The following is a 63,237-nucleotide window of genomic DNA, read 5'->3' as shown; positions in this document are numbered from 1 at the left end:
GGGAGTTAGGCTGACCAAATACTTACGAGAGTAGAAACAACGTCTTGGTGCCACACGGGAGCAATTAGAATGGTACTGAAACTCTAAGCCAGTGACATTAAACACACTATTTGGGATCTATTTTATATATATGAAGTATGGCCAAGGGCCAAAACGTTTTTTGTTCACTTATATACCTTTTGGTTTCATGTTTTTCCTTTAAAAGCAATATTATGAAATTTTGAGGTTTAACATGCCATATTTTGCTTTGGGTGTCTTTTAAGGCCATGGGCCATTGTAACACACTCAAATAGGTATATTACGTTTACGTGCATAATTGCTTTTGCACACAACACCATTTTTGGTGAATTAGACACTTGGAGTATCATACTTTTTTTATGTTTTTGCAAAATCTACTTTAAGGGTATTTTGGGAATTTATTTTCAAATATAAGAACTCTCTTGACATGGTCACTTAGAAAATGTAATTTTAAGGGGGATTTCTTCACAGACATTTTCTAAAAAATGTCGTCTTGGTCTCGAAAACCCCGCGCCAAATCTGATTTTCTGGTACATGCATTTTTCAGGAAAAAGTCTGATCTAAGGGGCATTTTAGGCATTTCACTTGAAAAATAAGGATTTCTCTTGACATGGTTATGTAGAAAATATGATTTTGGGGGGGTCACTTCACAACTTTTTCCCCAAAAAATACCATTTAAGCCCTCAAAATCGCGTTTCAAATCCCAAAATTTGTGCAGGCCCTGTGGCTACAGTCAGGTGTGCTGGTTGTGCGCACGCGGCGTGCACATGTGGGCGCCTATGGGTGCCTTCCTTGGCAGCCTTGACGCCCCGTTTTCATTTGACTATAACTCTTTCGTCCGGACTCCGAATCAAGTGATTCTTGAGTCTAACTTCGTTAATTTTTCGTCTTCTATCCAATGGTGTGCCCGGTAACACCCATTTTTGTTTTGAAATGACCATTTTACCCCTAGGGTTGCAATTGTCCCTTTTTAAAATGTCGCTTCCGCATCTTGTTATCTTTTGAGTTCCGTAACTTCATGGGAAGTTACATTGGCGTCTTCGGGATGACGTGCATCCCTAAAGACTTCATTTCTAGGTGAAAAGATCATTTTGCTCTTGGGGCCATAATTAGTCTATTTTCAACCCCAGCATCCGCTCTCGTTCTGTTGAGTTCTGTGACTTCAAGGAAGGTCATTTTGCCGTTTTAGGGATGATGTATATTCTTAGAGTTTCTCTTCTGCATTCGGGATGTGTTTTCGGATCAACCTTTGGGTTATCACAAGACGCACTAACTTGTAAAACCAGGGTCGTCACAATAATAATAATAATAATAATCCTAACAATAATATCCATATATATATATACACACATTAATATCAATATATACACATTAAAATAAATATATATATCTAAAACTCATAGGTCATAATCATTACCCATTTAGGCTTCCTATCCAAGTAGTTCATGGGACCCATTTGGTTGGTCCGTTTCTACTATCCAAGTCCAGCTCCTTTAAAATAAAATAAAATACAACATTTAATACTAGTAATTAATTACAAATAAATTTACACAATTTAACATGCAATCACACACAATTAACACACATAATTCACATAGACAATTAAATCAAATAAGCACATAATAATTAAATCAAATAAGCATATAATCATATAGCCACATAATCAAATTAAATGTAATAAAATAAATAAATAAATCTCAAATAATCCTTTAAAAATTAGGGGTATTACATTCTTCTCCCTAACAAAAGGAATTCTGCCCTCAGAATTCCTTTTGTTAGGGAGAAGAATATAATACCACTAATTTTTAAAGTCAGAATTCGCCCTTACCTTATCCATAATTTTTCAAAATTTTGAACGGATTTCATCTTCCCGTTCCCAAGTAGATTCAGCCTCATTATGATGGTTTCACTTAACACACACAAGAGATATAACCTTGCTGTGAAGAACCTGATCCATATGGTCTAGAATGCGATACGGTGGCTTTACATAGGTTCCATCCGGCTGCAACTCAATCTCACCAACATCAATATGCTGATAATGATCCTCATCTCGCAGAAATTTCCGCAACATGGAAACATTAAATACGTTGTGGACACGATATAAATTCTTAGTGTGTAACCCTTCTTAATTTAAATTCTCTCACCAGTCTCCACCTGCCGTCACTGTTTAATTTTATTTTTTATTTTATTTTTTTTTTAATGAGAATATATGAGTTTTTAAAATAATAAAAAGGAAAAATATTAGGTTTTTGAATTTTTAATTTATGGAAGGGTATTTTTTATTAATATTATACAAAAGTATTAAAATAATTTTGCAATATAAATGAAGCTCAGTCTTTCTTATTGGGTAAAGTGCAAAAAACCCCCTTGAACTATGTTTGAATTTACAAATAACCCCTTTGGACTATAATTCGTGCATAAAACCCCTTAAACTATCTCATTTTGTTGCAACCTACCCCAAGGACTATACCCTATTTCATTAAATGACTATAATTCACCTTCTTATTGAATTAAATTAATATATTTTTCTTATCTAAATAAATTATGAAAAAATTCATAATAATTTGATGAGATATTTTCCATTAAATTTGCATAAATTTACCTTTAATTTTTTTTAATGAATTATTTAAATAAAAAATTTTAGTAGAAATTTTTTTAAATGAATATATTACATGAAAAGAAGGTATTTTTTTCAAAAGTATTTTATTAATTTTTCATCAATATAGTGTATGAAAAATATGATAATTTTTTACGATAAAAATATTTAAATTGGTTATAATACGTTTTATTATAAATAATAAAGTTTTAATAATAAGTTAATCAATTTAGAATATGGTAGTTACAAATCTATTTATCTTATTTTTTCATTTTTATGATAAATTGATTCTAAAAATAAAATTAAGGTAAATAGTATAATTAATATTTACATAAGAGAAAAGATAATAAAAATAATTTAATAAGAAATGAAAATTTTAATGAGAAAGGATAAAATAGTCTTTTGTGATGAATTTGGCAACAAATGAATAGTTTAGGAAATTTTTTTGCTGTTAGTCCCTTTCTTATTTGCAAATCTTGCAGGCCTAACTTCCTTTTTTTTTGTGTTTTTTTCCGAAATTTTTGTTAGGCCTGATGCATATTTTTATTCTCGGTGCCTGAAACTCTCAAGTCCAGTTAAGTCACACCGTTTTTGTCCCTTACCTTGAACTCTGGTCGATTAAGAGGGACTTAAATAGGTTCCACTGGACTTATATCATGCGTTGAAGAACTTGGGGGCTACCCAAACGGCTGAGGTAGATTCCTGTGGCTTCTACTCAACCACCACAAAACCAAAGAGGGGTGAGGCGAACCCTTAGAGGCCAAGTAATTTGCCATTTTGGTGATTTTTATAGATGTTATTATTAGTAGTAGTACGTATTTTTTTTTCAACTTTTTAAATCCATTGGTCCCAGCAAAGACATTGAGTCCTAATGCACTGGTAAAACATTTGTTATACCCCTTGATTTGTTTTAAATACCGTCATTATTCTTTGATAGTAATAACCCTTTAAAGGAAAAAATATATATATATTTAATTTCCACTCCTATTTGGCATGAGAGTCAAAATAAAAAAACCATTTCAAAATCCACACCGAATAACTTTCCTTCCAAGTTCTCAAATCGTCCTTACATCTATGTACTGTCCGTTTTTATATATACATACATACATATATATATATATATACAGAGAGATGTGTATCTGCAGACACTGAAACCAGATTGTAAGTGAAAAGGGTAGAAAGGTGAGGAAGAAGGGAAAAAACCCAGAGAGAAGGCGTGTATATATATATATATATATATATACAGACACATACACGCGCATATATGGAGGATTGCGTGAAGGTATGTACAAAAAAGCTGGCACTCTGGCACACGCGCACCTTCAAACCCCTCATTGTTCATGACGACCTCGAACCCATCATGGCCACTATCGGCTTCGTTGCCGTTCCTCTTTCACCGGCGCAGCCCAACTGCGGTGGCGACACCTCCACCGCCACCGCCCAATGGAAGGAGTACATGTATTCAGCGGGTTGGTGGCGGAATGAGTCGCCGCAAGAGCCACCACCGCCGAGTCCCCGACTTCCCTACCCAAGACTGGACGGACTCCACATCTCCATCTATAGAAATTTCTTGGATGTCCTCAACTTCTACATCCAGATGCCTGACATCTCTGAGCTATTCCACATTCGGTAACCCTTCTCAATTCTCCGTCTCTCCCTCTCTTACCCATTAATTTAATTTCCCCTTCTCAGTTTCCTTTTTTCATATATATCTATAGCCCCTGTTCTTTTGGGTGTACTTTTTCATAGTTGGAATATCAGTTCTTTTTATATTAATTTATTGTTGTGCTAGAGGCACATATCTTTGTACAGTGTTATGTGTGATTGAAATTTTAATTACAAATGGATTTCTTCTCTAAGAGCATCTCCAAAGATTGTCTATATATATATATATATATATTTTAAATTAAATTTACACATAAAAAAAATATTATAAGAACTGTTAAACATGCTCTAAATCTGAATAGATAGAAGTTCTAGGATGTTAAGTGTGACTTAATCTCTGTTTGGTTTACTATTGAATTTGTTGCAAAAATGAAATAAATTAGATTTAGATTTTATTTCCATTTCTTCGACTCTAAGATAACTGTATGAATTAGATTTGGGTTGGATGAATTAGATTTGCGTTTTTTTTTAGTATTTCCACATCAAAGTCAAACTGTATTCTACGTCTATTTCTTTTTCATTGTTTTGTTGACAATGACATTATTGACAATGGACAAGGAAAGGCAAATTTTTTTGACAAACAAATTCAATAATTAAATCTTTTAAACTTCATCCAAGTAGGCAACCGGGACGATAATGAGAACAAGAGAAAATTCACAAAGATTTTGTTTTCATTTTTATTTTTATTTTTATTTTTATTTTTATTTTTTAAATAAGTACTCACTCAAACGTTGAATCAAATCTACCCCTCCCTTTTGAAGATAAAGAAATTATACCATTGTGTCGGAGATCGTTTAATAAACTTATAAAGAATTGAAGTGTGAAATAGTTGGAAATCAAATTTATGTTATTAACTTCACTTTAGCAATAGATTATGTACTAGTTGCGGATGTTAAACACTATAAAAATGGTAATTCTAGGTTATGGATGTGATTTGAAATATGACATGAGCAGCTTGGTAAATGCATAGACAGAATAGACGTGGTTTTCCTGCAAAGCTTATATGTTGTAAGAATGTTCATACATCATATCTTCTCCTTTGAAAGCTTTTCTTGTTAAGCTTCAAATATAAAATAATAAAAGCGAAAAAAGAAAAATTGAAGAGCAAGTGATTAGGAAATTAATAAATCTTTGGAATTTACATTTACTCAACCTGAGATTAGATGGAGCATTAAGGGCAAAACCAATATAAAAATGGTAATCAGAAATGTAAAGGAGATGGGACATGAATGTGCTGCACTTTTGACAAATTGTTGCATAATTTGAGTGAAACTTTGTGGTTTTCAAACATTTACCTGCCATTATAGAAAAATCAAACTTTTTGACTGCTTGTTGGAGCTATTCTAATCCATGTTGTGGAATCATAATATAATCTCCACATCAAAGGATTAGTGTCTCAATTCATATCTGTAAATTGTTGTTGCAAATGAGATAATTTGGTAGCGGTGATGAGTTACTTTATGGGACCCACCACAGTAATTTCAGAAAATCTTGAAGTAACTTATTGCCTGATTCTGGTACTTCCAGACCTTCCGACTAGTTTTTCTTTTTAAAATAAAGGAATGTAGAGAATCTGGACTTTAATGAATAGAAAGAGAGAATATAAAATTATTGAAGTATTTAAAAGAAGTCGTCTTTGGTGCATATGTTAGACTAGTTTTGAGGGTTTGGACTAAATCATGTAATCTTTTTAAACAGGTGTCATATAATCTTTTTAAACAGACGTCGCTCTCACGCTCCGAACATGCTTTAGTTCAAATTTTCACTATTTATACATAATTTTGCCACTCTCACACTTCCACTTTATGTGATTTAGGGTTTGGAGTAGCTAATTTTGTTATAAACTTGGAGGTAAATCTCCAATTTGCATGTCCTGGGCTCTACTTCCTCTCAATGTCAGAATGAGATTAATGGGCAACATTCTTCTTCTTTGTAGCTAACAAGGCTTGAACATATTGTTATTTTAATTGTAAATTTGATATGAAATTTTGATACTCATTATAAACTCATGTCTTCTTCACCATTTTAGTATTGTAGATAATAATTCCTCTAAACGTACCCTAGCTTGTTGGCTATGTTTGAATGTGTTATGATATGTTCAACTTTGTAAAACTCACATGGTTTGGTTTTGATTACTTGTATTTCAGGGGAATGCCACTCAATCGTGTTCACGACCTAAAAGTTGTGTGGAAACGTATGGAAAAAGAGGACGATGTGTTCGTTTATAGAGCAGGAACACTGGACCAGAAAATATACGATTTATATCTCAATAACAAGAATGACAACGATAGCAGCAGCAGCAGGAAAGAGAGAAATTCAGTTCTTATTGGAGACAATGGCAAGGATACACCTGCCACCTGCATTGTTCCACTGAAAGATATCATCGTGGAGTGGTCACGACAGATCCCCTGATTAATCACCAAGCCTGTCATGAGAGAATTCAATTGCTTCTCTAAATTGGGTGAAAAAAGTCCATACCTGTAAGCTGCTCACCATCACACAACTGGATAAATCAATCACGGAGGACGACTTGCAACTTTTTTTTTTTTCTTAGTTGGTACATCCACACACATGCCTCCCCTGAAACTCGAACTCCTGACATCCCTTTAAGAAGTAAGGGCCTGATACCGCTAGACCATCTATTGGTGGAGGACTTACAACTATTTACGCTGCTGTCCAGAAGAAGAGAAACAACAGAAAAGAAGAAATATAGCAACCTTTCAGTAAGCAGAGGTAGGATCAAATTCTCGAAACAAAATTGAAGTTACAAGTTCAAACACGCACACAATAATGATGATTACTTACTATTGAATTGCTCAATGCACGTACACAAGTGGGAGAAGAAAGTTGATTCTGTTTTTGCTCATATTTGAAAATCATTTGCAACAACAATTTACATTCTCACTTCATCATAGTGTGTTGTTCACAAGGAAGGAAAGTTTCATGTTTAGTCTAAGAATGAGGAAAATAAAAAGCAACAGTAGGCACAAGCAAGAGAGTCTTGGACGTCTTTGAACATTGTCCATTTTGTCCTTTGATTGAATAACAAACATTGTTAAAAATTATATATATATATATATATTTTCTACTTTACAAGACTACCTTTACTTTTTCTCTTCAATTTTTGTTTTTTTTCTACTTTATCTCTCCTGTCTTTCAAATAACAAAATTTTCAAATATATCTTTATGAGAAGGAAAAAAAGAAGAAGAAGCTTATAATAGCAATGAATCCCTCATACATATATATATATATATATATATGAGAAGAAAGAAAAAATGTTAGCTACTGACAAAATTAAAAACCAAGTAATAAAAAAAAAAAAAAAACACACAATTAGCATGCGGTGTCCAGTTTTGAGTGAAATCATCATCAAACTTACTTTTTGTAGTGATAATTCAAATTGTGTTGTTATTGAATGGCACTTTTTAAAACAATTGTTGAAAATTTTTAAAAGTTGCTTTGAATAATCTTACTTATTTAATGTAACAATAACTATATATAATTAGGGAGGCCCACTCCACTTTTCTCCGATTGCATTTCATTTTTCTTTTTCTTTTAAAAGAAATGACAAAAGGTTATTGAATTCATTAATGCACAATCCCCTAATTTATAATGTCATAATTACCCTTTATACAACTTTAACTTTTTTTTCTTTACTTTCTTTACTATTTTTTTCCCTCAAAGAAAATAATTTATTTCATACTAAAAATTTTATTTTTGACGGACAAAAGAGATAATTTATTCCATAATGACTTTTTTTTGGTACAATAGAAAGAGATATTTATTTAACAAAATTAACTTTTTTTTAGTCCTGTTAAAAGAGGTAACTTTTTTTTTTTGATAATTTTTTATGGGTCCTGTCAAAAGAAATAATTTATTTTGGTCTTATCAAAAGAGATAATTTATTCAGAAGAGATAAAAAAAAAAAAATTTTATCTCAAAATATATAATTTCTTCAATAAATATATTTATTTTGGGTTTTTTTCATATCAAAACAGATATTTTTTTTAATGGTTACTTTTTATTTTGTTGTCCGGTCAAAAGAGGCAATTTATTCAGCATAATATATATTTTTTACTCTTATCAAAAAATATCTAAAATATTAAAAATTAGAAATAAGGACACAAAATCTGAAAGGACAGTTGTGTCATTTAAAAAATAATAATTATTTATTTGTAAAGTTATGGCCAAAATTGTTATTTCATTTAGAGTGAACTACATTAAACTCCTATTTTCTATCTATATTTTTCATTAAACCCCCTTTTTCTATTTTTTTGCTAAACCCTCCCTCCCCCAACTATTCAAGGGGGGTGATTTAACTAACGGGAGTGAGTGGAAAGAGAACTGAAATATAAATTGACTTAAATATCCATTAAAGCCTATTTGAAAAATCTACTTTGCTTCTTTTATTTATTTATTTATTTATTTTTATATATATTAAGCTAAACAACATCATTCACAGAAATTAACACTTCTATTGTGTTTTTTGTTTTAACATTTTACTAAACTAACAAGTTCACATTAGTCACATGGAAGGAATTTTTTATTTTTTTATAGAAAAAAATGATATTGAAATATTAAAAAATAAAAAAAATAAAAAAATAAAAAGAAGAAGAAAACATGTAGGCATAAATATTAATATAAAAAAAGAAAAAAATTAGGCATTATTTCTCGCAGTGTCCATTTAATAAATCTATATAAAATGAAAATCAATAAGAACCAAATAAATGAATGCACAATATAATTCTCAAATATATATATATATATATAGCAGATAAATTTCAAGAGAAAAACCAAAATTTATATTAATCTGAATGCTGGATGGAATGAAAATATAGTATAAATAATATTTAATGGCACATATTATATATACCATTATATTATGATACAAATTATATATAATATTATAATGATGGAAGAGTACGTGTTGTTGCAATGGTGGAATATATGCGGCTAAGAGTGATAATGGAGTAGATATATAAGTGAAGGTATATTAAAATAGGTACAATGACATTTTTGTCTAAAAAATATATGTGAAACTAAATATTCAAACAGCTCATTTTCAGCTAACTTCCGTTAGTTAAATCACCCACCACGAATAGTTGAGAGGAGTTTATTGACAAAAAAATGGAAAAAGGGGATTTAGTAAAAAACACAGATAGGAAAGGGGGGTTTAATGTAGTTCACCTTTTCATTTAAGATTATAGTGCAAACATTTAAAAGTGGGCCTCCCTATAAGAGTAATGATACTCTGTCCGATCAAATTGACCAACTCCTAGATCGTAGGTGTAACCGCCACATAATTACCTAAATTGTTGATATTTTATTTGGGAGCTAAAGATACCAAAAATAAATATGGAAAGAAACTAAAGAGGTTTTGACGACCCTTCTCTATCTCTCTGATTTCTCCATCCCTCTTCTTGACTCACTGTTTTCTGTTTTCCACTTTGCAAAATTGAAGGAAAAACAAAGTATTGAGAATTCTGTATTGGTTCATAAAATCAAAGGGGAAAAATACTTGTTAATGTCAAAATGCAAGATTTAAACACTTTAGAAAAGATATAAACAAAATTATCATCTCACGTTAAAGGCAAAAAAAAAAGAGATTGAGAAAAAGTTTAGAATCATTAAGCCAATAAGGCGGAAAATTAGGTAGAGATTCTTGATATTAAAGTTGCTAAAGTGGGCCCATTAAGGAGAGAATGTATACCTCATGAAAAACTTATGGTAGGCCCATTTTAAATAATAACCAGAGATTATTTTGACGGGCCTAATTTAGGAGTTTGCACCACTTAGGCCTATAGTCTGGTAAGATGAGTATAACAATTCACCTTAATTTTATTTTGAAATGGTTTAATTAAATATTATTATATTAGAGTTTTGTCACTCAGAAAATAATTTAGAAAACAAAAAATTATTATTTTTTATAATCCTTTGAAATTAAATATAGTCCGTCCGTATGTAAAAGGTAATGTACAAGAAAGATGGTGGATATAGCTCCTTGACCCATCAAAAGAATTGACATGAGACAATCCAAGAGCCCAATTACACGAAACAATAAGCCTAACCGAGCAACAAAGTAACTGTAACAATTACTGTTCAAATCAATGGAAGATGATGTTGTGGGACCCAAAGCTTCCCCACTCGGCTAAGCCATCGGAGGAGGTGATGCAAACTCTCGTGGCATTTCACTCTTCTCTCTGGTTATGATGAAGTTGGTTTAATTTAGTTCCTAATACATGTTTGCTTTCCATGTGTTTTCAATGCACTAGTAGTGGTATATTTTGATGTTCATTTTTCATCAAACTTGTAATTGCTCGCATGCTCTGTCAAGTAGCTTTCGATTCCCGAGAATATTGAATTGGTTTAGAGACCTCTTCATGAAACATTATTATTTTTAAATAATTACGTGTTTATAATTTACACATTCTTATTTCCGGTTGGGTTATATTGCCGAACCTATAGAATTAAGCTTCTCATTTTGTTGCAGCAGTGAATTTCCTATCCTAATGTTTTTGCTTGGTTATTTATACACAATACAAGTAAGTGAAAAGTCCCACTCCCTTTATTGCATAAATGAGCAATTAAAAAAACATAAGCCTCACAATTCACTTCAATAAATCCACTCAAATTGACTTGTTCAACAAACAATATTAAATTAGAATCACCGCTATATTGATTGCGCGTCCTAGACTCGTAGCCCACAAATGGATCTTTCTGCAAGTGGTGCCGGCCCAGGCAAGGTAGGGAGTGAAGGCACTAATTCCCGCCAAATAAATATATATATTCCCGCCAATCCCCATCGGTAAATAAAAAATACAGTAGTAAAAAAAGAAAAAGAGTGAGAATAAATTCCAATTGCCCATTGGGATGTATTTTTCCCTCTAAAAAAAGGGACCAAATGTGTAGGGTTTGAGCAAGAGAGAGCCAGTCCCCTGTAGAAAAGAAGAATCCCTTGGATTCCTATTAATTTTAAGACTTTCTGCAGCCCTTATGTCTGCCACCAGCCGTAAATGAGATGAACCCCACACTCTCTCTCTCTCTCTCTCTCTCTCTCTCTCTCTAGAATGGAGCCAGATTGTTGGCAGTAGGCACCAACTTTTTGACTCTTCTTTCCCATTTCCCGCCTAGGAATAACAAAAGGGTTAAAAATAAAATAAAATTAAAGACAACACTCTTCTACTATTCTGTAACATCCAACACAGCACAACCTTCATGTGCTCAGTGTTCTCTTCTCACCACAATGTGAACTGAGGACTCATTAGTCGCTCACTGACACATTTTTTTGTCTCTTTCAAAATACTAGTTCTTATCATTTCCTTCTTTTTCCTCCCAAAGAAAAAGCCAAAAGAAAAAAAAAAAAAGAGCTTTTTCTTTACCTCCCAATCCTCTACAATCCCCATAAAGAAAGGAAGTGGAAAAACACAGAAGAAAAAGGAAAAAAAAAGAAAAAGAAAAGAAAAGAAGTGTAAGGGCAAGAATAGGGACCATTATTCAGATGCAAATCAAAAAAACTTCACAGAAACCTTTCTGGTCTCAAATGGGTGCCCTTAAGCCCACATTTGCCTACTTGGTCTTGGTTTTATTGCACACACACACATACCCCGGGGCTGGGGCTGCTGCTCATGCTCAACAACAGGCTGAATGGAAGTCTGCTACTGCAACATACTCCAACCAAACATATGACTCCATCGTTATCGGTATTTCTCTTGCTTCTACTCTCAATCAACACATATAATAAGAGTGCTTAATTTGTGTTAGTATATAGTCTTTAACCGGAACATGACCAGTGAGTTCATTCACGACAGTAGTTTATGATTTACTATTGCAGAAGGTGCTTGTGGTTATGGGGACCTTCACAGGACCAGCTATGGAAAGCACAGTGCCGGACTAAGTAGTATGCTATTTGAAAGAGGGAGTACCTGTGGGGGATGCTTCGAGCTGAGATGTGTCGATCACATTTTGTGGTGCCTGCGGGGAAGCCCTTCCGTCATTCTAACCGCCACGGATTTCTGTCCCCCGAATTATGGGCTTCCAGCTGATTATGGTGGGTGGTGCAACTTCCCCAAAGCACATTTCGAAATGTCCGAGGCTGCATTTGCCGAAATAGCAGAGCCAAGGGCTGACCTAATTCCAGTTCAGTACAGGAGGTAACCAAAACAACCAATTGAAATTCAGTACCCTTGTTTTGCTTGCTGTATGTATGTATATATATATATGCCTGTCTTGTAATACCCTCTAGTAATAAAGCAAACAAAGTAAGTAAATTCATGTGGATATTAACGTACAGGGTTAATTGTGAGAGAAATGGAGGGATTAGATTCACCGTGAAGGGGAGTTCATACTTCCATCAAGTTCTGATCACCAATGTAGGCTTGGATGGGCAAGTGATTGCAGTGAAAGTAAAAGGATCAAAGACAGGGTGGATACCCATGGGTAGGAATTGGGGCCAAAATTGGCAGTGTAATATCAACCTTGCAGGACAGCCTCTTTCGTTCGAGGTCACAACGAGCGGCGGGAAAACAGTCACATCCTACAATGTTGCTCCGGCAAACTGGAGATTTGGTCAGACATTCCAAGGGAAACAGTTCTAGTATTGGCAAGATGAAAAACTAGAATTTAGAAGTCAGGCAGCAGATAATCAAGATAACAAAGGTATGCACATCAAAAAGCATTCAGCTTTGAGTAATCTAAATTCCCAGCCATTCAATGAATTCCAGTTCATGGTCAAAATAGAAGAAAAAGTTGGAGAACAGCTTTGAAAAGAATACAACTTGTAGGCCCCAATTAGACCTCTTTGTTATATGTTGAGAAGAAAATATACGCGTTGATGGAATGTGTAATTATGAAAAAGCAAAAGTATGTCTCCCTTGAAATTGCATTCTTCTGCTGTATGTGAATTCTCTATTCTGGTTTATCTGAGCCCTAAAATTTTCAGTCATAGTATATCTACGTGGCTTCACAACTCACACGAGAGACATACCAATTAAATAAATATATAGTACTTCTTTATTGTGCTAAGCAACATAAATACAATACTTGCGCGTAAATGTGGATCTACAAGACACTGATGAGTTCACCATGGATATAATTTTTAAGGCGGTAAGCAGTAGATATACAAGAGATGCAAATGATAACCGTATCAACAGGATAAAGGCAATTTGGCATTCCTCTCCTAGTTAAGAATGGTAATAAATCTCATAAACTTGTCCAGTAGGCAAGTTTTAGGGCCTGTTTGGACTTTGGATTATGAGTTGGAACTTGGAAGAAAAAGAAATGAAATTGAATGAAAAGGCTGTACAATATATGTTTTTAAAAGGGGTAAGGCTATCAATAGAGCCCTCTCACGACAAGAGTCATCTCTCACTTTATTTACCATTAGATTGAGGTAGTTTTTGAGACGTGTGAAAAGTCAAATGAATGTTTTAATAAAATCTCTCAATACAATAGTCAAGAAGGAGAGCTCATGAGTCATGAGAGAGCTCTCTTACTCTTTTAATATGAAAATAGAAAGAAAATGAAAAGGAGGGTAAGGAGGGAGTTATTATTCTATCAAATATGATACAATTTGCATCAAGCTAAATGGTGTAAAGAAATTTTATCTCTCTAAAAATTAAACTGATTCATCAAATCGTTTTCCTTGCCAACTGATTCATCAGTTTGACCAACTGCCTCTGAGATGGTTTATCCCCGTACTTGCATGTGCAGCATAACCATCAATCTGAAAAGTACATATCTAGCTTGTACGGTTCTAATGGATGTAAATGAATAATAGATTATCTTTTTATAAATAGTATATTATCTTTTTTATGTCATAAACTTGTTAAGCACATATTAATAGAGTAATTTAGAGAAACCTAGTTATTGCTAGTTTGGGATATATATGTACACGTGTGAGTTTGTTACTTAGCAAACGGAAGAAACAAAGAAATAAAGTAAGAATAGAAACTGAGATCCCAGCATAACCTGGACTCATCATCTAGGAAGAGCCTTGGGACCAATGACCCAGAAAACTTCAGTTTAAAACCCAGCTTCTCAGTTCATGGACCACACAACTGCAGAGCCTTGGATTCTTTTGGATTAACCATAACCGATTGGAATCTAGTAGCTTGAGGCTCCAAAGGTTAGAGGAACTCCAACATGCAGAAACAGCCACCTGACAGTTGTTTTCCATAGTAAAACAATTCAACTCCGGTTCAGAGGCTTAAAATGCTGCAAATTCAAAAGAAAGGTAATTTGCAGAATCTGAGGCTGAAGTAATCTCAATGCAAACTCTAATAACAGAGCCTTGATGATTTCTGGAAATACAAGTTAGGCAAGAGGAATTCTTTACTGCAGGATCACAGTCGAGGATGGACTACAAAGTATTAGTGAACTATGGAAAAGGAACTGAACTGAGAGGATGAAGTTACTAATCAATTGTCTTGAAGATGCGGAGAATGGTGGAGTTCCAAATACACAAACTTAATCAGCAACCTGCATCATTCTATGGAAGCTAGAAAAATATTCTGCCAAAATACTGAAATTTTGCATGCTAACCTTATCCCGTCACACCTACACCAAAAGATCTATTGTCATCTAGGAATTGCAAAAGGTCTCGTGTATGAAACAATTCTTCAATTCGGATTAAGGCAATGCAAGTTACAGAGTCACTACCTTTCAACATGCAAAGGTGGGCATGATATCTCACTTTTCCATGATATGATTGAATCATTCATCTGGCAGGATCCATTTCAACTCACTGTCATCTCTTCATTCTCCTCTAGAAATCCATAACATTTCTGAGCTTCTAGCCTTACAATGGCTGAAAGACCTGTTTCTCCCTCTGATTCTAAACCATTTATCATTATTTTAAATGATGATTTATCTGGCTCGCATCCTGTTGTTTTCATTAACTGAAAGCACTCCATTGCCATTCCAGTGAAGTTATTTATCATCAGACTTTCCAAAAGTGCATTAAAGCCCTCGGTATCAGGCTCTAAACTACTTTCCATTTTCAATTGCATGAAAAGAAGTTCCACCTTTTCAAAAAGCCCATTGCTTGCTAAAACTGATATCATATCAGCGTACAGTGAGACCTGAGGTTTATACCAGTCCTCCTTCCGAACATCCTCAAAAACCTAAATCATTCAACGAGGATAATTAGATGAAGGTAGTTGAACAGGTTTTGATTATCATACAGACAGAGAACAGGTCTAATGATATGATAATTGTAATTAAAACATAACTTTGAAACTGTGAAAGAAATCAGACAGAAATTACATCATTCAGTTAGAAACAATTCACTCAATAGTTAATAAGGCATTTAAGACATCCCCCAATATCAAAAAAAGAGAAGCCAAAAATCTAAGGATGGAAGAAATACCAAAATAGGCCTACCGCACCTTAACAAACTGCTCTTAACTTATTATATATTGATTTATATTCATTTTGAGGGAAAAATAAGGAACAGAAATTGCCATTAAAAAATATATATACTAGTGTATGTATGTAGGTAAGGAATAATTAAACTGAATGGATTTACCCGTTCACATAATTTCGCTCTTCTATGGACCAACCTGATATAAAATGAGAAAACAAATTCCCAGCACATTTTCAGTTTTATCAATAAAAAAAAAAATTAAAAAAAAAAAAACTTATTGTAGGAAGGGAGACATAACAATCATTAATTGGCTGAGCATGTCTTCTAGTGAAAATATTACTGTTGATTTTGACAAACTAAAGGTAAAACTAGAAATCAGAAATGCAATTTTCACATGTTAATTGGCTAGTTCGACTGAATTCTAATGCTATAAACTTGCAAAAGCTTCTAACATAACAGTGTGATCGAGAATTTGAGCCACCAAATGGCATATTCACGGAAGTTTAGGTAATGGAAAATACACAAAACAAACCAGGATTTGAGAGCGCAAGTAAGTATATATAAACCAATATTTCTGCATATTCAATTAGGGCTCATAACTCACGAAGAAGGCTTAATTAATTATAACAACAATTACATTCAAGATTAAGAGCACTTTCAGAATAGAACATTAATTCAATCCTAATAAACCAACACTCTACTTTATCTCACAATTAGTTTCAGTACTTTTAGTCTACAAGATAAGAGTGACACTCAACACGAAGAGGAAGTTTTGTGTAGTATGTACTACGGAAAAAAAACTATTCAAGGGTGTCCCATCTCTGACATAACAGAAAACAAATTGCTAAAAAGTAAATGGGGAAATAAATCACTAATGCAAAAATGAAATTTTTATTGAAAACTTGTTGAGGATAAGGTCAAGAAACCATGCAAAAAGAAGAACAATGATCTGCACAGTTGGACACGGGAGAGGACAATACCACATTTCAAGTAATATATGATGATAGCATTATAGGTATTCTAATTTCTAACTGGAAATAGAATCCTCAGAATTGGTGTCTGTTATATATATATCTATATAATATGAATTGTAAAACCAGATTGGAGTATATAAATATGCTACAAAAGGGGGAAAAAAATAATAAAGGAAGGTACCTTGAGGGCCAAATAGCATTGGTTCTGGCGGAGGAGTTCACGAAGAACGGCCATCATATCGAACTTGAGTAAACGCCTGAGCTTAGAACGGAAGACTTGCTCCAAAGAGTCTGAAGAATTATAATCATCACCACAATTGCTCTTCTTATTATTGTTGTTTAAATTACGTTTGAGAGCCTGAACTGTTTGGATTGCTTCGATGCTGAGGTTCCTCCCTCTCTGTAGGGGCTTTCGATTCTTGCTTCTGTCTCTACTAGTACTACTTATCCCCATCATCCCCGTCGTCCCATTCTTCATCTTTTTATCATTATTATTGTTGCAACCAAATTGCAACCTTCCAATTTCTGGGAATGGGGGATTCAAATTGATCCGATTTAGGGTTTGCGACAGTGTAGGAAGAAGAGGATGCGCTAACGCTGATGATGATGCAGATAACAACTTCATTCTCTCTTCTCCCCCCTCAACTCAAGGATGCGATTTATTTGTTAACACGCACTCTGAATAGAAATGGGGATTTTTTTTTTTTAATTAATATGAAATAAATAAATAAAAATGTAATTGCTAAAACAGACAAACAGGCAACACTTTTCTTTTTTTTTATTTTTTTATTTTTAGGTAAAAACAAACAGGCAAGACTTGATATCCTCACACGTAACAAATAAACCGAGCGGCCAAGGGTAAAATCACATAACCCCTCTACTACCCACCAAAAAACAAAAAAAAAAAAATTAAGTTACCTTATACACCTAACCGATCAATTTATTAGGTTATCAAATGAAATTACAAAAACACTCTTCTTCCTCACACACACACTTTTTAAAATCAGCTCTGACAGAGTAGTGCCTTTAAGCGTTTAATGGCGAAGTAGTAATGCAAACACTCGTTTAATGGCTAAATAGTAATGCAAACACTCGTTAAACACGCCGGGAACCCAAACGGGTCTCTAAAATTCAATATTCTTGAGTCATGACCTAAAGTTTCATTTGGCACTAAATTTTAATGATTGAATTTTGGTTATATGTGGCCAATCAGTCTCAAATTCAGATATCTACAATGAAATTGAAGGGCTCAGAATAAAACAATTTTGAATCATAAGTCATGGGGAAGTCAAATGAAGGGAAGCACATTGGAGCCACTTTGTTCAACTTAGGATTAAAACTGTATTTAGTCTTCTATAATTTAATTTACGACTTTCAATGCAAGTCATGATCAAACTAGGCTCCATTTGAGCACCATAGTAACCTCAAGTTACCTCTATTTAATGGTAGAGGTTAATGACAAAAGCATTTGGATAGGGTTTAGCCCAAGTTACCTGTAACTGATTGCTCAGGTTAATCACAAAATCCCTGTAAGTGCAATGGAATTTGGCATTAGAATAATTCTTTCACATACACTTTGATAGCTCTGAGATTGTACGGGTCCAGCTCCAGCGAAGATGAAAAAGACTTCCGGCGATGCAATCGCATCCATGCGAAAGGGAGTTTTTTTTAAGACTTCCGGCGATGCAATCGCACCCATGCGGAAGGGAGTTTTTTTTCAAAAAAAAATAATAATAATAATAAATAAATAAATAAATCATAGGGTTAATTTTGTCATTTCACAACTTAATAAATGGGGCGGTCACGGATATGGGGTAACTTGTTGGCACAAAGCCTTTAACCAAAGATAATCTAGTGATTTTGATAATTACAACCCATTAATAGTGTTTATGGACTAATGTTTACATTGAGTATGGTAATTGATTCATATTTAAAGAATGACCTCAATGAAGTAATAAAGATCATATCGATGGAAAAGAATGGATACAAAGAGGCATGAAGTTGTAAGGAACCAAATGTAAGTTCATCCAAAGAAAGCTTGGACTACAACAAACAAGCAAAGCTTGAAGAAAGGGGTATATAGCTTGGTGAGTGTTTAGGATTCAATATCAAAATATTTATGAATCTATTTGAAATTTATCTCTTATAGGACCACGCATATCATACCATCATTCATATGTTCATATATCCATTAGCAATAGATTATGAATTTCATCATATATATTTGAGATATGAAGTCATTGTTAAAAGAATGAGTTAGTTCAAACTTGCATAACCTTTGAAAGAACTCATCACCTATGCTAGAAATGCTAGAACTATGCACATTAATCACATAATTCATATTGGTCACTAGAATATAAAGGTTAAGGCATATGAAGCCTTTGTTTCCGTGACTTAATATCGGACATTAGGACCATTGAATGCGCCTCATGAAAAACTGTATTTTTGGCTAAGTATGAAAAATTGATTTTTGTAATAATAACTATTTCAAAATAATTTTTCCCGATAATTACTCATTATACTTCAATTAGCCAAATTTGATTTTTTGAGATTTTTTCATCAATTCTACATTGGCCTACACGGAGGATCAAGTTTTACCAAAACTATCGGAAACCCCAAATTGTACTAAAACTAAATTTTTACATTTTGATTTAGTTGGATTTTAATTTTCTTGTATTTTTTATTGAATCCAAATAAGGGGTACGTCCTTATTTACATTGTAAACTTAAAGTAAATAGACATATAAAAACAGTAAAGACATTTACTTTAAGGTATGCAGAAGTAACAGAGTAGGTTGTCTATCAGATGATCAAAATAGAGAAAAATTATTTATTTTTCATCTGACCGATTAGATCAGTCATATTATCGATAGGATGCCAAAACTAGTGAACTCACATCTTTTGTGGTATATCAAGTGACCGATCAGTTCACCAATGTATCCGATCAGATGGATTACTTTTTGGCATGTGCGGTAAAATAGGATCTGAACCTATCGATCCCTTCACCAATGTGACCGATCAGATGAGTCCAAGTGACTGATCAGATGCTTTATGTATTCGATCAAATGACATTTGGTTCTGAAGCTAACGATCAAATGGACTAAAATTTTAGATCTGAGAAAATGAAATCACCCCTAACAGTTATATTCTTCAAAGAGGTTATAAATACACAATGTTTTGGATATTGTGGGTATGCATTGGAAAAAAATAAAGAAACCTTCTTAAGTATCAAAGTGCTTTTGTTCTTCATCTTCTTCAGCCACTCATACATATCATTCATAGAGTATTGAGCTTTATTTGTATTCATTTATACTCTAGTTGTGAGTTTTGATTTGCATATCAATCTTTGAGAGATATATTCTTGTGCAACAAATTTTTATCTACAATCAATTATAAGGGTTGGTGTAATCCAACAGAAGTCTAACAGAGGATTGTTCTCTTAGTAAAAAGAATTAGAAGTGGTGTGCTTCTTATACCGGTTTGCTTTCCACCCGTAAGGAGGTGCCATAGTGGGATTAGGAAAGTCTCAAGAGGGATCTTGAGTCGAGGAGTAGGAGTTACCGAACTTCGCTAAATTATTGTGTCAAGTGTTTGCATTTTTCTTCCCTTATCTCTTTTACAATTGTACTATTAATTACTTAAGTTTATATCCTGACTATTACATAATTGTTATAAGGTGTTTATTAAAATTTGCAAAACAATTAAAACTGAAAGTTGGCCATTGTTTGTTATAAACTTTATTCACTCCCCCTCTAGAATCAATATTTGGGCAACATAACTTGATAACTTTTTGTAGTTGAAGGGGGTGTTTAATTTTAGTGGATTTTTTTTTTTTTTTTTTTTTTTTTTTTTTTTGCAAGGATATGATAGTAGAAGGGGGTTATGTGATTTTACCCCCATATATTAATTATGCCAAACATCCACCAAACAATTTATAGTTTTGGTTATCCATATTGAAGTTTCCCATGCAATTCATCAATGGGGTAGTATTTATTAGTATTTCTTTTGCTCATCAATCGGAATCGAATGAGGAGATTTTTGGATTTGGTGTTCCAGTTCAACCTATCTATATCCTGATATATATATATATATATATATATGATGAGTGCTCAAATGTGACGCATTTTAGCACCTAAATTAGGGTATTTTAGTCCATTCATCTATCTTACTTTCATGTCTTAAGTACTTATTTATGTTATTGCTTATTTCAGGTGAATAAAGTTCAAACAGGCTAACAAGAGCCTTTTAGCCTCATTTTGCAGCCACGGAGCAAAGTTGGAAAGAAGCCAAGAAAATTGTCTCTAAGGAACTTCGATCTATCGAAGGGATTCTCGATCGATCGAAGTTAGGCGGTGCCAGCTCAGCCAAGTGGATAAGGCCAAAGAAGATATTTTCGAGCCATGTCACCTTCGATCGATCGAAGTTAAGTGTTTGACCGATTGAAGTGCCTGTTGGCAGTGTGCTGTCCAATTCCCGAGCGCGCCGATTTCTACCTAATTTGTATAGCTGCGAATTTCCTCCAATCATAAGCTATTTTTCTAACTTAGAGGCTACTCAAAAGAGGAATATAATTAATTAATTGAACATTCTATCATTGATATTGTAATTTTCATAGAGTAGATATTTTTACATAGTTTTCTCTCTAGAACTAGGGTTTTGGGAAGAAAGCAAGGATGAAGATGATGATGCCAACCTCCAAGCTAGCCCTTGAAGGTCTCATGAGCACTACAATAAGTGGCTAAATCCTTCATTTGAGGCTAGAGATAGCCCATAAGTTTACTTCCTAGAGCTAGTCTTTTGTACATTTTTGGGGATTTTAGTTGTAATAAATGTTTTAATCTTGAAAAAATATATATCTTGTGGTTTCTACTTGACGTGTATGGATTAATGCTTTCAATTGATCATTTATTTCTATCCATATGTCTATATATGCTAGAATGGATGTTCATGTGCTTTTCTTTAGATTTAATGGAATTAATGCATGTCTATGTATATTGATGTTGTTAATTTAGTGATGGTCAAAACATAGTGCTTAATTGAGTACCCTTGTGATTTATTTGATGGTTTACACTTGTTTTTTGATGGATTGTACCACACCTTTAGTTTAATTAGTTTAATTTTCATGTCTCTAGCCTAGATGTAGTGTAATTGCTTTAAATTTTTAGATAGGTGGAGAATCTATTCTTGTTTCTTGATGTTCCATACTTATGAATGCAAGGAGTACATTTCTCTAGAATATTATGTGTGTTCTAATTGTGGTTAAATTGAATGGTTATTGGTCTCATTTGATAGTTTGTGTTACACACTAGATTGACTAGACAGTCTATGCTTATTTGTCGTCCATGCTTAGTTTTCAATTAGTGACACACACACACACACACACACACACACACATTTTACAACTTAAGTGTCTCCATTAATTTACAATTGCTAGTATCAAGTGAAGTGAAGCTTAGTGGTGAACTCTAAGCCCTAAGTCCCTTCTCTCATTTATTTTTCCTTTAATTTCTAGATTGTCAATTGCATGTTTTAATTGAACTCTAGTTTAATCAAATCACCCCATCTTTGATTAGTCGACCTACTACTCTATAATTGATTCCAAAGCATGACTCATTTCCCTTAGGATGATCCCTACTCTTCTTGCTATGTTTTAGTTAGAAGTGGTAGTAGCATTCTATAAATTTAAACTTGGCCATACTTTTTAGCTTGTTGCAAGATAGACAACACCAATATATATATATATATATATATATATATATAGATATATATGATGGCGAAACTGGTGGGATTGGGAATGACAATTGGGGAGGTTGCTTCCCTCCTATTCCGCCGTTTATCAATTGTAACAACCCGAATGAGGTGATAGAGGATAGGTACTGAGTTACTGTGTGCATTACATTTTAGAATTTGAAAGCTGTGGACTAGGGTTGTATTTGAAATCGCGTCTGGAGTATTAGGGGATAATGCTGGTTGTTTGATGATCCAAATAGATAAACTGTTGATTGGAATGATTGGGACAAGGGTGATCTCGTAGGTTTAGCTGATAGCCCCATTTGACTTTGTCGGGGCCAAGGGTGTTCTGAGTAACAGTGAAGATAAAAGGTAATGATGTTGAACTTAGAGTGTGAAGTTTCTTTAACTAGACGCGTAGATAGCCATGGGAAGAGTGGTTTGAGTAACCGGTTAAATATTAACAGTTGATTGCGTTGTAGTTGGTTTTTAGGAGACAGTTGGGCTTTGAGCATTTTTGTTTCGGTGCTCATTTTTCCCTTTTGGGATTTGTTGACATGACATTGCCATATAAATATTCTTTTGTATTGGTAAGTAGTGGTCGATGTTGGGAGTGTTACCCAAGTATTGACTCTAAAGGGGGGTGAATAGAGTCTATCGCAAACAATGACCAATTTTTGATTTTAATTGTTTTGCAAAATCTAATAAACACTTATAGCAATTATGCAATATTCAGGAAATAAACTCAAGCAATTAATAACACAATTGTAAAAGAGAAAAGGGAAGAGAAATGCAAACACTTGACACAACGATTTAGCGAGGTTCGATAACTCCTACTCCTCGGCTCAAGATCCCTCTTGAGACTTTCCGATCCCACTATGGCACCTCTTTACGGGTGGAGAGAAAATAGGTACAAGAAGCACACCACTTCTAATTCTTCTTACTAAGAGAACAATCCTTTCTTAGACTTCTGTTGGATCACACTGATCCTTACAATTGATTGTAGATAGAAATTTGTTGCACAAGAATCTATCTCTTAAAGATTGATATGCAAATTAAAGCTCACAACCAGAGTATAAATGAATACAAAAAAAGCTCAATACTATACGAATGATATGTATGAGAGGATGAAGAAGATGAAGAACAAAAGCTCTTTGATACTCAAGAAGGTTTCTTTATTTTTCTCCAATGCATACCCAAAATGTCCAAACATTGTGTATTTATAACCCCTTTGAAAAATATAGCCGTTAGGGGGTAATATGGTAAGTGATAAGTGTTCAAATGTTACACATTTTAGCACCTAAGCTAGGGTATTTTAGACAATTCATCTATCTTACTTTCCTGTCTTAGTTCTAATTCTTGTTTTTGTCTATTCAAGTCAATAAGGTTCAAATAGGCTAAAAAGAACCTATTAGCCCCTTTTTGGAGTCAAGAAGAAAATTCAGAAAAAGTTTGAAAAAACTGCACTGGAGTAATCTCGATCGTTCAAATATTCATCCTTGATCATTCGAAGCTTCAAGATCCTTCGAAGCCACGTCATCATGCTAGCTTAGCAAAGGATAAAGCCAACAGAAGATGTTTTCAAGCCACGTCATTTTCGATTGAGGTGACTCGCGATCCATCGAAGACCATTTCGATCGATCGAGATCCTACTGGCAGTGAGCTGTTTTATTCCCGAACGCGCCCTAATTCCACTTAACTTTTGGCTGTGGGATTAGACCAATTAGATGGCAATTTATGACTTGGAGACCACTCAAGGGAGCTAGTACTTAAATGAAATTGAATCAATTGTAAAGGCGTGGAGGGAAACAAATCACACCAATCGCAAAACAACACGTGGCGACAAAAGGCAACCCATAAAGAGGCTAAAAAAACTGGAAGCCCATAATGAGACATAAGCCCAGCGAAGGAAGGCCTACTTAAAACAAAGGTAGAATAAACAGGCCCAATTCTGACAAGGCCCAAACTCCATAACGCCCGCAATAATGTCAAATGCACGATCTGTAGGCATAAATTACCCACGTTTGGGAATAAAAGCCAAGAAACGGCTCCATGTAAATTCCTAAGCTAAAAAACACTTATAAATAGAGCCTAAATAAGGTAAAAGGCATGAGACTCTGAATACTATTACTATCTCAAAGATTTACTTGCTCCCTTCTTAATTTTTTCTGTGTGCTTTCCGTAATCGATCCCTTTAGGTGTTCGGGTGTAAAAAATTGCACCTACACTTTGGCGCCGTCTGTGGGAACATCGATACAAAAAGTCCGTTCCCTATCCCTTGCATACAGCATCACTCCAGAATGGCAACAGAGCCAAACATTGTTCAACCGCAACAACAGGAGACCATGCAGAAGATACGTGAAGAGATGCAAGCGCAAACTGGAAGTCCTGCGACAAGCAAATGAAGCCAGCGTTGAGCAAATCAATATGCTAAGGCAGGCTCAAGAAACCAGCGTGGCACAATTCAGCACTCTACGCAGAGAAAATGAAAGACTTTGAGGCAATGCTCGGTGGAATGAACAGCCGAACGACCCTCGGCCCGAACGCCAGAACGAAGATCCCCCCATGGAGCCAGGCGATGATAGTCCACCCCACCAACAGAAGGCTCCACGCCAACAGCCCAATGAAATGCTGGAAGGCACCCACGATGCCACAAGTCAGTCGTGCACCTTGGGGAACTCCAATATTGGGAGGCCTCGAATCACCAAAGCCCATCCATTAGATGACACGAATTCAGGTAGAAAAGAAGTGTGGACCCCAGCAATTGGTCAGCCATTTTCGGAGAATAACTTTATCGCCAGGCTCCGGAAAGAAATGGATGAATGAATCAAAGGGCTGAAGGCCTAAATGCCCGAAGACATGGCGAGAGAATTTACTGCATCAATGGTAAAAACCCATTTCACAGATGAGATAGAACAGGTCGCAAGACTCAAGAAATTCACGATGCCCAAGTTCATTAAATTCAATGGGACTAGAGATCCCCTCCAGCATCTCAACCACTATACTCAGGAAATGACACTAGAGGCTCACAATGATCTATTCATGTGCAAAATATTTCCATTCAGCCTGACGGGGGTGGCCCTAGAGTGGTTCAAGAATTGCCCGTTTAAATCGATCCCAAACTTCAAATCACTATGCATCGTGTTCTTGGCCCAGTATTGTGGAAATAGAAAACAGAAGAAAACCATTGCCAGTCTCTTTATGAATCGACAGATGAAGGGAGAAGGCCTGCAAACCTTCCTCACCTGATTCAACATGGAGTTTTCGGGCATATCAGATTGCAATCAAGACACAGCTATAAAAGAGTTCAAGATAGCCATGGTGCAGGGCTCACGTTTTCATTCTTCTTTGGTGAAGAAGACCCCAACTAACATGTTGGAGCTGAATTCACGGGCACAAAACTACATTAGACTTGAAAAAAATAAAGTAACTAGGCAGTAGAGAGCGACACTGGTCACAGTAGAGAATCGACTGAATGAGCGATCGAACAACCCGCGGGCCCATCGGGAACCCCCAACTATTGAGGGACGAGCCCCTGAAAAGTAATCCCGAACAACTGAAAGGGTCACACCACTTAAAGTAACATTGGCCAGACTGTACCAGGAGACCAAGGTAAGAAACATCTTCCAGATCCCACCACCAATCAGATAGCCAATGGAGCAAAGAGACCAGGATAAACACTGTGCATTCCACAGTGATTTCGGCCACCTGACTAATGATTGTAGGAGCTTGAGAAGACAGGTGGAAGCGTTAATAGCCAAGGGCGAGTTAACTGAATACTTGATTACCACAGAGTAGTAAAGGCAGCAAGATCAAGCCCGGGCAATTCCAAAAGCTGCGGTAGAGAGCCATCTTGTCCGGGTAATTAACATAATTCATGGTCGTCCGGAAGAAGACGAGTAATCGGTAAATTCCTATAGGATCCAACTCAAACAAGCCCATAAGCTGTGAAGGATTGGGGAAATCAATACTGTCAACTGTAAACCCAATCAAGCACAAGTTTCTTTTCATAAAGGGGATCTCAGAAGGGTGCAACACCCACACGAAGACCCATTAGTAGTTAGTCTACTAGTGGCTAACTATCTGGTTAGACGAGTACTGATTGACCCCGGCAGTAGCGCTAATATCATGACAAAGTGGACGTTCGATCAGTTAAAATTGGCTGCAGACCAGATTCTTCCCACTAAAAGTCCTTTGGTAAGATTCGATAGAAGAAGAGTGGAGCCCACAGGTGTGATCACGCTATCAGTCACTGCTGCTAAAAGATCCCTGAAAGAGAACTTCATGATTGTGGATATTCACCCGACCTATAATTTACTAATGGGTCGAGGATGGATCCACCACATAGAAGGAGTCTCATCAACCCTATACTAAGTCATGAGATGCATAAGCCTAAATGGTCAAGAGGTCATCGATATCTAGGGGGACCAGGTAACAGCAAAGGAGTGCTACCACACGACGGTTTATCCTTCCGAAAAAGACAAGAAATTGCTAAAATAGCAATTACCGAGCTCTTCCCCTCTAAAAGAAACGGAGGAACCGAAAGAAGAGCATCTTATTGTAGAACCCCTAGAAGCCATACAGATAGTCACAGGGGACGAGCGCAAGCTGACCTACATAGGGACTCTTCAGTCAGTTCAGGAGAAGGAGGAACTAGCAGAAATCCTAAGGAAGAACGCAGACATATTCGCTTGGAATCATTGGGATATGCCAGGAATTGACCCACGGATGGCCTGTCACAGCTTAAATGTGGACCCCGGCCACCATCCGGTAAAACAAAAGCAAAGAAGGTTTGCCCCCGAAAGGAATAAAATCATTGCCGAAGAAGTCAATCGACTTTTAGAATCAGCGTTCATCAGAGAAGTCCAGTATCTTCAATGGTTGTCAAACGTGGCGGTTGTCCAAAAAAAGAATGGTAAATGGTGAGTATGCATTGACTTCACCAACCTGAACAAAGTGTGCCCAAAAGATAGCTTCCCACTCCCCAAGATCAATCAGATGGTAGACGCCACGACCGGATATGAAAAACTGACTTTCCTTGATGCTTACTCGGGTTACAACCAAATCCCGATAAACCTTTCGGACGAAGAAAAGACTTCTCTCATCACCGAACGGGGGACCTATTGCTATAAGGTAATGCCCTTCGGGTTAAAAAATGCAGAAACAACTTATCAAAGTCTGATCAACAAAATGTTCGAAGAACAGATCGGCCGAACAATCGAAGCTTACATAGACGATATGGTGGTGAAAAGCAAAGTTAAGAAAGATCATCGGCAATACCTGCAGGATGTGTTTTATACTCTCAGGAAACATAGAATGATGTTAAACCCAGCAAAATGTTCGTTCGGAGTATCCTCGGGACAGTTCCTCGGTCACCTGGTGAGCAAAAGGGGAATAGAGGCAAGTCCCACTCAGTTGGCAAAATTGCTACAGAGTCAAGAGCCCCGAACTGTGAGGGAAGTCCAAATCCTCACTGGCAGAGTAGCGACTCTTAGCCGCTTTATATCCAGACTATCAGACAAGTGCAAACCGTTCCTCGACGCAATTAGAGCCAAAAAAGGAGATATCTGGGGGGCAAAGCAGAGAGAAGCTCTCGTGAAACTCAAGGAGTACATGACAAATTCCCCAATTCTATCTGCTCCAGAACCCGAAGAGCCATTGTACCTCTACTTAGCAGTATCTCAGTCAGCAACCAACTCAGCCTTAGTAAAAGAAGTGTAATGACCCGGTCATTTTCTTCCCTTCCTTTTTCCTCAGAATTTTATGGATGAATTTTTTTTCTTTGAAAATTCTTTTCTAAGTTCAGTTTCTCGTCACTTAGTGTCATCTCGAGTGCTCGGAAATGGTTTCTGAGACTCTTTCCTTTGGATTGACAACTTTCTTTGTGGATCGAGTCATTTCCACATTTTTCGTTTTTTGACACTATTCACTTTTTCGTCCTTTTCACTGTTTTGTCCTTTTCCCTATTTGGTCTTTTCCCCGTTTGTCACTTTGTTGACATAACCTCACTCTTTGCATTCAGAGTTGGTTTTTGACTTCACGTATCTTCATTCTAAGTGGTTTTCACGAAATACGTATCTTTACTTTTGTAGAAAAGTACTTTAGTTGCTCTCGGTGTCCATAGGGGCATGGATGCACAATTTTTCAAAATCTTTTTCTTTTCTTAGGGTATTTTTCGTAAATATCTTTTGAAGATTTTTTATTTCAGGGGTATCTAAGAAAATATCTTTTGGAAGATATTTTCATTCTGGGGCAGTTTTGCAGTTAACCCTTTTTATAGGGGCTATTGTGCAATTAATGAAAGTTATTGCAAAATACCTTGTTTTTAGTCTGGATCCTCATACGGGATTCATTTTCACATTTCGTCTAGTTGTGTGCTCATAGAATTTCCTTCTGGTCATTTTTCTCCAGTTTCAGGGTTTCTGGACCCTGTTGCCTCCGAACTTGTTCGAGTCATATCTCTCTGCTCGAGACTCAGTTTTTGACGCCATTTCTTCCGTTGTTCATATTTTCTCATTTTGAATCCTTTTTGTTCAAAGATTTTTGTCCTTTGAGTACGTTTGTTCAAAATTCACTTTTTCGGACCCGGGGGGACCCTTTCGGGGCACTTTTAGGGTTTTTCTATAAATTGGAGGTATTAAGTCAAAAAGTCAGATTTCCATCATCTTCTTCACCCTCTTGGCCGGCAGCCATGGGAGCCCAAGGGGCTGCCTTCATTCTTTCTTCTCCTCCACTTGATTTCCTTAGTGAAAACTCTTCGGCCTTAACGTTTATCATTCCCCTCGACGTGCTTTATCTTTCCCCCTTATTAGAATTCATTTTTAACCATTTCTTGAGTTTGGGTTGGAAGTCAAGTTGTGATTTTGATGGGGCTTCTTAGGGGTTTATGTAGATCGTGTTGTCCCCGACAAAACCTAAGAGTACCGTCAGATTCGGAGCAGTTTCAATTTGGTGGGGATTTGAGATTTCATCTCAAAATGAGGTAGGGGATGTCTTGGGTTTATATTAATGTTGTATTGATTGTTATATGAACATATACAACTTGTAAGCATGCCTTTGTTCAAGTTTTAGAATTTAATTTAATTATTTTCTATGATTAAGATTTAATTCACATGGATGTATGTTACTTAGAATTAAATTGTGGCATGCTAGAAATTTAGGCCTTGGTATTCTTTTTGACATATATTAAACTTGGAGCATTTGAATGAGAATTGCTAAATTTATTTAATATTTATCCTTTGTGAAAGATTAATTCACATAGTTGACATAAATATGAAATCAACTTGTAATATGATATTAAAGTAGGTCTTGGTGAGTACTTTGACATATGTTAAATTGATGATATTTAGAGTTGTTTGAAAATCTAGAGAAAATTAATTAATTAGCTTAATTAATTTTACTTTAAGTGTTTTAGTCACTTAAATTGATGTTAGAGACAATATATGTTAAGACTGTGCTATGTCCTTTCACATGTATTAATTTGAGCTTAATTGGAATTGATTTGAAATCTAGAGACTTTCCATGTTAGGTAGAAAATCTCTTGAAATGGAATATGTTTAATTACTTTGTGAGCATGCTACTAACTTGTTGTAAAATTAGTACTTGTCGTCTCTAAAGATGGTAATTTGACTTAGCATGGTATGTGATATCATTGTCTTGGATAGCTTGTTTAAACGTATTTTGTGTAGGTATATAGCTTGTTAGAATATTACAATTGTTTACCTTGAAAGCTTGATACTAAATTGTAGCCTATTTAGTACTTGTGGCTTAGGATGGTAATGGGGCTCAATTGTTGTAAATATTCTTGTTTTATGTATAAATTGCATATTGAGGACTTGACATGTCATATGCTATTTAGAATTGAATTCTAGGACATGAATTGTGTGGATCCAACCTTACTTGTGTATGGAATGTGGTAACTTGCATTTGATTTTGTATAAGTTCTAAACTTAATGGTTTTGGAAAGCTTGTGAGAACATAATTTATGTGATGGCTAGGGTTTGACTCTAGTACGGAGACAAGAGTCTTCTAAGTCATAAGTGCGCACTAGGTGGTACCTTGTGGGTCATAATTACCTAAAAATACCTGCTTGGTCTAGCGACCACATGTCTTAGTTTTTCCACTATTTGATTTCGCATTTAATTTCAAGTTGTTAATCATAGATTACTTGTAGCTTAAGAATTAATGCTTGCCTTGGATATTTGAATCCTATTTAGTATACTTGAACTTGTATACTTGCTCTGTGAGTTTAAATTTCATTTAGTATACTTGTGTTGTGTCTACTTGTTTTAGGCGTATCCCATTTAGCTTAGTATACTTGTGTTCGTATGCTTGATTTACGAGATTTCCATATAAAATGTATACTTGTGTAAATATGTCTAGACATTACATGACTTGTCTTAATATGTTTTAGTATACTTGGAAATGTATGCTTGTGTGTTGCATAACATGTTTTGATATTGTTTAGTATACTTGAGCATGTATACTTGTATGCCGTTGTTCGCTTTAAATTGCATGAGTAGCTTAGAATGCTCCCTGAGTCTCACTCTGACGTAGACGTTAGGTGGCATGAGCCCCTTTGACATGTTTTACCTTAAGGTGATAAAATTGTAAAATGTTAGGTCAATGCATGCTTTATCTCCTACAAGTAACTTTATGTTACTCACCCACATAGTGGGAACATTTTTCAGGTACAGGGATCTTGATTTGGGATGCACACTACGCCATGGAAGTTTCGTAGACTTGAAGTATCATTTTCATGAAAATGTTGGCGTGAAATCCTATTTGTAGCTTTGTATGACAAAACTTGTATTTTTGTTCTAAATATGTAATGTGTACATAAGTACACTTTTTGTAAGGTAATTGACATGTATGACATGAGGCCAAGGGCCAAGCATGTTTATTATTGCACTTGTACTCATTTGGCGCTAGATTTTGTCTAAAAATGTAATTTTCCAACCTTTGAAGGTTTGGCATGTCAAATTTTGTAAATGAAATGTAATAAGGCCATGGGCCATGGTAGCACGTCTAAAATATCATATTACACTTGCGTGTATGTTCACACCATCACACATTAGCATATAATGTAAATTGATCATGCCATGGGGGATGCAAATGAGACTTAAAGTCTCTTTTCAGTTTTGGTGCATAGCATGTTCATTCTTCACATTTTCGAACTGTTTCGGTCGATCGGTGGCTTATTTCGGTCGACCGATGCCCTTTGAATTTCAATTGAACAGTGAAAACTCAATTCTAGTAGCCATTTTTGATGTTTGGCCCAGTTCGGTCGATCGATTCTCTTGTGGTTTTAGTTGAACAATGTTTTGCCAATTCTAGTAGCCTTTTTCATCTCGAGCCACAAATTGGTCGACCGGTTTGTCATTTCGGTCGACCCAAATGAAGGCTCATTCTTCTCCTTTTTTTTTTGGCTTACTTCGGCCGACCGAAGCTCCATTTCGGTCGACCGAAATGGGACTGCCTTGTGGGTCTTGTTTGGTTTGTTGCCTAGATAGGTTAACCTTGTTTCATTCGTTTCCACTTGACCTTGTTGATCTTGCTTGAGTCATTTTATGGCGTACATGGTCTAGTTTGAACTAGATCTTGCTCCTTTGGTTGTCATTGGTGCTATAGGGTACCAAGTGACCTTTTCATTCTAGTTTTCGCTTCTGGTTATTCCTTTAGGTTCCGCGACCTTATGGAAGGTCATCTTAGGGTCTTAGAAGTGTGATATGCCTTAAGAGACCATTGTCTTGTTTCTTTTGCTTCCGCATCTGGATCTGTTATCGGGTCAATCTTCTGTTCATCACAGGACACTAGGTTGAATAAAAACCTGGGTCATTACAAGAAGTGGGAAAGAAGGAACACCCGATCTTTTATTCCAGCAAGGCTATGACCGACACAGAAAGCCGGTACTCAATGGCAGAAAAAATCATCCTTGCTTTAGTTCAAGCTAAAAGGAAACTCCGACACTATTTTGAGGCGCATCGGATAGTAGTTCCCACAATACATCCTATCAAAGCAATTCTCAGTAAACCAGACATCTCAGGTCGGATCACCAAATGGGCAATTGAATTAAGCTCCTTTGACATCTGGTACGAATCGCGCATCGCCCAAAAGGGGCAAGTGGTTCCGGATTTTCTCTTAGACATTGACCCAGGGGAAGAACAGCAAACCACGGAAAAGCCTTGCTGGGAATTATACGTCGATGGTTCTTCGAGTTAAAATGGAGCCAAAGCAGGAGTCGAGATAAGAACCCCCGAGGGGACCAGAATCCAACAGTCAGTCCGACTAGAGTTCTCAATCACAAATAACGAAGCTGAATATGAGGCACTGCTGGTAGCGCTCATATTGGCCAGGAAACTCCAAGTAAAGCACCTCAAAGCCTATAGCGATTCGCAGCTCATCACAAGGCAGGTGACTGGAGAGTATACCACCAGGGAGTGCAAAATGAATGCATACTGAGAAGAAGTTGAAAAAATGACAAAGTACTTTGATATAATCAAATTTCAGTAGATCCCTAGGGAAGAAAACCCGATAGCTGATCATTTGCCAAATTCAGCATCCCTAGTGGACGAGTCACTCACCAGAGTCGTCCCCATTGATGTCCTAGAAACACCGAGCATCACAAGGGGAGTGCAGGTGTTGGTTATCCCATGGGAACCAAGCTGGATAAATTCGATATTGGCTTACCATGAGAGAGAAGAACTCCCCAATTCTAAGGAAGTAGCCCGGCAGCTAAGGATGAAAGCTACCAAATATTCTGTGGTAGGAGGACAGCTCTTCAAACGATCGCATTCCGGACCCTACCTCAAGTGTCTGACCCCAACGGAGTCCCGAGAAGTTCTAAAATAGATACATTAAGGGGAGTGCAGGAATCATTCTGAGGGCAGGTCGTTGGCTCATAAAGCTCTCACTCAAGGTTATTTCTGGCCCTACATGGCAAGGGAAATAGAAGAATACTCTCGCAGATGCGACAAGTGTCAAAGGTATTCCCCCTTCGTCCATCTACCCCCGGAAGAAATACACACCATGAGCAGCCCATGGCCGTTCGTACAATGGGGAATAGACGTGGTAGGACCCCTACCAATGGCGGTATCACAGAAAAGGTACGCCTTGTTAGCCACTGATTATTTCACTAAATGGGTAGAAGCAGAGGCATATGTGAGTGTGACTAATGTCCAAGTGAAAAAATTCGTTTGGAACAACCTGATATGTAGATTCGGAATCCCAAAATCCATCATCATGGACAACGGGCAGAATTTGGATAATCAATACACTCAACGTTTCTTCAACAAGTACGGTATTAACCAGAAAGTGTCAGCTGCATACCACCCCCAAGGCAATGGGCAAACGAAGAAAACCAATAGGACGATCTTTGCCTGCATCAAAAAGAAGCTTGAAGATAAAAAAGGGAAGTGGTTAGAAGAATTGCCCAATGTCCTATGGGCATACAGAACTACCCCGAGACGTTCCACTGGTGAAACCCCTTTCTCTCTAGCTTACGGCACCGAGACCGTAATCCCTACCGAAGTGGTGACACCCACCATCTGAAGCTTAGCTTGGAACCAGGAGTCAAATAATCAGCTTCTGGAACACAGTCTGGATCTATTGGAAGAAAAAAGGGTTACCACAGCCATCCGGCTAGCAGCCTAACAGCAGAAGATAACAAATAGTTATAACAAAAGGGTCAAAAGGAGAAGCTTCAATCCGGGAAATCTGGTGCTCCTGAAATCAGAAAAGTACGTCAGCAAATTGGAACCTAACTCGGAATGGCCATACCGAATATCAGATATGATTGGAAAATGAGCTTACAGACTTCGACACTTGGATGGCACCGAAATGACCAAGCCGAGGAATGCAATGAACCTGAAAAGGTACTTTCAATAAAGTAAATCGTACAGTGTTTTCCAGTACTCTACTTTTTGAATAAATAAAGCTGCTGACATCCTTTTTCAAATGTCCCACATTGAATAAAAACAAAACTTCTGACTATTATTTAAAGTGAAATAACACGAGATCTAAATAGTAGAGTAGTCCCCTAATGGTAGGCGACCCATAACGGGACCCACCATCAGGGTCTCCACTTCACACTTTTTATCTTTTATCTTACCACAAATAAGGTCTTATTACCTACAAGAAACGATGTCCCACATCGCTCAAAAAGTGGAATCTAACCCTTTTCTTATAAGGATCCACATTTAAGTGCCTATCAATGTGTGGGGCCCATTGATAATGGGACCCCACTTACGACACTAAAGTGCCCCATTGTCAGAGGTCTCCATACACTCCTCATATATTTTCCCCTTTTTAGAACGTACGGTCCCACATCGACAAAAAAGGAAAAGAATCCCTTATTATTATAATATAACCTGCCGGGTATACAATTAGCGGGTGAGGGCCCTAAATTACGAGGCCCATGGATAGTCTCAGCTCATTATTAGAGGGGGTCCGTAATGTAGGGTCTTCCTCGCTTTCTTTTGGGATAGGTCACTTCTTTGCAAATCCCTATCTCACTTAAACAGAAAATGGGTTTTCTATAAGACAGAAATCATTTAAATTCTAAACGTCAGCAAGGGAACGCCCACACAAAGAAGGTCCAATAAAAGGGGTTCAGCACGAGGACTTCCCACTCAAGACAGACTTATGAATGGACTTGACCGGATAAACCGCTCAAGTCCAAAAAAGCCAAACGGCCCCAAGAGCCGATCGCAAAATAGGCGAAGGCCCCAAGAGCTTAACGCTCGAACGGGCTTGACCGAATAAACCGCTCAAGTCCAAAAAAACCGAACGGCCCCAAGAGCCGATCGTAAAATAGACGAAGGTCCCAAGAGCCTAACGCTCGAACGGGCTTGACCGGATAAACCGCTCAAGTCCAAAAAAGCCGAACGGCCCCAAGAGCCGATCGCAAAATAAGCGAAGGCCCCAAGAGCCTAATGCCCGAACGGGCTTGACCGGATAAACTGCTCAAGTCCAAAAAACCCGAACGGCCCCAAGAGCCGATCGCAAAATAGGCGAAGGCCCCAAGAGCCTAACACCCGAACGGGCTTGACCGGATAAACTGCTCAAGTCCAAAAAAGCCGAATAGCCCCAAGAGCCGATCGCAAAATAGGTAAAGGCCCCAAGAGCTAAACGCCAGAATGGGCTTGACCGGATAAACCGCTCAAGTCCAAAAAAAGCCAAACGGCCCTAAGACTCGATCGCAAAATAGGCGAAGGCCCCAAGAGCCTAACGCTCGAACGGGCTTGACCGGATAAACTGCTTAAGTCCAAAAAAAAGCCGAACGGCCCCAAGAGCTGATCGTAAAATAGGCGAAGGCCTCAAAAGCCTAATGCCCGAACGGGGTTGACCAGATAAACCGCTCAAGTCCAAAAAAATCGAACGACCCCAAGAGCCGATTGCAAAATAGGCGAAGGCCCCAAGAGCCTAACGCCCGAATGGGCTTGACCGGATAAACAGCTCAAGTCCAAAAAAGCTGAACGGCCCCAAGAGCCGATCGCAAAATAGGCAAAGGCCCCAAAAGCCTAACGCCCGAACAGGCTTGACCGGATAAGTCGTTCAAGACCAGAAAAGCCGAACGACCCCAGGAGCCAATCGCTAAATAGAAAAAAAAATGCCTAACGCCCGAACGTTAATTGCAAAGCAGACAAATATATATCGAACCACAAGCAATAATATAAGCAAAAGCAATCCCAAAGATTGTTAAAAGAAAACCTTCATGTTCTTACAAATAAGTGAGGGTTTTTACAAAAGAGGTAGGGCATACCCAACACCTCCAAAAAAAGGAAGCTACGCAGGATCACCATCAGGCACAGCTCCACCCTCTGCATTGAACCTCTGCGTAAATGCATCAACCAACTCTACTCTGGCAGGAACAGAAGAAGGGGTATCAAGTGACAGGGCAGGTAACCCCTGAGAACCTGAAGGGTAATGAAGAGGAGGCGGAACCTCACCAGACACCTCACCCTTCAACAGAGCAGCAAACTCTGTCTTTCTAGGGCCAACCGAAGGCTCGGCGTACTCACCTACAACCAGGAGCCCCTGTTCGGCGTCATGCTCGTCAACATCACCATAATCTTTCTCCTCAGAAGGAAGCTGCCCCTAAGCAAAACCAAGCTTGAAGCATTTGGCATAACGAAGATTCGCAATCTGGGAAAAACGGTTAAACATCTCCAAACCCCCATCCTTGCAGGTTTGAATAAGAGAGTTTGCTTTCCCAAGCTGCAGGTTAAGCTCAACAACTTTGTCCTCAAGCTCCCTAGCTCTTTTGCCGAAATACTCAATTGACTTCAGCTGCTAAGCTTTTTCCCACTTCTCCTCAGCGAGAGAAGCCTCCAAAGCACTTACCCTCTTCTGAAGGGCAGCAAACTGGTTTGCATAAAGGGAGTTAGCTGAAAGCTTCTTCATAAGAGCAAACATTAAGAAAGAGCTCTGCGCAAAAGCAACATGGAATTAAAAAAAAAAAAAAAAGGAACAGAGGGAAGAGAAGGGTTACCTCTATTATGGACTTGGGAGCAAGGGACAACAGATCATCAACGCTCATCTATTGTTGTAAAATTTCATCTCTGGGAGGCCACATCCCTCTAGCCAAACCCATCAACGTCTCTGGGTCTTCAGTTCCAGAGTCACCAATGGTGATGAGGGACCCATCAGACTTCATCATTTTGGGGAACCACTTCTCGGTAGACCCAGCAAAATCACCCCCAGTGACATCAGCAGCGCTAAGAATCAAAGCACTTTTTCCTCCGAAGGCCCCAGCTATTAACTTGGGACGCTTCGAAGAAGAATAATCCTTCGCTGATGGACGCTTAGTCCCCGACTAGGCCCCTTTCTGCTTTTGAGAGGGAGAAAGCCTGCCCGCCTCGATAAGAAGGTTCTTCCTTTCTTATAACAACTTAGCGGCTGCCTCCCTCTCCTTCTTCGTTGTACGGGGTTTTGGAAGAGGAAGTTCCATCACTGATTGAGAGAGGGTAAGGGGGGCAGGCGATAAGATAGCCTCAGAGTCAGAAGCGTCGAGGTCAATGGGCTCCTCAAGATTTAAAGCAATTACTGGAGGATCTCTTGAGATCACCTCAAGAATAGAAGAGGAGAGAAGGGTCTTGGCAGAAGGAACGTCGCTCTAAACTCTTTCCTGTAAGTAGGCAAGACGACTATCTGTAAATTTCGAGAGAAAAAGTCAGTTTTGTGACCTAGGAAGTTATATATACAACAAAAATGCTTTATGACGCAAACAAAGCAAGAAGACTGGCCCGAATCATCAAATGCGGGAACAGATGGGGCATGAAAGCTCGATCGAATGAATAAATCCCGAACGGAATAAAACCGTCATGCCCTTCCGACCTTAATAATTTTGTACTTCCACTTTTTGTCAGAGGTATTAAGATAAGAGAAGAGAGTTTTACCCAGTCTAAAGTGAAGGTGAAACCTACCCTCACCTCCCTTTAACCTATTAAGCGAGTAGCAAAACAGAAGGTCGGCAAGATTCAAGGTTAAACCTCGAACCCTGTTCAGAGCAAGAAGATAGAAGAGAATATGGAAGAAATTAGGGTTAACCTGAAAAGGAGCCAAATTCAACACCGACAAAACCTGAAGATAAAAAGGGTTCAAGGGGAATCGAAAGGCGGGAAAATGCAAAGCCGAGAAAAGCATTTCGCCCTCCTCCAAATCCTCACCTATACTAAAGTTTAAATCATGGTCATACTCCTCATGGGTAACGTCAGAAGGAACACGATTCTTCTTTCTCAACTGAGAAATCGAAAAGGACTTCCTTTCTACAACATCTGCAGGGAGGACTATGGGACCCTCAGCATAATTGCTCAGACTCGCTGCAACAGTTCTCGACTCAGAATCAGACATATGACCTCTATGAGTTCATTCACTACTTTCTTGACTCATTATATAAGAAAGATGGAACGAAAAGAAGACTAACCTCGGCGGATGGAATGAGATGTCGAAGCAGTTAGCAATCAGATTCTCGCCAAAACTCAGGAATAAAATCACAGATATAGATGCCCAAATCACGAAAACGTAGTATATAAGCTGAAGGGGGCGGATAACGGAAGGGCAAACACGAAGTCCCAGAATCGACAGCACGAATGGTAATGATCAGCCGTAACAACCGCAAAAACTTCTCCACTTCCCGAAAACGGTTACAATTCCTTTTATGAATCAAATTCATAAAAAGAAATTGTGGGCAAAGTGTGGAGGGAAAAAAATCACACCAATCGCAAAACAACACGTGACGACAAAAGGCAGCCCGCAAAAAGGCTAAAAAAACTGGAAGCCCATAATGAGACATAAGCCCAGCGAAGGAAGGCCTACTTAAAATAGAGGCAGAATAAACAGGCCCAATTCTGACAAGGCCCAAACTCCATAACGCCCGCACTAATGTCAAATGCACGATCTGTAGGCATAAATTACCCACGTTTGGGAATAAAAGCCAAGAAACGGCTCCATGTAAATTCCTAAGCTAAAAAACACTTATAAATAGAGCCTGAACAAAGGTAAAAGGTATGAGACTTTGAATACTATTACTATCTCAAAGATTTACTTGCTCCCTTCTTAATTTTTTCTGTGTGTTTTCCGTAATTGATCCCTTTAGGTGTTCGGGTGTAAAAAATTGCACCCACAAAAAGGTTCCAAGTTTTATTTTTCCATTTATTAAACAATTAGTGTAGTTCTTAGATATTTTCTATCTCTAGTTTAGGGTTTTTGGAGAGCAAAGCAAGAGGAAGAAGACACAGCTAACATTGAAGGAAGCCCTTGAGGGTTGAACAACAACAACCATGAGTGGCTAGATCATTCTCTTGGGGCTAGAGATAGCCCTAGGCTTGCCTTCTAAACTCTAGTATTTTGTTATCTTTAGGGGATTCTTGTTGTAAATGATGTTTTGACCTATGAATATATATAGATCTTAAGTTTTTACATAATTTGCATGGATCAATTCTTCCAATTAATTTTTCAACTCATATGTCTATGTATGATGGAATAGATTATTATGTCTTTACATTAGATTTTACAAATTTGATGCATGTCTATGTGTGTTGGAATTGTGAGTTTAGTGATGGTCAAGGCATGTGGCTTATTGGTTACTCTTGTGATTTGTTTGATATATTATACTTATGCTTGATGGGTTGTTCTACAACATTAGCTTAACTAGTTTAATTTCTTTGTCATTAGTATAATTGTAGTGCAATTGCCTTTAAATTCCTAGATAGGTAGACAATCCATGCTTGTGTTAGATGATCCATGCTTATGATTGCAAGTAGTACATTTCTCTAGATAAAGTGTAACCGAGAAAAAAGGCAACTAAGACATTACACATAACCAGACAAATATTTTGGAGAAGAAGAAGTTGAACTTAGGACGTTTTGTGGAAGATGATAAGTGCTCAAATGTGACGCATTTTAGCACCTAAGTTAGGGTATTTTAGTCCATTCATCTATCTTACTATCATGTTTTAGTACTTATTTGTGTTTTTGCCTATTTCAGGTTAATAAAGTTCAAACAGGCTAAGAAGAGCCATTTAGATCACATTTTGAGTTAAGGAGCAAATCTAGAAAGAAGTTAGAAAATTGCATTAGTGGAACTTTAATCGATCAAAGGAAATCCCAATCAATCGAAGAAAGTTTCAATCGATCAAGATCAAGGCGGTGCCAGCTCAGCAATCCAGATAAGGCCAACAAGATATTTTTGTGACCCATCAGCTTTGATTGATCAAAGCAAGTGTTTGATTGATCGAAAACCTTCCGATCGATCGAAATGACTGCTGACAGTGTGATGTCTAAATCCTGAGCACGCTCGGACTCTACCTACTTTTGTAGCTATGAATTTTCACCAATCAGAGGCATTATTTCTAACTTATTACCTACTCAAAGAGTCTTGCAATAGATTAATTGAACCAATTTGTAAAAGTTTCCTCTAGTAGATATTTTACCAAATATAGAAATAGTTTCACTCTCTAGAACTAGGGTTTATGAAGAAAGCAAAGATGAAGAAGATGATGCCAATCTCCAAGTTAACCCTTGAGTGTTCTATGGCCACTACAATGAGTGGCTAAATCCTTCTCTTGGGGCTAGAGATAGCCCATAGGCTTTCTTCCTAAACCTAGCTTTTGTATATCTTTGGGGATTTTAGTAGTAATTGATGTTTTGACCATGAATAAATATAGGTCTTATAATTTGTACATAATTTGTATGGATTAATATTTTCAAATGATCATTTAATTCTATCCATATGTCTATATATGCTAGAATGAATGTTTATGTGTTTTTCTCTAGATTTAATGAAATTGATGCATGTCTATGTATGTTGATGATATAAATCTAGTGATGGTCAGGGCATGGTGTTTAATTGATTACTCTTGTGGTTTATTTGATGGTTTATTCTTATTTCTTGATGGATTGCGCCATATCCTTAGTTTAATTAGCTTAATTTTTATGTCATTAACTTAGTTGTAGTGTAATTACTTTAATTTTTTAGATAGGTGGACAATCTATTCTTGTTGTTTGATGTTCCATACTTATGAGTGCAAGAAATTCATTTCTTTAGATTTATGTGTGTGCACTAATTGTGGCTTAATTGAATGGTTAATGGTCTCATTTGATAGGTTGTGCTACTCACTAGATTGATTAGACGATCTATGCTTATTTGCCATCTATGCTTAGTTTTCAATTGGTGACACACACACTCACATTTTACAATATGAATTTCCTCATTAATTTACAATTGCTAGTGTTTAGTGAAGTGAAGTTTAGTGGTGAACTCTAAGCCCCAAGACTTTTCTCTCATATTACTTTCTATAATTTCTAAATTGTCACTTAATTGTATTGCTTTAATTGAACCATTAGTTTAATTAATCAAATCAAACCCCTCTTTTGATTATTCGATCTACTAATCCAACATTGATTCCAAAATACCTTTTCTTTCCCTTGGGAAGATCCCTACTCACTCTTGCTACGTTAGTAGTTAGTAGTGGTAGTGACATTCTATAAATTTAAACTTGGCCACATTTCACATCACACCACATTAAGCTTTGGTGCACCCAGCGAAACACACTAAGTTTTGGCATCATTGCCGGGGATTGGCAATGCCATATTTTGGGATTAATTAGGAATTAGTACTCCTTTGATCTTGTTTTTATTTTTATTTTACTTTATTTACTTATTATGTTTGTTCTTGATTAGCTAGGTACTTGGAGCCAAGGAAAGTGAAGCAAGGGAATTCTAAAGCAACGCAAGGCATAAAAAGCTAAAAAAAAAAATTGCAAAGCAAAGCAAGGAAAAAATTAAAAATATTTTGAAGTTGTTTAAGGACATTCTATGAGCTTTTCTAACTCTCTTTGCTTAGTTAAATCACCAGCCCGCATGGTGACAATTCTTATTTTCATTGTTTATCGTTGGCCCGTGAGGAGTCAATTTATTTCTTGTATTTACTAAAAGCATGGGAGTATGGGATTAATGTATGTGGAGGTTTGTTGTTGATTGTTTTGTGTTGTGAAGGAGGAATGCTTGTTTTTGTTGGTGTGTTGTTTGAGTTTTGTGCGGTCCTTTACCCACCTTTCATCTTAGCCACTCCAATGGAAAATTTAGAGGGTAATCTTGGTTGCTTAGATCCAAATTTCATGGAACATCCTCCCTTCGACCAATTTCCTCTCGGAGTTCAAGCTCCAATTCCTCCAATGATCCTTCGTGATCATTACAATTTCCATGAGTACCAGGCACCGAATTGTATCATGCTCCCTAATTTTGGGGCCGATTAATATGAATTAAGCCCGAGACTATTCAAATGTGTCCACTTTTCTATGGCTTAGATGATGAGAAACCATATAAACATCTTGATAAATTTATTGAAATATGCTCCACCGTGAAATACATGAATGTCCAGAAAGAAGTCCTTAGGTTACTTTTCTTAAGGCGAAGCATTGGTTTAACAATTTGGGGGCAAATTCAATAACTTCTTGGATACAAATGAAAAATAAATTTTTTAAAATTTTTTAACCTAAGAGCTTGACCAATTCAATGAGAACCGCCATTAGAGAATTTTCTTTAGGGGAGGGAGAAATTTTGCATGAAGCTTGGGAAAGATTGAATGACTTGCTGTGGAAATGTCCACACCATGGCATTCCAAAATGGTAAGTGGTTCAATATTTCTATGAAAGCCTATCCGACACCCACAAGGACATAGTTGATACTTCATGTGGAGGTTCATATTTTGGGAAACATGAAGATGATGTTTGGCACCTTTTTGAAAAAATGAGTGAAAATTAATTGCATAAATATCACAATTCTCAGGTGAGTCATCATTCTATTAAAAAAAGGAAAAATTTGAAGGTGTGTCAAATTGAAAGTCCAATGGAGATTGTTGTCGAGGACAAAACTCTCACTAAAAGACTTGACCAATTTCTATTGAGTCAAAAACCAGCCCAATCATCTCCTTTTCATAATCATCCTTATCACTCTTATGAGCCTTGCATGACATGTTCAAGTGTGTTACATACTACTTCCAATTGTCCCCATGGACATGTGCTTAATGAACACTATGAACAAGTCAATGGTACATTTACTTACCCTCGTTAAAATGCCTATGTTCCGGTGTGGAGTGAAAACTCAAGTCTTTTTTAAGCTAAAAATTTTCTAAGTCGGTATGTTCCTCCTCATAAAAAAAAAAAATGAAGGTTCTCAAGGATTTGTTTCTTCCTCTTATCATCAAAGAATGAATCATTATTCTCATTCTCAAGTTTATAATTCTCAAATATGCTCCCATCATCCTCATGCACTTTCTAGTAATTCCACATTTGAAGATAAGGTTTTGGTGGCTTTGGGTAGTTTGGAAGTGAACACTAAATTGTTACATTCTCATTCTCAATTGATATCAAAGCTTGAATCCTAAATTAGGATGATAGCTAATTCATTGAATGAAAGAGAAATTAGTAAACTACTTAACCAACCCGAAAGAAACCCAAAAGCTCAATACTTAGTGGAAGCAAATCCTACATCGGGATACCCTTCCCAAGAGCAAGTGCAAGCAATTATCACTTTAAGAAGTGATAGGCAAATTGATCATAGGGTTGAAAAACCAAATGAAGATAGTGAACCTGTGCAACCCAAAGTTAGCACCCGTCCCGTCTCCAATCCTATTCCTACTTCCTTAGATGAAAATGGTCCCACTAAGAATTCTCAATCTTCTTCATCATCTCCTCAAGTTGCAGGAGGTAAGAGGGAAAAATCCATAATATGATGGAGGTGTTTAAACAAGTTAATATAAATCTTTCTCTCCTAGATGCAATTAGGAAAATTCTACCTTATCAAAATTTTGAAAGACCTTTGCACACAAAAGAGAAAGAACAAGGGACAAGGCCCTAAAAAAGTGTTTCTCACGGAACAAGTGAGTTCCATCATTCAACATAATACTCCACTTAAGTTCAAAGATCCCGGTGCTCCGACCATCTCATATGTAATTGGAAACCATGAAGTTCGTAGAGCTCTTCTTGACTTAAGAACGAGTGTCAATTTGATTCCCTACTCTGTGTATGTCCAACTAGGTTTGAATGATCTGAAGCCACCCTCGGTGGTGCTTCAATTAGCCGATAGATCCATCAAAATACCTAGGGGTTTGATTGAGGACATACTCATCAAGGTTGACAAATTTTATTTCCCCGTTGATTTTGTGGTTCTTGATACCGAATTGGTTGCCAACCCTAGTAACCATATCCCAATCATCTTAGGAAGGCCATTCCTTGTCACAGCGAATGTAACCATTAATTGTAGATCCGGGGTTATGGACTTTTCTTTTGGTAACGTGATGGTTAAGCTTAATATTTTCAATGTAAGTTGATATCCTATAGATGAAGATGAGTGTTGTCTCATAGATATCTTGGATGAAGTTGTTGAGGAGTCCATTCCTTCCATGATTATGAAAAAACCAACCGAGAACAATCTTTCCTCTTTCTTCTCCGAGGACCCTCTTATGTCTTGTCTCCTTGAAATGTATGGGAATTGTAGGTTCGACAATGAAGGATCAATGAGTGAGGTAAGCAACTTAATGGAATCCGTTGCAAGTTTGAATTTTTCACCTTGGAAAGCTCCAAAAGAACCTCTTCCTCCACTTTCTACTACTCCACTGGTTCCATCTTTAATCTCTCCACTGACTCTTAAGCCTAAAGCTCTTCCTTCCAATCTTAAGTATGCTTTCTTAGGCCTGAAAGAAACTCTTCCAGTCATCATTTCTTCGAGTCTTGAAGAGGACCAAGAAAATGATCTTTTGAATGTGCTTAAAGAAAATAAGGAAGCTATTGGATGGAGTGTGACTGATTTAAAGGGAATTGACCCTTCCATTTGAATGCATCACATTCTTATGGAAGATGATGAGAAACCTTTTAGAGATGCCCAAAGGAGATTGAATCCAAACATGAAAGAGGTGGTTAAGAAGAAAATTGTTAAGCTTCTAGATGCCGGTATAATTTATCCAATCTCTGATAGCAAATGGGTGAGTCCAACCCAAGTAGTCCCTAAGAAATCGAGGATTACGGTGGTTGAAAATTCAAAAGGTGAGGCAATTTCTAAGCATACCGCTAATTCATGGTGTGTATGCATTGACTACCGAAAATTAAATGCCGCCACTAGGAAAGATCACTTTTCTTTGCCATTCATTGATCAAATTCTAGAGAGATTGGCCATGCAACAATATTACTTCTTTCTTGATGGCTATTCGGGTTACAATCAAGTAGCCCTTGACCCCTTAGACCAAGAGAAAACCACCTTTACTTGTCCTTTTTGGCACATTTGCCTATAGACGGATGCCATTTGGTTTATGCAATGCCCTCGCCACATTTCAAATATGTATGATGTCAATTTTCTCATACATGGTGGAAAAGTATCTATAAGTTTTTCTGGATGATTTTTCAGTTTTTGGGTCTTCCTTTGATGCATGTCTTAAAAATTTATCTTTGGTGCTTAAAAGATGTCGCAAAACAAACTTTGTTCTTAATTGGGAAAAGAGCCATTTCATGGTTCAAGAGGCGATTGTTTTGGGACATGTCATCTCAAAAAGGGGTATTGAGGTTGATAAAGCAAAAGTTGAGCTTATTTCTAAATTGCCTTCACCTTCTATGGTAAGAGAAATCTGCTCCTTTCTAGGTCATGCCGGCTTCTATCGTTGCTTCATCAATGACTTTAACAAAATTGCTAGACCTTTATGCAATCTTCTTGCCAAGGAGACCCCATTTGTCTTTGATCAAGCATGCCTTGATACTTTTCATACACTCCGTGGTTTATTGTCATCGGCTCCCATCATGCAACCTCCCAATTGGTCATTACCATTTGAAATTATGTGTGACGCTTCTAACTACACAATGGGAGCAGTTTTGGGATAAAGGGTAGGAAAACTTCCATGCGCCATATACTATGCAAGCAAGACTTTCTCGGGAGTCCAATTGAATTACGCCACTACTGAGAAAGAATTACTTGCCATAGTGTATGCTCTTGATAAATTCTGGTCCTACCTCTTAGGGTCAAAAGTCATTGTATATTTTGATCATGCCGGTCTGAGGCATCTGTTGACCAAGAAAGAAACTAAATCTCGTTTAATAAGATGAATTTTGCTTCTTTAAGAATTTGATTTCGAAATCAAGGATTAGAAAGGAACCGAAAATGTGGTTGCCGATCATCTTTCAAGATTGATGGTAGAATCTTCCCCAAGCCCACCAGTTCATGATTCATTTCCGGATGAACAACTCTTCCAAATTTCCAATGGAAAAATGCCTTGGTTCACCGACATTGTGAATTTTCTTGCAATTGGCAAACTTCTAACCAATTGGTCAAGGCAAGAAAAGAACCGTTTCTTTGCCAACATTCTGAAATATTTTTGGGAAGATCCCATTTTGTTTCGATATTGCCTGGATCAAATCGTGAGAAGATGCATTCCGGAGAGTGATGTGGCAAGTGTCCTCGTGTTTTGCCATACCCTTGCATGTGGTGGACATTTTATTACAAGGAAGACCGCTTTGAAGGTTCTTCAAAGTGGGCTATTTTGGCATACCATCCATAGAGATGCCTATAATCTTTACAAGGAGTATGAGCGATGTCAAAAGATGGGATTGATGTCAAGAAGAGACATAATACCCTTGACAAATATTCTTATGGTAGAAATCTTTGATGTTTGGGGTATTGTGATACCCCTCGATTCTAGAGCCACGGGTGATCAAGTCCGAGCACAGATCCGAGGGAATATCAAACAATTAATATTTTAAAAGTGAACACAGATGACAAAATGAATTTAATAAATAAAGTTTAAGCTGGAAGAAACTAAAAGTAAAACCCTTTATAATTAAATACTTAGAATCTGAAAATCCAAAACTCCATCAGTTTAACAACTCGGGAATCCATCTCTAGTGGACCCCTATTAAAAATACCAAACTGAATGAAAGTAAAAACTGAAAATAAAATCCAAATCTAATATTTGGAAAGAAGTCCTACGTCGTCGGTAGAATGGAAGATCGTCCCTACTCAGCACGAACAAGCTCTAGACTGGAATGTCCGATACCTGAAAAATGATGAGTGGGTCAGGCCCACATGCAAGTTCTATACTACTACAACCCAAGCAGAGACCCGATACGCATGTACATCCTAACCAATCCAATAATAGCTAATAGTTCGTAGATAAATATATATATATATATATAATCACACTACAGGACTCTCACTGGACTACAGGCCCGTCTCAACCTGACTAGTAGGCACCATGCGAAAGCGCACCCAAAGGTGGGCATGACTACCTAGTCCTAGCAGGGTACACATCCAACCATCATAGCCAGCTATGCATCCCAATGCATATACGCTCCCTAACCAACGACTTTGAGACTCAGGCTCATATCGTGGCATCATAAAAATATATTTAAATTCCATTCCAAACCAAAGTGTCACTCAATTATTTATTGATCTGACACAGAAGACAGGTAGGACTTAACTTTTGTAGTAGCTCCATCCCTTATTCCAGAGTAGGTAGGACTTAGCATTTTTAAGCTAATCCCCCTAGTATGTCACCGTCCCATACCGGTGCATACAAAAACATCCATCCAGAATTGATAATATATATATGACAGCATAACATATCAATATCAACATACCCAACCATAAGCATAACAAGAATGTTTAACTAGCATGCTTGTTCAATACATCCAGTACCTGATTCTCTAACGAATTTTAAATGTAGAGAATAAATATAACCATCCTGCAACTCACAATAAGCATAATAACAACATTAATAGTATCTACATGCTTACTTGTAATCACTCCACAATATACCACAAGTTGACATAAACAATTCTTGGTCAACATCAACTAGTTTCTTATTAAACATTAAGTGAAATTATATTCGTCGACAAGCTAAATCCCATATTACTGTTTCATGATTTAAACATAAACTTCTTAATTCAATTGCTAAGCTTAAAACAAGTAACTTGAATTGTCTGTAACAAAGTTATCACACGAACTTCCTTAAGCTTTGTAAACATCAATTAATTCCCCGTTAAGCATAACTGGCATTATATAATTTGAGATGCTTAATCCAATACCACGGTCAAATGATTCACACATAAAATTCCTAATTCAATTGCTACCTTTAAAACAAGCAACTTGAATTATCCGCATCACCGTAAAACTAATCACTTCCTAAGAGTCTCCGGTTGTTCCTTATTTAGCTTCTTATGGTATATTATGAGTTACCATGCCTTCTTAGAATTTATCAAGAGTTTATTCATTACAAAATACCCCTAGAACCATTCCTAAAACCTTCTGGAACTTCAAAATTCCAAATACAGTAGCCTAGATTTGCAGGGAAAACAAAGAAAATAAAAATAAACTGGAAACCTTGGAGGAACCGGCTCCACCCAAAGTGGAGCCGCCTCCACTACCAAGTGGAACCGCCTCCACTACAAAGTAGAGCCTGCTCCACTTTTTAATTGAGCCTGCTCCACTTTTTAATTGAGCCTGCTCTACTTGAAATAGAGCAAGCTCCTTCCCCTGTGCGTCGTTTTTCTAATTCCGGCGGTGTCCGGCTGTGTTGATCCTCCAAACCAAATTTCTTGCTGATTAAAATTAAGTCCTTGGGTGTTCAAAAGTTAATTAACTTCCTTGATTAATAATCACATTCAGTGGGAGCAAGAATTAAACAAAATAATTTTAAAACGGTTAACATGCACCTACAAGGAAACATGTTGTTCAACTTCTTCTCCAACTCCGGCAACTTTGTTCCTCCAACCCAAGTTTATAACTGATCAAAACTAAGTCCTAAGGTGTTTTAGAGTTAACTAAATTCTTTACTTATTAATCAAATTCAATCAGAACAAGAATCAAGCAAAACAGACTAAAACCAAATGAAAACACATACATGAACACATACTGTTTTGAAACAATTACTTGTGCAACCATATTAATTTAACTTTATTACTTCCTGGAACTAAATTAGGGATGCAAAGAACACAGGCCAAAGAGATTGAGTAAATATAAAACTTGCCTGTGAGATTCGGTTCAAAAATCTCAATGTCCTTCCTCTAAGTGTTTCCAGAAATCCTTCAGTTTTGTCCCACACTTCTCTCTACGTTTCTTGTTTCCAGTATGCCGTGAATATGATTTTTAAAGCCCTAGGCAGATGCTCATTACATATATTTATAGGTTTTCACAAAATCCTAATCCATGTCTAATTCGGCCCATAAGCAAACCTAGGATATACAATGTCGGCTGCCTATGAAAACTATAAACCCCATGAAAATATATTCACGTTGCCAACTAACTAAATGTAATTTAACTAATCTAATTAAATTTAATTTTAACTTAACACAATTAAATCCATAAGTAAGACAATTAAATAAATTAACTCAATTACATGCAAGTAACCTAAACCAGTAATCAAATGCAACAATTAAATCCATCACCAATCCAATTAAATTAAAACAAAACAAATTTATTAAAGAATTAAAGACAAAAAAAAAAAAACCCAATTAATAAAGTCAAATAATACAAATAATTCAAGTAAGTCAAATAAGTAAATAAAGAATTTAAAAATTCAATTAAAACAATAAATTAAATACCAGGACTATCCTTTTGAAATTAGGGGTATTACATGTATTAATTTCATGGGTCATTTTCCTACGTCCTATGGTTTTCAATACATTTTACTTGCCGTTGATTATGTTTTCAAGTGGGTGGAGGTTTGTGCTACCAAAACAAATGACTACTCCGTGGTTGTTCAATTCATTAAATCGAACATTTTTACTCGTTTTGGTATGCCAAGTGCAATGATTAATGATGGAGGAAAGCATTTTTGCAATCAATTCTTGAAGCAATTATTTCTCAAGTACTCCGGTACTCATAAAGTCGCCACCCATTACCATCCTCAAACGAGTGGGCAAGTGGAAGTTTCAAACCGAGAAATTAAACAAATTTTTTAGAACTCTATAAACACAACCCGGAAATATTGGTCTCACAAATTGAATAACGCTTCGTGGGCTTACCGGACGGCATATAAGACTCCCATTGACATGTCTCCTTATAGACTTATATATGGAAAACCTTGCCATCTTCCGGTTAAGCTAGAATATAAAGCTATGTTGGCAGTTAAAAAGCTCCATCTTGACCTTGACAAAGTCGGAGAGAATAGTTTACTTCAATTGAATGAGTTGGAAGAGTTGAGACACAATGCTTATGATAATGCCAAACTTTACAAAGAAAGAACCAAAGCTTTTCATAATAAACATATTGTAAAGAAATCTTTTGAACTCGGACAAAAAACATGGCTCTTCAACTCTAGGCTTAAACTCTTTCTCGTGAAGTTGAGTACCAAATGGGACGACCAATATGAAATCATTTTTGTTGCGCCTCATGGGGCAGTTGAGATATCGAATTTAAAAGATGGCAATACATTCAAAGTAAATGGGCAAAGGTTGAAGCCCTACATTGAAGGGCAAGTTTTTCAAAGACATATGGAAGCTGCCCTCTTGGTGGATCCAGTTTATGTTGATATATGACACTCTTTGATCGTCGTCTAAAGACGTTAAACCTAATCGCAATAGAGTTTCCAAACTCTATTTCTCTATTTCCTCTTTAGTCATTCATTTTTGTAGCATCTTAATAATGATCTTTCATTGTTTCATTGAATTTTTCCAGGCATGTTGTAAGCTTTTCAAAATTTGCATTCTTCAAAATTTCGAAGCCTGGAGTCTTCGATCAATCAATCTGAATTTCGATGGATCGAAAATGCGTCGAAAATATTCGATCGATCAAATAATGGTCTCAATCGATCGAAAATGATTTCAATCTATTGAGTTTGCGTCAGAAATTTTTGATCCTTGGCCTCAGATCTTCAGTGGTTTCGATCGATCGTGGGAAGGTTCAATCGATTAAAGAAGTTTCGAGCGATAAAAAAAAAAACAAAATTTTTTTTTTTGCTCTTTTGTGTAGTCTTGCTAATTTCATATTGAGCTTACACTTTCTTCTCTTTTCCATCCCATGCCATATAGCATTTACATACTTAATTTCTTATTTCATTTTATATTTGATGGTAATTGCTAGTGTGACTATTTTCAGACAGGTTTTCGGAATCTAAGTTTTGGAGTGCGCCTTCCAAAGCTAAGCTTCCGTTGCCGGTCCCTTTTGCTACACCCATTTGGTATACTCTTTCCATTATCTGTTGCTTCTTTGCACGTTGAGGATAATGCATAGATTAAGTTTGGGGTGTGTTAGCATATTTTATTGTCGTACATAGTTTCTATGCATGTGGTATGATTTGAGAGTCTTGAGCTATGATTTTGATCTTTTGAAGACCATGATACTTAGAATTTAAAAATTGTTTGACTTGAGAGTTCAATACTCCTTGTATGCTTTGTGGATACCATTTAGGAGTAAATTTTTCAAAAGATTGATATCTTGCGTACATTTGTGGTCCACATCATCCAAATTTTGTAATTGTTTTGAGATTCACTCTAGGATTCTACACTAGCACAGGAGCACACTAGCATTCATTTATGGGGTACATGCTTTGTTGACTATTGATTTGATTATATCCCAATTGAGCTAGTAGTGCATTGAAAGATTTCATTCTTGACAAAGGTGGATAACAAACTCTTTTCACTAAGTAGCCGGGATTTTAGCCTCATCAAGCACTAAATTTTTTGCGCCGAAAGGTAGAAGGCCCAAACTCTAGGTTAAAACAAAAAAAAAAAAAAAAGGTTGCAAAAGTAAATAAAAAAGTGAGGACTTCTTCTAAAAGGTGAGAAGTGGTAAATGATTAGATGGAGGTTATTTTGATTTGTAGCCTAGTTGATTTGAGCTTGTAAGTCCTTAAGGGTGTTTAAACACCTAATGTCCTAAAGTTGTCCGGTTTAGGAGTCATTGACCTAACGTTTGACCTCATGGATCGCTAGAGAGTTTAATATATCAATACATTGCACCATGCTTCCATCTTTGATCCTCTAGGTTAGTTAAAAAAAAATCGAGTGAAAAGAATAAGCGCACCTAGTTGAATAAAGTTTTAATAAAGGTCCATTCTTTGTCTTGATGATCGGTATTAGATTTGTGTACTAGTTTGAGGTCGGATATGATCATTTCTTTAGTTGGCTTAGATATCAACATATTTGATGCCGATTCACTTAAAAAGGATTCTAGAGTTGTTTTAATTTGCATGATCATTGTCTTGATGTGTGGAGGACCATAATTGTTTGCTTGGTGTTGAGATTTTAGGCGATTACTTGGAAAGGGTTGAAAAATTGCATACTTGAAGTAGTTCTCTCCCAATGCTTGTTTTGTATATTGGTGCCTCTTTAGTAAGAAAGAGCTCAATGTTTATCGGTATCATTTCTGGAAACCCTCACGAGACTTCACTCATCCACTAGGGGTAACCTAGGGGTTTAAAAGGCTTGTTGCATACGCTAAATGCAATAGTGTTCCCTACGAAAGTGGCGTTTTCATTTTATTGCTTTCTAGTTCATAGTTACTTAGTTGTTTATTTCTTTCTTCTCCTTGTAGTTCATTGCTAGGGACTAGCAATATCTAAGTTTGGGGGTGTGATAAGTGATTAAATGTGACGCATTTTAGCACTTAAGCTAGGGTATTTTAGTCTATTCATCTATCTTACTTTTATGTTTTAGTACTTATTTGTGTTTTTACCTATTTCAGGTCAATAAAGTTCAAACAGGCTAAGAAGAGACATTTAGCTCACATTTTGAGTTAAGGAGAAAATCTAGAAAGAAGTTAGGAAATTGCATCAGTGGAACTTTGATCGATCGAAGGAAGTCCCGATCGATCGAAGAAAGTTACAATCGATCGAAATCAAGGCGGTACCAGCTCAGCAATCTGGATAAGGCCAAGAAGATATTTTCATGACACATCAACTTCGGTCAATCGAAGCAAGTGTTTGATCAATCGAAAACCTTTCGATCGATCGAAATAACTGCTGATAGTGTGCTGTCTAATTCTTGAGCACGCCCGGACTCTACTTACTTTTGTAGCTGCAAATATTCACCAATAAGAGGCATTATTTCTGAATTGTTGCCTACTTAAAGAGGCTTGTAATACATTAATTGTACCAATTTGTAAAAGTTTCCTCTAGTAGATATTTTTCCAAATATAGAAATAGTTTATCTCTCAAGAACTAGGGTTTGTGAAAAAAGTAAGGATGAAGAAGATGATGCCAATCTCCAAGTTAACCGTTGAGGGTTCCATGGCCACTACAATAAGTGGCTAAATCCTTCTCTTGGGGCTAGAGATAGCCCCTAGGCTTGCTTCCTAAATCTAGTTTTTGTATATTTTTGGGGATTTTAGTTGTAATTGATATTTTAACCATGAATAAATATATATCTTGTGATTTGTACATGATTTGTATGGATTAATGGTTTCAATTGATCATTTAATTCTATCCATATGTCTATGATTGTTAGAATGAATGTTCATGTGTTTCTCTCTAGATTTAATGAAATTGATGCATGTCTATGTGTGTTGATGGTATAAATCTAGTGATGGTCAAGACATGGTGCTTGATTGATTACTCTTCTGGTTTATTTGATAGTTCATACTTATTTCTTGATGGATTGTGCCACATCCTTAGTTTAATTAACATAATTTTCATGTCATTAGCTTAGTTATAGTGTAATTGCTTTAATTTCTTAGATAGGTGGACAATCCATTCTTGTTATTTAATGTTCCATACTTATGAGTGCAAGAAGTACATTTCTCTAGATTTATGTGTGTGCACTAATTGTGGTTTAATTGAATGGTTAATGGTCTCATTTGATAGGTTATGCTACTCACTAGATTGATTAGACAATCTCTGTTTATTTGCCATTCACATTTTATAACATAAATTTCCCTATTAATTTACAATTACTAATGTTTGGTGAAGTGAAGCTTAGTGGTGAACTCTAAGCCCCAAGACCTTTCTCTCATATTACTTTCTCTAGTTTCTAGATTGTCACTTAATTACATTGCTTTAATTGAACCATTAGTTTTATTAATCAAATCAAACCCCTCTTTTGATCATCCGACTTACTAATCTAACATTAATTTCAAAATACCATTCCTTTCCCTTAGGACGATCCCTACTCACTCTTGCTACGTTAGTAGTTAGTAATGGTAGTGGCATTCTACAAATTTAAAATTGGTTACATTTCACATCACACCACATTGAGCTTTGGTGCACCCAGTGATACACACTATAAGACAAATGATCTCTGTTCAAAGAAGCTCCATTCGAAAAAAATCACCATACATTCTAGCGAGAAGCTGAAACTCCGATCATCCAGTCCAGCGAGAAGATGAAGCTCCGATCATCCAGTTCAGCGAAAAGCTAAAGCTCCAATCATCCAGTCTGACGAAATTTATACATCTTCCTTATGCATCGTGTTATTACATCTTTCCAAAATCGTATTTGAGTTTCAATTTTCAATTTCTTCCTAAAATGAAAGTTGACCTTCCCCCAAAACTCTGCTATATATACTTTGTCTGAAATATCAAATAGGAAATCCCTCTCTGAAATTTGAAAACTGGTGAAGAAACTCTCCCCAAAACTTTGTTATTTATGTTTATGTGTAATAAAGTCTCTTAGTGAAGTCAAAGAGGCATAGCAAACAAAAGGAGATCTAGTCAGAAAAATCACCATATATTCTGATGATAAGCTAAGATTTTTGAAAATAAGAGATTCCCAGAAAATATTTCCGACAGTAAGCTCCGATATTTATAAGTATTAGGTTGTTATTTTGAATTTTTTGTAACTTTATTCATAATGATATACTTCCTCTATCCCAAAAAAAATGTCCTGTTTGGGGAACCGTGACTCACAAAATTGTGAGTCACGGTTCCCTAAACAGGGCATGTAATTTGTGAGTCACGGTTTCCCAAACAGGACATGTAATTTGGGACGGGAGTAGTATCAAGTTTATCTTATATGGCGGCAATCCAGTGGTGACTATTGGTAATCAAAAAATTTGAAGGTTGGGTTCATCACCTACTTTTTGTAACAGCATACAGATCAATTTATTTTGCTCAAAACTTATTTAAACATGTATCATGTATTAATTGCATATTGCATCAATATATTTTCCTAACATGTTAAAAAAATTAACTTACACAACTCAATTTAACAATTCCTAAATTAATAATAAGAATCACAAATACTTTTAATATATATGTAGGAAAATTTGCATATTCCATCATCTACTTTTTGTAACAACATATAATACAAAAGTTGGAGAGATCAACTTATTATCATCACAACTTTTTTTTAACATGTATCATATATGAATTGCATATAACATTAACATATTTTCCTAACATGTTAAAAGAAATTAACTTCCACATCAAATTATTATTATCACAACTTTTAACAACATGTACCATATTTGAATTGCATATAACATCAACATATTTTCCTAACACGTTAAAAAAAATTAACCTCCACAACTCAATTTCACAATTCCTAAATTAATAAATAAGAATCACAAATACTTTCAACATATGTGTAGGAAGATTTGGATATTCAATCACTGTAATACCCCTAATTTTAAAAAGGATAGTCCTGGCATTTATTTTAATTATGTATGTGTGTTTTTACTAAATGTATTGTTTAAATTGTATTTTGTTTTTTTTAAATAAATTGTTTGTTGGATTAATTGCATTACTTGAATTAAATTGTTTTAAATATTTGGTTAATAAATTATTTGCTTGATTATCTGCATTTCGTGAATTAATTGTTTAAATAAAACTGTTTTAGGTTAATTGGTTATTTAATTATGTTTCTTAAGTTTTCTTAATTACGTGCTTATGTAAAATTAACTGTTTTATAATTTAGGGTTTAGTTTATTTAGCCGACACTGGTTTTAATTATGTTCTATGGGCCGGTTAGGATTTAGTTAGGGCTTGAATTAATTTAGGGTTTGGTATAACTCTATAAATATATGGGTATACGTCTGCCTAGGGTTTTTGATAAACCCTACTCACCACCTTCAATAACAGAGTCACGTAACAGAGTCATACAGAGAGTTGTGAGGGTAGAGAAACAGAGAGGGAGCTTATGTGGTTTACCGAGAGAAACTTTAGGAGATTAAGGGAGGGATTCAAGGAGGAGTTCTGGTCCTAACTAGGAGTGGCAGAGGTTGATAACAACAAGTTGACGTTGCCGGAATTTATAGAGACGGTGAATTATAGTTTCAAATCTGAAACTGCAGGCAAGTTTCTGTTCTTCTCTCTCCCGTTAATTCGTGTTCTGTGCATGCCTAGTTAGACTCCAGGAATTAATCAAACATTAAAATAGATTCAATGAATGTTATAATTCATCTTGTATGCATGTTGAATCAGTATTTTGTTTCTATTGAGTTAATCTGTTTGATGTTGCTTAAAAGTTTTAACAGAAATCTTGTTGCAGATTATTTTAGCACTTGTGTTGAATTCCTGTTGTGATTGGATATCTATGTTTTAGTATTAGTTTGAGATATTTAAATGAACCCTAGAATAAGTTCTTAAAACAGTAATGAAGATCACCAAATAAATCTGTTGTGGGTTGCTTAAAGTTTCAGACTAAGGTTTTGTAATCGTTGCTTCTAAACCTATGTTTTATGCATGCTATCATTGAATATCAGTGGTTTAATATGTACCTAGGACTGAGATTGAACCTAGAATGAGAATTAAAACATGTTACAGAGGCTCTGGTAATCACCGGAATTGGAGAAGACGAAGCTGGAACTGACAACGGCGGCTAGGGGAAAAGAGAGCAGGCTCTCAAATACCTTAAAGCTGGCTCCAAACTTATTTGGAGGTGGCTCTAAGTGTCTTTGAGCCGGCTCTAAGTGGTTTATAGCCGGCTCCAAGAGAAAAATTGAGCAGGCTCCAAATTTTAGAGCCTGCTCCATTTTAAAACGCACAGAATCGAATTTTTAGGGACTTTTTGGCTGAAATTGGATTTTCTAAAATTGTTTAAAGGCTACTGGATGTTATAATTTAATGTTTAAGACTTGTAGAAATGTTGGGAAGCATGATTACAAGTAGGAACTAAGAACGAGATTAATCTAAGATTAAACAGTGAACCCGTGGGTGGATGATTTGAAAATTAATTTATATTGTCTACTGTTTTTGGAATTTTATTTCTCTGCATGACTTGGATTTATAAATCATGTTTTGCAGCTGTGTTATAAGCATACTGTTGTATAGTTATATGTAAGCTTAGTTGGGATCAACTGGTGTTAAAATCTGTTTTACAATGCATCAGTTATGGTACTGTTTGGAGAGGTAGATTCTGTAATTCTACTTAATACATTTAACGGACTGTAATTGGGATTCTAGATCTTATATTGAATGTATAAGTTGGTTATATACATGTTAAACTATATTTATGCTAATTCTGGAGTATGGTTGATAAATACTTATTTTTGTTTTTGTCAACTTCGTTAATTGGAGGATTGTATGTACCGGTATGGGACGGTGATATACTAGGTATGAATTAGTCAAACACTAAATCCTACCTACTTTGGATTAAGGTATGGATTAACCCTATGAGTTAAGTCCATCACCTACTTGTGTCATGTCAACAAAATAGTTGAATGACTTAGTATGGTTTCAGGACGGATGGATATACATATACCAGACCACCACACAGATGGATGGTATTATGTATTAGGAGGAGTATGGACTTTATATATTTATTATATGTGCCATAGTATGAGCTTGAGTCTCAGGACCATGGTTAGGGCACGTATATCGCCTAGGATGGATAACTGGACATAGGTGTTGTTCCCTGGTAGGTTTAGGTACTCATGCCCACCCTAGGGTGCGTATTCGCATGTTGCATTCTATTCAGGCTGAGACAAACCTACTGGACTAGCGAGCGTCCTATAGTGTGTACTATATACATATATTGACTACTCTAGATATTGTTGAGTCTTCCTAGGATGTATCTGCGTATCGGATTACTGTTTGGATTGTAGTAGATCAGGACTTGCGTGTGGACCTGACCCACTTCTTTATTTTTCAGGTGCTCGTCAGTTCCAGGGTTAGAGTTTGGACGTGCAAAGCAGATACAGCTATTCATTCCTCCGATTGTGTAGGAATCTTCTCTATGATAGCTTTGGATTTTATTTTTATTATTTCAGTATCGTTTGGAGAATTTAAATAAGGGGTCCAATGGATGGATTCCCGAGTTGTAAACTGATGGAGTTTTGGAGTTTGGATTATCAGGTTTTAAGTATTTAATTATAAAGGATTTTATTTCTAGATTCTTTCAGCTTATTATTTTTATTTCTTATTTTATCTTGTATTTTGTGTTCGGTTACATATTAATTGTTTGATATCCCTCGGGTTTGGCCATGGGCCTGATCAACCTATATCTCGGATCCGAGGGGTATCACAATCACCTACTTTTTGTAACAGTATACAATACAAAAGTTGGAAAGATTACATTATTATTATCACAACTTTTTTAAACATGTATCATGTATGAATTACATATAGCATCAACATATTTTCCTAACACGTTAAAAAAATTAACTTCCACAACTCAATTTCACAATTCTTAAATTAATAATATGAACTACAAATACTTTTAACATATATGTAGGAAGATTTGCATATTCCATCACCTACTTTTTGTACCAGCATATAATACAAAAGTTAGAGAGATCAAATTATTATTATCACAACTTTTTTAAACATATATCATGTATGAATTGCATATAGCATCAACATATTTTCCTAACACATTAAAAAAATTAACTTCCACAACTCAATTTCACAATTCCAAACCTTAAAATCTATATAATTAGTCAATTATTTCAAAACCCTAAAGTCTCAAATAAATTTATATTTGGATACTGAACTGTACCGATGCATAATCAATGTTTAAGATTTGTAATTTTATTGAAAATGAATGGAATAAAATATTTTTGTATATAATATATTGTTATAAATATATTTGGATGCTGAACTACACCGATATATTTTTTTATGTATATAAGATTTGTCTATATATATTTTTGTATATATATAAAGTATAAGTGTATGTTATATGGGGATTTGTCATTTTACTGAAAAGGAATGGAAAAAAATATTTTTGTATATAATATATTGTTATACATATATTTGGATACTAAACTATATTGATATATTTTTGTATTTAAGATTTGTATATATATTTTTGTATATATACATAATGTATAAGTGTATGTTGTATTGAGATTTGTAATTTTACTGAAAAAGAATGGAATAAAATATTTTTGTATATAATATATTGTTATACGTATATTTGGATATTGAATAACACCAATATATTTTTGTATATAAGATTTGTATATATATTTTTGTATACATATAATGTATAAATGTATATTGTACAGTTAGAGATCGTACTGTCGATTTGGTTCTTGTATAAGTACATGTGGTAAAAAAGGTGTACATCAGTAATTTTGTTGACTACGTTGGTGACTGGGAGCTGAGTTGTCCGGTGTCAGGCAGTGATGTGGCAAAAAGGGTTGAGGTGGTTTAATCCCAACCCTTAGATCCTCACTAGATAGTCCAGTGAAAGGTGCACTGGAGCAGATTCGGATCCCATTGCATATATATATATATATAATTTTTCAACGAACATAAGAAAATAAATTCTAACAAAATTCTAAAAAAAACTATAGAAAAATTCCAAATAAATATCAGAAATTCTATAAACCCTAAATAACCCTCTTGGGTCATAAATCAACTTATAATTGATTTTAAAATATATATATAACATCTATATATACAATTAAAATCCATTAATCGAAAACTAAAAATATATAATAATTCATATTTTTAAATAATCTGATCTAAACATGATTTTAAGCAAATAAAATTAATCTAAACATTGATACTCAAGTTGAAATCCTTATGAGTTCTAAGAGAAAAGTTAGAAAAGAACTCGCCTGAATGTTTCGAAACGAAACCGACGCTTTCCTTGTCAGCCTTCTCTTTTTCTCTCTCTACCTCTCTTATTTTCTAACGTGAAAAACTTTCAACAATAAAACCTTATATGTATATTATACACATTAATTACCCTAATCCTATTCCTAGTATGACTACCAAATAAAAGAAATAAAAATTATCTTTATATATATATATACACTTCCATAACACTTATTAATTTATTATAATTATATATATATTTATAATTATACAAAAATGATCATTTAAATAATTACATAACAATGTGCCTTTATTAATTAACCCAATAAGGCTTTATACATGTAATACCCCTAATTTTAAAAGGATAGTCTCGGCATTTTATTTATTGTTTTATTTTATTTTGGGTGATTAATTGCGTTTTTGCTTAATTATTTAAATTATTTTATTATTTGGTTTGGTTTAACTGTTTAATTGTATTTAATAATTATTTAATTGTTTTATTATTTGGTTTGGTTTAACTGTTTAATTGTGTTTAATAATTATTTAATTGTTTTATTTAATTGGTGTTTTAACTTTACGTGATTCATTGTTTTAATTGAATTTAACTATTTTATTACTTAACGTGGCTGTAAAGATTGTTAGCCCATATAGTTTCAAATTAGGTTTGTTATATTTCACAGTTAACCACCTTAGTTTTCCGTCTAGTATTAGGACTAGAATTAGGGTAAACTTAGGTGCCTATAAATATAGGTATTAAGGTTCTGCCTAGGGTTTTAGAACCATATTCACGACTGTGGAGGCAGAGAGAGAACAGAGGAGGGATTTCAGTAGGAATCGCCGGAGAACTTAGGAAGACGACAGTGCAAGGCTAAAGACAAGTTCTAATCCTAACTCTATTCCTTTGGCTCGTGTTCTTTGCATATCTAATGCAACTCCAGGAATAAATAAGGATTAAAATTAAACTAGATTTCATGTCTTCGATGTTTTGAACTGAGCGTAGTCATAAATTGTGTACTATTTGTTTTAGATTCGTTTTTGTGTAACTCATAATTTATTCATGTACATTGATGTATAATGCTTTTAATTAGTCTAGAACACGTTGGGAACCATTGAAAGTAATCTAGGTTACAAGGTTGAGTGTTTTAAACAGGGAGTGTTAATGAATGAATAATTGCTCGTTCTAACTTCTTGTTGCATAATTTGTGTCTCAATTGATGTTGGAGAATGAATAAAGTATTAAATTGTTTTTGGATCACACTGGAGCCTAGTTTAAACACCTAGGTATCTTAGGAACGAAGGACAGTCCGTCGGAAAACCGCCGGAGTTGAAAGAGACGAAGGATCAGGAGAAGAGCCGGCTCCCGTTGGAGGGGAGCAGGTTCTCCAAATAAAAGAGCAAGCTCCATACTTTGTTGGAGCTGGCTCTAAGGCACTTGGAGGCGGCTCCCTTGAAGAGGGAGCCAGCTCTATAAAGGTTGGAGGCGGCTCCCTCTTCAAGGGAGCCTACTTCATTAATTTTTCTATTTTTTTTTTTTTTAAGTTCCAGAGGTTTTGTTTCTTCGGGGCTTGATTCTTGAAGGTAACAGGTCTAGTTACAGGCTGTGTTAGGAGAAGTTAGAGAGGTTCTAAGCTCTATTAAAACTTCAGCAAATAGGTTAATGAAAAATTAAACCAATTGGTGTTTTTTTTTACTTGAATCGTAGACAACTTTTAAATAAGCTAGTTTACTGTTTCTGGATGTAAAGGAGTTTAAATTGCTTAATTTTAATATAGCAATTCTCAGTGATGGATTACAGTTTATATGCTTCAGTAATCTCATATAAGCATGAAAATTTACAGATTTCTGTTTGTCTTGATGATTATACTTGAGCAGTAGGTAATTTTAATAAATTAATTTACTGTTTTCTGGAAGGAATGGATTTGATATTGCTTAATCTTAGTATAGCAATACCCATTGATGGTTTCTCAGCTATTTATGTTCCAATGGTATAAAAATAAGCATGTGAAATTATATATATTCGATTGTGTTTACTCAAAATTAAATTTGGTTTATAGATATGACCCGGTAGTAACAATTATTGGACTTATGGAACAATTGATGCTTTTATTTAATATTTCTGTTATCAATTGTGGGATTATGCATTAGTTGATAGTTATATTTATTATTTATGCTATTAACAGCTGGATGGATTGGATTGTATGCACCGGTATGGGACGGTGGTATACTAAGGATGGTTTATCTCAAATTTCTTAGTCCTACCTATTTTGGAATAAGGGTACGGATTATAAAATAGAATCCTCCTTATATGTAAGTCTGTGCGGCTAAACAAGCTGAACGACTAACAGGATTTCTTATGGATGGATAGGACCGGACTTTAAATATATTTTTATGGTACCGCGATATGAGCTTGAGTCTCAGAATCGACGGTTAGGGAGCGTATATTGAGTAGGATGTGTAGCTAGCTATGTTGGTTGAGGTATACCCTGTTAGGCTTAGGTAGTCATGCCCACTCAGGTGCGTTTTGCATGTTGCCTTCTACTCAGGTTGAGACCCTCATCATAGTCCAGTGAGTGTCCCATACTGTGGATATATATATATACGGATTATATAGCTATTGTTGAGTTGGTTAGAATGTATATATATATCGAGTCTCTGCTCGGATTGTAATAGGATAGAACTTGTTCGTGGGCCTGACCCACTTCTATTTTTCTCAGGTACTCGTCAGTTCCAGACTTAGACCTGATCATGCTGAGCAGAGATTACTACTCACTCTTATGATGACGTAGGACTTCTCTCCATGGTTTCGTTTTGGATGTTCTTTTAATTATTTAGACTTCAGTTTGGATTTTCGTATTAGGGGTCCAACGGATGGATTCCCGAGTTGTTTAATTATTGGAGGTTTTGGATTTTAAGTATTTAATTTTAAGGATTCTCTTTTAGATTTCTTCCAGCTATTAATTATTTATTTCTGATTTTATTTTGTAATCTGTGTTCATTTAAAATACTTTAATTGTTTGATATTCCCTAGGGTTTGGGCTTGGGCCTGATCAACCCGTGTCTCGGATCCGAGGGGTATCACAATACAAGCCTAAAACCACATCCTTTGGTCCAACTTCCATTAAGCCCAAATCTAATTAATTTAAATAAATCAAATAATTAAATAAACACTTAAATTAAAATAACTAATTACATGAAGTACGTAAACAAAATAAGAAATTACAACTAAGTCACACCATACCAATAAAATCAACACACCAATAATTCAATCAATAATCAAACACACACACAACAATCATCATATCATTTCAACAAATATAATCACGAAGTATAATCTAATTAAAATAATATAATTAACTAAGCACTCAATTAAATAAAACAAATCATTTAAAAATAAAATAAAGGTAATTAATCACAATTAAATCAAACAAATCATTTAAAAATAAAATATAATTAATTAATCCCAATTAATAAATCATTTAAATTATCGGGATA

General features: G+C 35.9%; 3 protein-coding genes and 1 long non-coding RNA gene across 7 annotated transcripts; 2 read left to right on the top strand and 2 right to left on the bottom strand.

Annotated features, from left to right (window-relative positions):
- The first annotated feature begins 3,583 nt into the window (after positions 1 to 3,583).
- On the top strand, positions 3,584 to 6,763 carry LOC132300866 (uncharacterized). The gene is made up of 2 exons (XM_059798129.1): positions 3,584 to 4,243; positions 6,427 to 6,763. The coding sequence occupies exons 1-2, from the start codon at positions 3,879 to 3,881 to the stop codon at positions 6,689 to 6,691; spliced, it is 630 nt and encodes a 209-aa protein (XP_059654112.1). The 5' UTR covers positions 3,584 to 3,878; the 3' UTR covers positions 6,692 to 6,763.
- Positions 6,551 to 12,707, bottom strand: LOC132300868 (uncharacterized). The gene is made up of 4 exons (XR_009480610.1): positions 12,569 to 12,707; positions 12,203 to 12,407; positions 6,758 to 6,951; positions 6,551 to 6,687 (listed from the first exon to the last, which is right to left on the bottom strand). It is a non-coding gene; the product is annotated as an uncharacterized LOC132300868 (long non-coding RNA).
- Positions 11,442 to 13,214, top strand: LOC132300865 (expansin-A20). Its single transcript, XM_059798128.1, has 3 exons — positions 11,442 to 11,980; positions 12,112 to 12,430; positions 12,571 to 13,214. The coding sequence occupies exons 1-3, from the start codon at positions 11,779 to 11,781 to the stop codon at positions 12,872 to 12,874; spliced, it is 825 nt and encodes a 274-aa protein (XP_059654111.1). The 5' UTR covers positions 11,442 to 11,778; the 3' UTR covers positions 12,875 to 13,214.
- Positions 12,758 to 17,322, bottom strand: LOC132300864 (protein THYLAKOID ASSEMBLY 8-like, chloroplastic). Of its 4 annotated transcripts, none has more exons than XR_009480608.1 (3): positions 16,798 to 17,322; positions 14,247 to 15,400; positions 12,758 to 12,870 (listed from the first exon to the last, which is right to left on the bottom strand). XR_009480608.1 is itself a non-coding variant. In XM_059798127.1 (2 exons), the coding sequence occupies exons 1-2, from the start codon at positions 17,239 to 17,241 to the stop codon at positions 15,014 to 15,016; spliced, it is 831 nt and encodes a 276-aa protein (XP_059654110.1). In that variant the 5' UTR covers positions 17,242 to 17,322; the 3' UTR covers positions 13,253 to 15,013. The 4 variants fall into 4 exon arrangements, 1 of the variants encoding a protein (XP_059654110.1); XR_009480607.1 differs by lacking the exon at positions 12,758 to 12,870 and having other exon boundaries at positions 13,253 to 14,834; positions 14,937 to 15,400; XR_009480609.1 differs by lacking the exon at positions 12,758 to 12,870 and having other exon boundaries at positions 13,253 to 14,436; positions 14,937 to 15,400.
- Between the last annotated feature and the right edge of the window lie 45,915 nt (positions 17,323 to 63,237).

The sequence above is a fragment of the Cornus florida genome, unplaced genomic scaffold, assembly GCF_030987335.1.
Source record: "Cornus florida cultivar Cherokee Brave unplaced genomic scaffold, ASM3098733v1 CherokeeBrave_3.0.0_Hap2_Chr03, whole genome shotgun sequence".
Taxonomy (NCBI): Eukaryota; Viridiplantae; Streptophyta; class Magnoliopsida; order Cornales; family Cornaceae; genus Cornus; species Cornus florida.
The sequence above is the reverse complement of the archived record's forward strand: the minus strand, read 5'-3'. Positions and strand labels throughout refer to the sequence as shown.

Coding starts and splice junctions, on each gene's coding strand:
- LOC132300866 (XM_059798129.1), top strand. CDS start 3,879: ATGGAGGATTGCGTGAAGGTATGTACAAAAAAGCTGGCACTCTGGCAC. Junction 4,244..6,426: donor TCTGAGCTATTCCACATTCG/GTAACCCTTCTC, acceptor CTTGTATTTCAG/GGGAATGCCACTCAATCGTG.
- LOC132300865 (XM_059798128.1), top strand. CDS start 11,779: ATGCAAATCAAAAAAACTTCACAGAAACCTTTCTGGTCTCAAATGGGT. Junction 11,981..12,111: donor ATATGACTCCATCGTTATCG/GTATTTCTCTTG, acceptor TTACTATTGCAG/AAGGTGCTTGTGGTTATGGG. Junction 12,431..12,570: donor ATTCCAGTTCAGTACAGGAG/GTAACCAAAACA, acceptor ATTAACGTACAG/GGTTAATTGTGAGAGAAATG.
- LOC132300864 (XM_059798127.1), bottom strand. CDS start 17,241: ATGAAGTTGTTATCTGCATCATCATCAGCGTTAGCGCATCCTCTTCTT. Junction 15,401..16,797: donor AATGCTATTTGGCCCTCAAG/GTACCTTCCTTT, acceptor TGAATGATTTAG/GTTTTTGAGGATGTTCGGAA.